The 72,089-nt window shown below is 35.9% G+C and overlaps 4 protein-coding genes, 1 long non-coding RNA gene and 1 other non-coding gene across 7 annotated transcripts; 4 read left to right on the forward strand and 2 right to left on the reverse strand.

Moving 5' to 3' along the window:
* Window positions 1–20,407: 20,407 nt before the first annotated feature.
* On the forward strand, window positions 20,408–21,502 carry LOC130728701 (basic leucine zipper 43-like). The gene has a single exon (XM_057580247.1). The coding sequence runs from the start codon at window positions 20,517–20,519 to the stop codon at window positions 21,114–21,116; it is 600 nt and encodes a 199-aa protein (XP_057436230.1). The 5' UTR covers window positions 20,408–20,516; the 3' UTR covers window positions 21,117–21,502.
* Window positions 21,503–27,068: 5,566 nt separating this feature from the next.
* On the forward strand, window positions 27,069–30,340 carry LOC130728702 (6-phosphogluconate dehydrogenase, decarboxylating 2). 2 transcript variants are annotated; one of them, XM_057580249.1, is made up of 2 exons: window positions 27,069–27,212; window positions 28,587–30,340. In XM_057580249.1, exon 2 carries the CDS (start codon window positions 28,597–28,599, stop codon window positions 30,058–30,060), a length of 1,464 nt encoding a protein of 487 aa, XP_057436232.1. In that variant the 5' UTR covers window positions 27,069–27,212; window positions 28,587–28,596; the 3' UTR covers window positions 30,061–30,340. The 2 variants fall into 2 exon arrangements, with proteins under 2 accessions (XP_057436232.1, XP_057436231.1); XM_057580248.1 differs by lacking the exon at window positions 27,069–27,212 and adding an exon at window positions 27,219–27,347.
* Window positions 30,341–34,151: 3,811 nt separating this feature from the next.
* On the reverse strand, window positions 34,152–35,320 carry LOC130728703 (protein SOB FIVE-LIKE 3-like). Its single transcript, XM_057580250.1, has 2 exons — window positions 34,975–35,320; window positions 34,152–34,747 (listed from the first exon to the last, which is right to left on the reverse strand). The coding sequence occupies exons 1-2, from the start codon at window positions 35,022–35,024 to the stop codon at window positions 34,375–34,377; spliced, it is 423 nt and encodes a 140-aa protein (XP_057436233.1). The 5' UTR covers window positions 35,025–35,320; the 3' UTR covers window positions 34,152–34,374.
* A 3,355-nt stretch (window positions 35,321–38,675) lies between these two features.
* Window positions 38,676–38,756, forward strand: TRNAL-CAG (transfer RNA leucine (anticodon CAG)). Its single transcript has one exon. It is a non-coding gene; the product is annotated as a tRNA-Leu (tRNA).
* A 9,531-nt stretch (window positions 38,757–48,287) lies between these two features.
* On the forward strand, window positions 48,288–49,526 carry LOC130732369 (uncharacterized). Its single transcript, XR_009017021.1, has 3 exons — window positions 48,288–48,439; window positions 48,850–49,153; window positions 49,230–49,526. It is a non-coding gene; the product is annotated as an uncharacterized LOC130732369 (long non-coding RNA).
* Window positions 49,527–63,439: 13,913 nt separating this feature from the next.
* On the reverse strand, window positions 63,440–64,040 carry LOC130732370 (protein GLUTAMINE DUMPER 2-like). The gene has a single exon (XM_057584431.1). It carries the CDS (start codon window positions 63,980–63,982, stop codon window positions 63,626–63,628), a length of 357 nt encoding a protein of 118 aa, XP_057440414.1. The 5' UTR covers window positions 63,983–64,040; the 3' UTR covers window positions 63,440–63,625.
* Between the last annotated feature and the right edge of the window lie 8,049 nt (window positions 64,041–72,089).

The following is a 72,089-nucleotide window of genomic DNA, read 5'->3' on the forward strand; positions in this document are numbered from 1 at the left end:
AATCAGAAGTTTCTCCAGGGGTTTCTAGAGAAGAATACGTTGGAGATAAGGTGGATTGATGATCTTCATCACCCTTGTCATAGGTAGTCTTGACAGGAGTGGTATTGACATATCCAGCTAAATGGATAGTAGATCCGTCATGAGAGAGGGAAGGTCGAGCATTAGACTCAGGCTGGTTCCTTCTAGTCATAGAAAAGATCTTCTAGACATGGCGGATTGGAAATCATTTGAGGACGTCCTAATAGATCTAGGGATAGAGAAGGAATTTCTCCTATCAAAGATGAGATCTACTTGGCCAGATTGGTGTTGGATGATTTCACGAAACTCAGGAGTTTCAGCAGGTTGGGCTGGAGTAGCCTTTTCCAAAGACCATTTTTCTGGAAGGGTGATATCACTCCATTGGATGGTTTTGGGCACAATAACATTGGCCTTATCATAATCTGTGAGGAAGAGGGTAGTTTCTCCAGATTTCTCACAATTGGTTCGCAAGAAATAAGATTTGATAGAGTTCATTACCTTGTATTGAACCCTGTAGATCAAAGAGATTGGAATGGAATCTTCTTTCATATCAAGGCCGTGAAGCTTGATATTTAGGAAGAGGACATCAAGGATGTTTTTATCTTCCAGACTAACAGTTAGATCTGGGAAGCAATTGAAAAAGATTGGTCCATTACTCAGGCTGGTTTCAACCGTTCCTAAGAGGGAGTCATGGAATTGATTATGTCTAACATCCCTAAGACAAAGGAGTACAGCGATGTCAAGAGATTTCCTGGTTAGGGGTTTAAGACCAACTTGAACACTACCTATATGAAGATAGTTGAAGTTCTTGCTGATATGTTCTTTGATGCTTTTCTCGGAAAGCAGATGGATTTCTTCATCATCAGATCTGAGCTTGTAGGTTTGCTCAACGGTTTTGATAATGAAATCAGATCGTTTGAAAAAGGATCCGTTTGGTTTGTAGATCTCAGCATGAGAAATTTTTGGAATTTCCCAGTTGTCAAGATCTTGATTGATATCTTCAAAATGAATTTCTTCTTTGAAGACAGATTTGGATAATTGATTGGATTGATGAGGATGATCGATAGAAGAAGAAGAGGGTTGGGAAGATCTGAAAGAAAGCTTAGAAGAGAAGAGCGAAGCATCATGAAAGATAGATCTTCCTTGCCCGTAAGTATCATCACCATCACCTGGTTCTATAGAAACAGATAAATAAATTAGAAATATAAGTTAGGTTCTGCGTTGTTCTTAATAGTTGAGCAGTATAGATCTGGATCAGACTTAAGCCACCACAAAAAGAAACTAAACAAGGACATTAAAAATATTCAGAACTTAATAACATGTCTGTAGTATGGCCAATATAGACTTACTGCCACACAGGGACTTACTGCCTTCAACGCCTCCGCTGCAGAGATGATCATAAGTCTGAATAGTAATAATCCTAGAAGGTTTTCAAAAGAGCTTTCATTTTAGTTTAGTTCAAAGTGTACTACCAGTCCAGATCCCGACCATAGTGCTTAATTATATAAGACAGAACAGAGAAATAACTTATATCTAACATATTTAGCATGTTCCTACTTCCCCATCAGGCTCTGATACCAAGAGGGGGTCGGACAAACATGCCCTTATCAAGTGGTGGAAGGCTTTTGATGCTTCCAAAGCTCACAAGGATAAAGTAATTCAATGGTTCAAAAACAACCAGAAATATCTCAAGCATGCAAGTCCGCAAACAGCCTCTTGCTAAATCAAAAGGCCCACATCACAGCGGCCCTTGCAGGAGCTTCAACAGAAGAAGACTTGCTAAGAAATCTTCAATCTGCTCTTCAATTATTGAAGGAACCAATTAAGCAAGCCTCATCTTCAAAGGCCCCTCAACACAAAGTCTCCGAGCCATCCTCTCTTGGGTCGTCAGATTTTGTCCAAACCACAGAATCAGATGATGATGACTTCTGCTAAGTTTGTCGTCTTGTAATCATTTTTATTCTGTAATAATTCAATTTTTGTACTGTAGCAAATAGTAAAATTGACTTTTTACTGTAGCAAATAGTGCCAGTCAAATAGTACCGTCTACCGGAACTATTCAACCGGAACTATTCAAACAGTGCCCAATCTTTTCTTTAAATAGGCTCATTCTGAACCTTGTTAAAGAGAGTTTTGGATAGAGCTTAGATAGAGAGTTTAGAGAGAGAAACACTGAGAGAATTCCTTCTGTAAGTTCTCCTTCAGTTTTCCTTTCTTTCAATCTTTTCTGTTTTTAAGTTTCAGTTTTTCAGTTTTTAAGTTTCAGTTTTGTAATCTATGTTTATGTAATATATATCTTGTTCAAGTTTTATTTTCCTGTTTATGGAAGGCTGAGCCTCCTGTTTTAATTCCTGTTTTTAATTTCTGCAAGTTTTATTTTTCTGTTTATGGAAGGCTGAGCCTCCTGCTTTAATTCATGTATTTAATTTTCTGCAAAAAGCCCCTCCGTGGTGGCGTCCTACTTCTCTTAATCCTCTTCTCATCCCCCTCCTTCTGCTTCCGACCCCCTCTTGGTATCAGAGCCTGATGGGGAAGTAGGAACATGCTAAATATGTTAGATATAAGTTATTTCTCTGTTCTGTTCTTATATAATTAAGCACTATGGTCGGGATCTGGACTGGTAGTACACTTTGAACTAAACTAAAATGAAAGCTCTTTTGAAAACCTTCTAGGATTATTACTATTCAGACTTATGATCATCTCTGCAGCGGAGGCGTTGAAGGCAGTAAGTCCCTGTGTGGCAGTAAGTCTATATTGGCCATACTACAGACATGTTATTAAGTTCTGAATATTTTTAATGTCCTTGTTTAGTTTCTTTTTGTGGTGGCTTAAGTCTGATCCAGATCTATACTGCTCAACTATTAAGAACAACGCAGAACCTAACTTATATTTCTAATTTATTTATCTGTTTCTATAGAACCAGGTGATGGTGATGATACTTACGGGCAAGGAAGATCTATCTTTCATGATGCTTCGCTCTTTCTCTTCTAAGCTTTCTTTCAGATCTTCCCAACCCTCTTCTTCTTCTATCGATCATCCTCATCAATCCAATCAATTATCCAAATCTGTCTTCAAAGAAGAAATTCATTTTGAAGATATCAATCAAGATCTTGACAACTGGGAAATTCCAAAAATTTCTCATGCTGAGATCTACAAACCAAACGGATCCTTTTTCAAACGATCAGATTTCATTATCAAAACCGTTGAGCAAACCTACAAGCTCAGATCTGATGATGAAGAAATCCATCTGCTTTCCGAGAAAAGCATCAAAGAACATATCAGCAAGAACTTCAACTATCTTCATATAGGTAGTGTTCAAGTTGGTCTTAAACCCCTAACCAGGAAATCTCTTGACATCGCTGTACTCCTTTGTCTTAGGGATGTTAGACATAATCAATTCCATGACTCCCTCTTAGGAACGGTTGAAACCAGCCTGAGTAATGGACCAATCTTTTTCAATTGCTTCCCAGATCTAACTGTTAGTCTGGAAGATAAAAACATCCTTGATGTCCTCTTCCTAAATATCAAGCTTCACGGCCTTGATATGAAAGAAGATTCCATTCCAATCTCTTTGATCTACAGGGTTCAATACAAGGTAATGAACTCTATCAAATCTTATTTCTTGCGAACCAATTGTGAGAAATCTGGAGAAACTACCCTCTTCCTCACAGATTATGATAAGGCCAATGTTATTGTGCCCAAAACCATCCAATGGAGTGATATCACCCTTCCAGAAAAATGGTCTTTGGAAAAGGCTACTCCAGCCCAACCTGCTGAAACTCCTGAGTTTCGTGAAATCATCCAACACCAATCTGGCCAAGTAGATCTCATCTTTGATAGGAGAAATTCCTTCTCTATCCCTAGATCTATTAGGACGTCCTCAAATGATTTCCAATCCGCCATGTCTAGAAGATCTTTTTCTATGACTAGAAGGAACCAGCCTGAGTCTAATGCTCGACCTTCCCTCTCTCATGACGGATCTACTATCCATTTAGCTGGATATGTCAATACCACTCCTGTCAAGACTACCTATGACAAGGGTGATGAAGATCATCAATCCACCTTATCTCCAACGTATTCTTCTCTAGAAACCCCTGGAGAAACTTCTGATTTCATTGGAGCAATCACTACTGAATTCGTCATCGACAAAGGAAGTATCAAGGCAGATTTCTACTCTGACCGATGGACTCAGCAAAGAAAATGGTTCTTTGCAAAGTATCAGGGTGAAAAGAGAAAGAAGATCCAAGAAAAATTCTATGGGTTCCTTGAGAAAACCCAGCAAAACATCTTCTTTTTTGAATGGTTTCAAGATTATGCCAACAAGAATTGGAAATCTTACCCCTTCCAAATTGACATGGTTAAATGGCAGCATAAGGATGGAAAAGAAACCCTTTCTAACCTGCCACCTAAAACTCCTTTCCTTCTTAAAGGAGCTCAATCTACACCTGTCCTAGCTTCTCCCTTCAAGACTAGGAAAGAAGAAGGTGATGTCACTGGTAAAGACATCAAAGACCTCATGGAACAATCCAATTATACCAATAAGTATCTTCAAATTCTTGGAGAATCCCAAGTGCAGGATTCCTCTTCCAGGAAAGGAAAAGAAAAGGTCAAGATTGAACCTTCCTCTTCTAATCTTGATATCCCTAAAGGATGTCAACTTGAAAAACCTCTTTTCAAACCTTTTCAAATCAGTAGCCGTTCCAGACACTCGGCTCAAACTCTTCGAGCAAAAAAGGAATCTGACAATGAGCTCCTCCAAAAGGTGGTAGAGCAACTTCAGCTTCTCAAACAAGTTATTCCTGAGACTCCGGAACCTCCTGAGACTCCGGAACCTACTCCGGAAGCAGTTTCTAATCCCACTATTACTGCTCCTCCTCCTCCAAAAACTCGTACTTCTACTCGTAATACCTCTACTTCTTTAAATAATATTGAAGATGGTAAGGTTGAGTCTGATTCTGATATTCAATCTATGAAGTCTGACGTTCAATCTATCAAGAGTATTCCGGTCAATACTGTCATTCACAATTCTAAGAATCAGTGGAGAAAAGAAACCAAGCTCTACTATCCTAGAGCTACTGCTCCTGATCTTCTTTTAGAAGAATCTTCAAACATCAAAAGCCTTCCACCACTTGATAAGGGCATGTTTGTTGAGAATTGGTTGGGGTTTGGCTTTAAGACCGTACCTCCAAGAGAATACCCAAGAAAGGGAAAAGATTGTATAAAAGTTTAAACAATCAGGATAATTGTTAAACTCTTTGTCCCAATGTTTTAGGAAAAGATTGTATCCCTCCAGAACTTCAGGGGGAAAGATTTCAGTAGTTGGACCAAAGAAGCTCCACCAAGAATGGAACCAAATTGGAAAGGAATATTTGTTGGTCCATTTGAAGTAAATGAGCCAAGAATGCTTGAAATTTTGGTTTTGCAGGCCAAGGATTGTAAATTCCCAAGCTTTGATGTAATCCCAATAATTAAAACCTATAGGGTCAAAATTCTGGGAAAATTTTCTGTAGGTGTTTGGATTGGGTCCAAAGTCAGTGGGACGAAGGACACGGAGAATTTGGAGTGTGGAGTGGGTAATTAGGGAGTTGTCATTTTTATCCCTAAAATGCTTAATATCCACACTGTTTGTATCAACCAAGATAAACTCATAGAATCTCTGGGTTTTGTTTGGGTGGATTGGATCAAGATAACCAGGGAAAAGTTTAGTACCAATTTTATTGGCGAGGTTCCCTCCTGAATGGTCCCACCATTCTGGTTCAATCAAGGTTTGGAATTTGGAGATAGTTTTGGTCAAATATTCCGATTTTGGGTTAGATTGGGTAACTGGGCTAGATTGGGCAACAACAACTGGTTTCTTTCCATCATGAGTTGCTAAGCTTTTTGTTCTTTCAATAAAAGATTGGAGGGATTGGAGATCTAGGTCATCATCTTTATCAGCGATGCTGGCCCAAGATTTATTTGGTAAATTGATGAGTCCCTGAGGAACATTATCCAGGCCTGCTTGTTTGAAGGCAAGGAGAGTTGGAATTGATAAAGCATAATCAGCTTTGGTTTGTTTTGGTTGTGAAGATTGGTTTTGAGCAGTGGGCTCAGATTTTTGGACAGTGGGTCCAGATTGATGGGCAGTGGGCCCAGATAAGATTAAAGAGTCAGAGATTATAATACCTTTGCTCTTTTCTTTGTTTCTTCCTCTTCCTCGGGAGGAGGAGGATCCTCCTCTGGAGGACATCTTATGATCTTCCCTGCAAATATTCACGAGTGAGGAAATCAGGGAGAGAATTGTTAGATCCTTTTATATATTCAATATCGAAGTAAAAAACGCTTAAAATAGCTTGCCATCTGGCAAAGATATGTTTTGAAGCTAAGTTTTTGACATCTTTTTGTAAGATTTCTTTCGCAGATTTGCAGTCTACACGGACTAAGAATTTTTGATTAATCAAATCAGATTGAAATTTTGAAATAGATAAAACGATTGCTAAAACTTCTTTTTTGACAGTAGAATAATTCTGTTGAGCAGGATTCCAATGTTTTGAAGTAAAAGCAATAATTTGTTCCTTGTCAAAAACCTTTTGTTTCAAAATACCACCAAAGCCAATATCAGAGGCATCAGTTTCAATAATTTTGAAAGCTTGAGGATTAGGGAGATAAAGACAAGGGAGATTCTTGACACGAAGTTTGATTTGTTTGACCACATTGGTATGAATATCGGACCAAGGTGGAGGATCCTTCTTGAGTCTATCATGAAGGGGTTTGATTATGGTACTGAGTTGAGGACAGAAGTCCGCAACATAATTGAGACAACCCAGGAATCTTTGTAGTTGGGTTTTGTCAATGATTTGATCAGGGAATTTATCCGTGAACTCGATGGCTCTATTGATAGGAATGATGGTTCCTTGGTGGATGTTGTGACCAAGAAATCTGATTTTGGTTTGGAACAAACTGACCTTTGTCTTGGATACAGCCAAGCCATTCCTTTTGATTACAGAGATGAACGTATTGAGATGTTTGAAATGTTGATCTAAAGTTTGGGAAAAGATTAGAACATCGTCAATGTAGACAATAGTGAATTTGGAATAAGGATTGAAGATTTCGTTCATAATCCTTTGGAATTCAGATGGGGCGTTCTTTAGCCCAAAAGGCATAACGTTCCACTCATACTGCCCAAAAGGAACAGTAAAAGCAGTTTTATACCTATCCTTCTCTTGCAATTGGATTTGCCAGAATCCAGATTTCATGTCGAATTTTGAAAAGACCTTAGCATCATGCAGTCTGGCTAAGAGATCTTTCTTGTTGGGGATAGGATATCTAATCCAACAAAGGGCTTGATTGAGAGGTTTGTAGTTAATAACCAGCCTAGGGGTTCCCCGTTCTATCTCAGCTTGTTTGTTGACATAGAAGGCTGCACAGGACCAAGGGCTCTTACTCCTGCGAATAAGTTTCTTTTCAAGGAGATCATTGATTTCCTTTTGGCAGAAATGAAGAAGTTCTTCATTCATTTGAATAGGCCTAGCCTTGGTTGGAATCTGTTTGTCTGAAAAATCTTTTTCATAAGGAAGTTCCACCATATGGCTCCTTCTTTCCCAAAAAGCGTTGGGTAGATCAGAACAGATGCTGGATTGAATATTTTCCAAAATATTCTCAATCCTTGATTTAACAGAAGGTTGTTGCAATTGATCCTCAATGGTTCTGTAAGAGATTTCTTCCCTGAGGAAGTTGATCTGCTTCTCCTTGTAGGATATGACGTTCAAAGTCTTATCTATGGGAGGTTCAGAGAATTTGAACAAGATAGGCTGTCCAAGATGCTGAACAGTGATGCCGTTTTCGTCAGTATTATAGGGGAAGAGCTTCTTAATGAAAGGGGTCCCTATAATGATTTTTTGACTCAAATTTCTGACTAACAGAAATGGAGTTTCGATTTCAAGACTACCATTTTTTATGATAGCTGAGGGGATTTTATACTTGATCTTTAGTCTAGATCCTTCAGCAGCGCTGAGCTTCTCAGTGGTTTTCTCAAAATATCTGGTGGGAATGAGTCCCTCCGAGATACAACTGGAATCTGCCCCTGTGTCAAAGAGGGCAGGGATTTCGAGAATAAAATCTCCTATGAGGATTTTGACATGGATGAAGAATTTCTGAATGGTGACCTGGTTAATATTCTCCAGAAAGTCTTCGCAATTGTTGTTAGGAGCAGGATTGGAATCAGGTACAGAAGAATCATCTTCCTCATAATTTCTAGTCAGTTTTTCTAAGATAAGCTGCTGACTATTTTGGATTTGTTTGAGACTTTTAACCTCAGTCTTGAGGGAATTGACTTCAGATTGAAGGTCTTGAATAGTGACGGGTTTGACCGTAGATTTCTCAAGACGCTTGAAAGTATCTCTAAGATTGAATTTATTGGTGGTTATAGGACTTTTGGGAGGCCTATCTTCAAGAGTAGACCTGAGGCGTTCCAAATAGATTTTCTTTTCCTCAGGATCAGGGATAGAATTAATGGCCCTGAAGAGAAGGTCTTGTTCATTGGTCAAAGTGTTGATGGACAAGGTATTGACGGAAGATGATGATTGAGAATCATCATTCTGAATTTGATTTAGGTCTTCAGAGACCTCAGAATCCGAAGGATTAGATTCTTCTTCATCAGAAGTTTGAATGAGGAGATTGTTGATCTTGTCCTCGATCTCAGGTTCAAGATGAAGCTCAGAGATTCTCCTTTTGAGTCTGCAATACCTGCTAATATGGCCCGGCTTGCCGCAGTTGTAGCAGGTAACATCTTTTCCTTGAGAGGGTCTAGTCTCAGGAGGGTTCTTTGGAATTTGCGAAGATTGGGGTTTTGATCTAGGCTTGGGTTTCCTATGATCATTCCTGCTAGATCTCTTTCTCCATTGTTGTTTGGGAGGAGGATCTTGCTTTCTGGGTTTAGGTTTCTTGGGACAACCTTGAATTCCGAATTGTTCGCAGAAAGTACCCAAATCCCTGCGATTCTGAGACTTCTCCTTAGTGAGTTGCTGTTGGATTTTGTCATCCTGACAGATTTTGAGAGCAACTCTTTGAATGATAGCTATGAGTTGTCCATAACTAAGGGTGTGATATGGGATTTCTCCCCCCGGATTTTGGCTTCTAAGTTTCTCACGAACTTTGTCGCCAAAAGATTTAGGAAGACCGGCCAGGAATTTCTCTTTCCAGAAGGCTTGTTGGCTGTCTTCACGGGTGTAAACCCTGGTCAGGAAGGTATCCTTATACCATCTGAAATCACTCAAAGATTTGCACTTCAGATTGGACAAAAGATCACCAGATCTGTCCTTGATGAGGGAAGGATCTCCAACAAAATGTTGGGCTATGGTAAAGATTAAGGAGTTGACAGCATCAGAGATGAATTTGCCATCTTCCATGATAGGATTACCTTCTTCATCAGTCTTGACGGCGGTCAAGATCTGATCCTTCTCGTCTTGAGTGAGATAATTATCCCACCAACCTTTGAGCTGGCCACAGAAACCAGCAACCAAGACTTCAACGATAAGAGATTCAGGACAATTGTTGGCGGTAACATAGGCAGTGGCTACCATAGTCATATTTTGGAGGATTTTGGTGATGCCATACTCGTTTTCACCATCAATATTCCATTCATAGACATTGTTGGCACTGAAGCTTTTGAAGTCAGGCTGAGAAAGATAAACATATTTATCTTTTTTGTTATATATATATATATATATATATATATTGATAACAAAAAACATGGCTGGGTTTATCTGAGGTAGTTTCTCAATCCTTTTAGAGTAAAATACACTCACCCCCCTCAAGGTTTGTTAGAATTACACTCCACCCCATTCTTATCTAAAATCTACACCCCACCTCATTTTATATAGAGGCAAATTTAGTGACGAAAAATATTCTTCATTAATAATTAGTTATTATTTAAATTGTTAATCAATAATTTCAAAAAATATTTTCAATATAATCCAATATATTTAAAAATGAAAACATTACAATCCTCCTCGTTCTCTCAATCGCGTTCTTCCTACGTAAATTCACAATGCAAATTCTGCAATAGCACACCTGCCCGATTTACAAACTATATTTCGAACACGGTGAAACAAGCTTGTTAAGTCCACTATCATACATTAATTTATGAAAATAATTTTACTAAATTAAATTTAAAAAAACCATCAACTCTGTTTGTTAAGTCTACGTCCCATCTTTCTCCAAATCATATTTCTCACCACAAACGGCCACCACCAAGCCTTTACTCCCTTTAATACGGTGCCATTGTCCCATAATGTGAAACCCCATGGCACCACCATACCTCAAAGTTTTGTTGCGACCTGAACCCTAGAACGTGAATCGCACATCCCTAAAGTCACTTGTTCAACTACTTCTTGTGAATTTCACCCCTTTAAGTTGTGAGCGAACGCTATGTTGGTTTAAGATATTGTTGGATTTTGTTAAAAATGATGCTCCACCGCATCGTTGGGTTCTAATAACCTCCGATCCACTTCATATTTCTTAATTTTGTTTCTCTATTTTCTTCACTCATTTGTGTTGCTTTTTTAGTCTACATTCCAATTTTGAAAATTGGAAGTATAAAGAGATTATTTTGATTAAAATTGAATTATTACCAAATATGAAAACACAAGCTTGTTTCACCGTGTTCGAGATATAGTTTGTAAATCGGGCAGGTGTGCTATTGCAGAATTTGCATTGTGAATTTACGGAGGAAGAACGCGATTGAGAGAATGAGGAGGATTGTTATGTTTTCATTTTTAAATTTATTTGATTATATTGAAAATATTTTTTGAAATTATTGATTAAGAATTTAAATAATAACTAATTATTAATGAAGAATATTTTTCGTCACTAAATTTGCCTCTATATAAAATGGGGTGGGGTGTAGATTTTAGATAAGAATGGGGTGGAGTGTAATTCTGACAAACCTTGAGGGGGGTGAGTGTACTTTACTCATCCTTTTAATATTACTTGAAGCCGAAGGTTTGAGATTGGTTGCTAATTCTACAACACTAAAAAATGCCTAGTGTTTTCTAGTGGTTGATTAGTTTGTTAATTGGTTTGAGCACAATGCACTACCATATCATATTATGAATTAAGCAAAGTGGCATACGTTAAATTGCACTTAGCCATTAATGATATCAAATCAAGTTGTCTTAAAAATCAACTAATGAGGTGTTGTCTTAAAAATCAGCTAATTAACTGCTTAACACATGGCACACGCATGTAAATTGTGGTTGGATAATCTACCACCGCTAACAGCAATATACCAAACACTACAACATTTTTTGATTAGCAACAATAGACACGAAAAGAAACTTTACACAACATTTTCCTATGGTCTCTTGTTTCCGCGTTATCTATTGGCTTTCGTAACAGTTTTTCATACTCTATAATAATACTGTGAGAAAATGTGACATATTATGTAAAAACGAAAATAATTATCCCGTAATAATTGTTCCTTATTATTAGACACATAAAACTTAATTAGTGTTATAAAAAAACATGTTGCCTAAAATGAGTTCTCTATGACAGCAATCACGAACTAATCCCGATGCACTTTTAGGCATCACTTTCGGTGTGTTTTCTTAAATTAGGGTTACTAAAAAGAAAAGAATGTTATAGCGAAACCAAAACAACTCTAATTTTTAAGCACACAAACCGCAACACTTCAACAATACCTACATACACAATTTTTCTCTCAGTTCTAGTTGGTCGAAATGATCACATAGTTCAAAATCATTTTGGTTGGTTCACATGACTACACGTTAGGGATGGCGATGGTAGGGTCTAAGTAGGTTACTATGGTACCCATTCCCATACCCGCGTTTTCAAAATGTGCCCGTGCACGTTCTCATACCCGCATGGGTAGCAACCTGAATGTCTGTCTTCGTACTTTGTGGGTACCTATATGCCCGTACCCGTGCCCCTTACCCGTAATTTAGCAAACCAAAATTTAATTTTCATAATTTCTTCGATAGAAAACCAAAATATAAATGTTATTATAAAATAATAATACAAACAGTCATCAAATTATTTGAGAAGTAAAATCATTTGAACATGTATATACTTTTTTAAAAGAATAAGCGAGAAAGTTAAGTTTTAAATTTATAATTTTATATTGTTAATGAACTCAGGGAACCACACACACATATATATATATATAGATATATTATTAAGATTTCACTTAATTATTTTTCAAAAGAAGTTAAAAGTTATACTTTTACGTTTATTAATATACTATTAAATATGTGTATGTGTGTATAATATGTATGTGCGGGTATGGGGCGGGTTGGGTACTATAATGCACATACACGCACCTGTATCCATTAATTTTTTCAGGTATTTACCCATGTCCAACCACATACCCATATAACGGATTTTTACCCGACTCATTGTGAGTATTTTTTGCTGGTACCCAATTGGTCTTGGACCATTGCCATCCCTACTACACGACCACCGTGAATTAGGTTGGCCGGCCAGAAAACATAGTATATAATTACAATCATGAATCAGAGCATAACTTCCATTGTTCTAACCAACTATCTAAACTACCAAGCTAAGTCGTTAGAACCATACTAACTCAACGTACCAATGTTAAACCGATACCACCCTAGCAAACTACTAACTACACGATTGATCATACTAGAAGTATAAAAGGTTTGTCATGTATTGTAAGTACTCATACATCTCATTTTCTTTCTATTACTCTTCTTATACTTGACTTTGAAATTCTCTCTCTTTAATCTTGAACTAACTTGAACAATGATGTGTCTTTTGTAGCTATAAGAACCGCTATAAAAGATATAATTTATGACATGTTAATTTTTTTTTTGATAAGCAATATTCTATGTTATTTGATTTTAAGAACTACCATAATAGCTTCTAGCTAATTGATTACAAGGTAGATTCTGTTTTATTTAATTTAGATTATAAGGTATAGATTTTATATTATTTAATTTGGATCTTCTGATGATCATTTTAAAATCTTATATATGTCATATTAATATGTTATGCTGTATCATTCTTCATATACTTGTTAATATTTATGTTTTATTTTTTGAAACCATGAAAATAGAAATTGAATCATACTAATATATTAATAAGAGAGATCACTTACTCTAAGAATAACTCAGCAAGAGTTACTCCATTTAATAAAGGTGATAAATTTGGAATATTAAACTAAAGTATATATCTCTAATAAAAAAATTGAGGATACTTTAGCCACTTTGCAATCTGAATGAACCACAACCACTAACTTTCTTAACAGATATATTGTAAGTGGCTCAAAAACTGCAAGAAGTACGTAAGCCAATATGTAACTGTACGTGCAAGTAAATCACAGCACTAAGCAATTATTTTATAATACATCGCCTTTTGCAAATGAAAGAAGATAATGATCATTCAGCATTCTAAAGGCATATGTGCACTTAATATATGCAAGGGAGAAACACATATGTACAATGAGATGATTTCAGATTCTTGCTGAAAAAATGTCTAGGATACGTGTCGAGAGCAAGTGAAATATCATGAAGTACTAAATCCAGTTTCAAAGATTCTGTGCCTTAATCTTCTTCCTACGAATGTGCAAAATGGTTGTTTTCTCTGTACCTTTATGTTATGTGATGCTTGGCCATTTTTGGTTAATGTAAACAAATTAAAGAAAATGAATTGATTGGTAATTGAAAATCGAAGGCCTAGCTATATATTTGTTCCAGCACAAAGGGCTATATGTTTGTTCACCCCTTCTTGTCAATTAATGTTTGTCATAGTGGGGTGCACACGCATGATTTCAAGTGACACTAACCTACGGCCATGTTTGATAGTTTTTCATTCTTTAAGCACAAGTATTGTCTTTGAGACAATTTTCCCCTCATGTGATTTTTAAGGACCGAACTCTTAACATTTAAGGTTTAGACAACCACTTTTTATCATTGCGACCGACATTCATTGAACTATAGGTTTAAACCATGACCAGGGCTGAGTCCATATCCCAAATAATAATATTATATTAATAGCATAATCTTGGTCCTGAACATAACATTATTATAATTACAGCATATATAATCTATGCGACATATTAATTAGATGAATCAGGTCATTGCTTGAATATATTACAAGCAAAAAAGGCATACAGGAAATCTTCTATTCTTTTTTAAAGGAAAAACCTTATTCTTAAACACAAAGGTGTGCAATGATATAACTAACCCACTCAGAAATCAAGAGTATTAAGCGCTAATGGATAAGCTGAATTAATAGGTCAAGGTTTTTTTTTTTATTGTGAATCGGTCAAGGTTTCTAATAAAAATATTCATGATTTCAAACAAAAACTAGCCAGAAAATAAAGCCAGAATTGTAGATTGAAATTTAGATAAGAAACGGGAAAAAACAACAATAACATTTAGTGTTAGTATTTATGTTTTTGGCCAATTTCAAATTCACTCCAATGACATAAGAGATATGAATTAACCAAAAGCACATTCAAATTGTGGGAATGTGCACAGATAGATAAGAAGTACAGGACACACCCTACCAAGAAGCATCAACTGACCAACATAATTAAGAAGGTAACTAAACACAGTTGACATGTATATGAACAAGACTCACAAACCTGTTGCTAGTTGCACTTAACCAATGGTCAACTCGATCAAATATACAAAATCACGGGAAAAAATCTATAAGATATAAACCTGATTCAATTGAAGAGTTTGTAAACTTTGGTTTTGCAAATGTTTACGCATTTTGACAATTGTCCCCAAACTTATGTATAGTAAAAAGCATAAATGTAGAGTACAAGTGCGGATAGGTCAATCAAAGACATATACAGATATACTGATAAGTCTCCTAGTACTATATTTGCAAACACCTTTATGCAATTATGCTCATTCCAACAAGTTAGAAAAAAATAAACAGAGAGAGAATAATTGAATAAAGAACAATCAAAAGACAAGAAAAGAAAGAGGGGTCTAAATTTGTCTGATGAATTTGCTGACCAATCAGCCCACTTAGCCTGATTCACACGGGAAGTGCAGTGAGAAAAGCAATTATCTAAAACTAGATTTTTTGCTCTCATTCTTCTGAATTGATTAAAGCTTTTGATTTAGTGGAATATGGAATGGAGGACTAAATTTAAGGCAGAATAGGTTGTATATGTGGTGTTAATTATGTCATGGATAACAACTATTTGGAAGAGTTATATGATATTTTAATTACTTTATGATCTGTTAATGCTGATAACGATGAATAAGTTAAAAGCAATTAAAAAAGTTCATTTTATTATTGAGGTAAGCATGTATCATTTTCTTAAGTGTAGAGAAGTGGGGAACTATTGGCCTCTTTCTGATTGGACATTGAACAACTTGTCAACACCACTAAAAACTTGCCATTCTTTTTCCTTTGCAGGGATATAAAGTATTTTCACGCTTAACGGCTTAAGTCCTAATGAATATCTTAGTCTTAGAAGGTACAAAGAGTAATGTTACTCACACACCTCTCTTTTGAGATGTGTGAGGTGGAATGATGAGAGAGATAGGAAGAAAAGAAAAAGTAAGGGAGAGAAAGTATGAGATGTGATAGATGGTAAGAGGAGAGAGATAGAAACAAAAAGAGGTGGAAATGAATTGTTTTAAAAATGAGGTGTGTATATATCATTACTCAGGTACAAATTGATGTTGGAAACAAAATTTGGAATGTGCAAAAAAAATCTAGGATCTGTAAAAAAATGCCACAATATGTAATGTAATACTTTAATAATCTTATAATTTGGGATGGATCGAGCTGAGTATTTTTATAAGCCTTGGGATGGAGAGAGTAATTGCTTGATCCTATTATAACTTTTCTTAAATAGTTTAATTTATGCATGTTATTCAATTATAACATGACACCTTTATTAGAAAAGGGAAAGTTGAGCGATGTTATGACATAAATAAATTAATAAAATATTAAGAAAATATGTTAGTTTTTCATTAGATAACCGCACAAGCAGTACCTACATAGTATGGTGTGTAAGTTATGTACTTACATTAAAAACATGCTTCACCTATAATCTTTTACTAGATAGCACACCACATACTTTACTTTTTAACAGCTTTGTACAATGAACAGAGCAGATTAATGTATTAAGTATTTGTGTGGCTCATAATTGCTGAGGTAAGTTAATAGATCCCCTTTTTTCCTTGAGTTATCCATTGAAGCTGTGGTTACCACCACAAAACAAACGAATAAAACCTAACCATACTAAATAAATATATATAAGTGGTGGCTGATCAAATATTTGGCCTATAGTTACATATATTATTACTTTGGTAGGTTAGTATGAGTGGCTCTCGTGTCATCAAATTCATAACCTTCCTCTCTTTCTTTCTTACTACTCCCTCCGGTCCTATTTATAAGCATGAAAGAGAAGAAAAATCTTGGTCCTTTTTATAAGAACCAAATGAAAGTTTGAGCTATATTAATTAATTTTTTCCAATGATGCCCTTATTAATTCTAACTTGTAAAATGTGTCTCATTAATTATTCTCTCTCTTTCCCACTTTCCAACACTAATAACAAAGGGTAATTTTGAAAGTTTATTTTGATTTAAGACAAATTTAATGCATTTTATCTAGTTTAACTACATTTCTTAAACTATGTGAATTTTTTTTTTGTTACTTATAAATAGGACCGGAGAGAGTAGCTTTTAGAAACAAGCTTGCCTTTCCTAATCTCCTTTTTCCTCCAATTTTTTCTTATGTCATTGAAGTTAACACGTCCATTATCCATCAGGGAATAATCAGCTTGGAAATAGCACATTACGCACTTCATGTATAATAAATTGAGTTCTAGGACACTTTAGAAGTGTGAAGATATATATTCTCTCCGTTCCAATTTGTTTGTTGTTTTAGCTTTTGCTAGAAATTCTAAAATGGTTGTTGTTTTATATATTCAATGCATTTTTTCCCATTTTCTTCCCTCTATACCCTTGTTGAATAATTAATTCAAAGTTTCTCAATAAACCAACCTACCACCTAAATTAACTATCCCCACTATCTCTATTAATTACTGTCCCTATTTACGAAAATGTAAGGCATTATTCTGGTCAAGTTTCTCTCTTGTAGTAGTAACTCAAATTTTGAATTCACATTCTCTCTCTTATATTTTCAATGGAGAATATGTGAAATTAGTAGTGTGAGTGTGGAAAATGAGGAAGGAATGATTGACATGAATGAAAATAAATAGGAGTATTTTTGTGAAAATATTAATCTAATGATTAGCTCTTAAACTGTGTGCAAATGCTAAAACAACAAACAAATTGGAATAGAGGGAGTAGTAAAGATGCTATAAAATCAAATGAGATAATTGATATTAAGTTAAAAAGAATTATAATTAGGCTTAATCCAGTTTTTGGTCCCCAACTTTTGTCATAAATATGACTTTAGTCCCTCGCCGGAGTAAAGGTGGGGATTGGTCCCCAGTTTTTGGCAAAATGATTGGCTATGGTCCCTCCAGCCGGTTGGGTCAACGCCGGAGCTCTGGAAATCCCATGTGGCATTGCCATGTCATTTAATGAGCTTATGTGGAATTTTTATTTTATTTTTTCATTTAAAAAAACCTAATTAATTTAAAAAATGAAATTATTTAAAATTCTAAAAAATAAAAAAATCTTAATCAGAAACAATTTTATCCTCATCTTCATCATTCTCAGATCAAGAAGCCCCAAAACCCGTTGGTTATCATCAAGGGACCCTTCCTCTCGATATCAGTCATGTCCAAAACCTGTTTGGTTGTCATCAACAGGCTACACATTCTCCTCCATTCCACTGCTTTATGATTCTTGTAATATTACATGCTTTGCTTTCTTTTCCAAGACACAAAAACCATAGGAAGAGACGAAGGTCGTGGTGGCTTGGCGCGGTGATGCAAGCTTCGGTCGAAATCGCGCCGCCACCATCATCTTCATGGAGGCCAGCCACCGTAGTGTCCAGATATAGGTTGGGGCTTTGAGGGATGGGGTTTCGATTGGATCTGGGTTGGGGCTTTGAGGATGCCATAGTCATGGTATTTTGACAGTGAATAAAAGGTTGGATTTGGGGGAATGGGTTGTTAAAAGTTGCGATTTTGGGAAAGAATCAGTGGTGAAGATGGGGTTGGTGTTCCCGGTTCAATTTAGGGCACTCCTTCATTGATGAACTGGGTAGTGTTGTGGGCGGCGACGACGAGGGTGAGTTGGTGAATGGCGGCTCTTCGGCGAGCTTGGCGATGAAACGAACCTGGCGTAGAGGTGAAGTGCGAGGACCAGAGCTTTTTTTTGTTAGAATTTAATGGGGGCTAATGGGTTTTTTTTTGCCATTTTGGAGTTTGTCTATTTGTCAGTGTTTATGCAGCAATTTTAGTTTTGAAGAAGGAATTAGAAAAATGCAGGCCTCATAATTCTCCACCAGTGTTGAAACAATCCAGATTAACAAAATTCTCCACCAGTAATGGAAAAGCAAAATTCTGTTCAGTTTAACATCTTTCACATGTGGGCTGGTTTGATTCATGAAGATGATGAAATGGTGATGAAGAAGATCTATTTAATTTAATTAGTGCAAGTTTCAGATTGGGTTTCTAAAAGAAAGAAAAGATGAAGTAAGATGAAGTTGAGGATGATGAAGATGAAGATTGAATGAGGGTGATTAATTAATCTGGGTTTTTAAATTTTTTTAAATGAAAAAATAAAATAAAAATTCCACATAAGCTCATTAAATGACGTGGCAGTGCCACATGGGATTCCCGGAGCTCCGGTGTTGACTCAACCGGTCGGAGGGACCAAAGTCAATCATTTTACCAAAAACTGGGGACCAATCCCCACCTTTACTCCGGTGAGGGACTAAAGCCATATTTATGACAAAAGTTGGGGACCAAAAATTGGATTAAGCCTTATAATTAACACGATTGTTTTGGGTTGAAATCTGGCCCAATCACATGATAATAGACCGAGTTCGAAAGCTAACCGACGAACCTTATATGAGAAGTTATGAGTGTTTTTAGAAATCTTACATTGACTAAAAATATGATATATGAGAATAAAACAATCTTCAACTCTTAGCTAACTTTTGTGGTTAAATTATGCCTCCAAATTCTAATTAGTGTGTTCGTAAAAATGTTAAAAAGAACGTAAACCAAGTTTTAATTAAGAAGACTAGTTTCTTGGTTTGACATAATCACATTAGAAGTGTTTTTTTACACTTCATGTTTAGTAACAGTTAAAATTCGCCACTAAACGCGTATATATGTTGATTGAATACCCATAATTTCTAGGGTCTATGAATAAGAACTCAGTTTATTTTAAATCTTAGAGTGTGCATTCCGCCAAACTGGCACGCTTGAGTCCTAATCCCTCATATAACAGAAGCTGATTCTAGTTCTAGAAATATGAGATTCAACAATAATGTTATTATTATATATCTAATTATTGTAATATTATCATCTTAATCTGTATCAAAGCTTAAAATCCTAAGATTACAAAGTTTTAAAATATAATTATAAGTGTCCCACACGATTACATCAGTTACAATTTCAAAGTGTTTGTGCTTCTTCTCCTGCGCCTGCTTTTGCCTAAACAGTCTGCAAGTTGAATTATTATACTCCCCATGATATGAATTCCCTGTGTCTATCTGATGTAATCACTTTTCTTTCCAAAATGATTATCCATTAACCCTAGTTGTCTCCCCCACGTTTCGTCACATATGCAGCATCTCATTCACAAAATAGCTTGTTCAGTGAATCTAATACCCCACATAGCACATGAACAGAAAATGCATCTTATACATATACATGTGAATAAACACAATGTTTTACTTGTTTGAATCTGTTTATTTAATTAAGAAAAAGGCTAAGGCTAAAAATGAAGTTTTCAGCTTAAAAGTCTTTTCTTTATGCAAAATTAATTAATCCAACATTGCACACAATAGAGTACATAACCATCAACTTCAGTGGTATAGGTTTGATGCTAATTCTGCTTAAAGTAATATTTCAGATTTGAGTCTTGTGAATAAAAAAAAACTTTGTTAGTTCGGAATTAATCTCATCATGATATGAATGTTCTTGACTCAAATAAAACCGTCTCTCGTGAATGATACTTGTACTACACTAATAAAAGATAAAAGACATAATTTAAATATTATTTTTTCTTCGACAAGTGTAAACCCATTTGGAAAAATTGTTACAGTCCCTACATATCACTTTACTATAACTCGAACTCGTGTTCTCATCCTTGTGAGATCTAACTTGCCTACTAGTACTAGTAGATAAGGACATCGTTTACTCCATTGACATCATGTGCATGCCCCAAAAGGAAGAAAAAAAAGCAAAATACTGTTACTCAGGCTATATTCAACAAGGCCATTTCACAAATTTCCTTCCCTATATATATACCTGATCCACTCTTCTTTCTTCCACAATTAAATTCCATTCTCCATCAAGTTTTTCTTCAAGGCCTTGTAATCTTCTGTTCTTTGCTTTGCTTTGATCTGTTCCACCATGCAGGCCAGTGAGATCACAGGACTCAGCTATTTTCTCCCTTCAGACCCATCTCCTTTCAGCATGATTCAGAACAACAACATCCCCACATTCCAACTACAAAAATTCTCCAACCAATTCTTTGGTTACCAGAATAATCTTCAAGCATTTCAAGACTTCAGTCCTCAGAACTCCTCATCATGCATCAGCAGCAACTCAACCTCTGATGAAGCAGAGGATCAGCAACAGCAACAAAGTCTCATCATCAATGAGAGGAAACACAGGAGGATGATATCGAACCGAGAATCAGCGCGCCGGTCCCGGATGAGGAAGCAGAAGCACCTTGATGAGCTTTGGTCGATGGTGGTTTGTCTCAGGAATGAGAATCACCAGCTGCTAGAGAAACTGAACCATCTGTCAGAGTCTCATGATAGAGTGGTTCAAGAGAATGTTCAGCTGAGAGAGGAAACATCAGAGCTTCGCCAAATGATGTGTGTCATGCAGCTACATAGTCCATGTCCTCCATTAAGCCCCCTTGAAGATCATGTCCCAAGTACCCCACCCCATCTTTCTGATTCCTCAAACCAATCAATCACAAGCTCTAGGGACATACTTGGCTAAATTTGAAGACAAGACCAAGCTTTTACATCTCTTCAATTTTACATCTTTTTGAGTTTTTGCGTTTGTTAGCATGTCTGGTTTCACGGTGAAATGCTCTAAAATCACTAGCATGTTTTGATAAACTTCTATTTTCTCAAAATTGATTATGGCAACCAGAAAGTACCTGCACCTTTGAATTGATTAAGACTTTAGAATAAAATGCAGTAATTTCTGTGATGCATGCATTTCATTCGGTGTAAATTGTGAAACTAGACACCCAACTGTGTGGGGAATTCCAAAATAGTAGTAGTCTTTGCCTCCCTTTTGAACTGTGTGAGGTGAAACCATAACCGGTAATGACATGTTTTGAGTATCTTTATTTAAGTCTCAGCTCATGGCCTTTGTCACTTTCTCAACTCTGTCTATAAATGGTGTACTTTTCTAAGTTCTAATGTTATGTTCTGGGCAATATAACATTTAAAGTGGCTACAGGTTTATCCATAAAAGTGCTAGGTTAATTTTGTTAGCACTAACTTGTTGGGCACTCAGGAGATTCAAAAACAACATCATGATACAGAAAACAATTTGTAGTGCCTTCTTCTTTGACCTCATTCAGTTACAGCACTTAATAACACAAGACATCTTAAGTCCCAACAACAGATAAGGGGGATTAAACAAATATCATATAATACTAAACAAAATATCAGGCCAATGAATCCAATGCAAATTATCCTAACCTCGATTTTTGAATACTAACACTATAGACATCCCTCATCTATCTATCTATCTATATATATTCTTTTGTCATTTTCCGTTCTATTTTCTCTCATTAATTTGGTGCCTATGCATCCTTTGTGTAAATTAATGGAAGTGATTATGTAAGGCAAAATTGAGGTGTGCAGTGTTGGAAATGAGACAGAGACATAAGGTTGTATGACATTTATTTTTTATCACATCAGAAACAAAACCTCTCACTTATTTTATTCTATTCGTATGGAACAAATGTGGATTTTCCCCCTTATACAATGGACATGAAAAGGTTGTGGCCGTTTGAAGAAACCATTGGGATAGGCTACCAAGTAGAAAAAATTTAGTGCGCGTTTGATTTGACGTTGCTACATAGGTAAATGTGATTGCATGAATCCTAAGATATTAAGGGAAAAGTTAAAATTTAACACGTTATGTTTAATAAAAATTCAAACACACGCTTAATTTCTCTCTTAAGGACTTTCTTTTAGAGCTAACTTGTGCAAACATTTGCACATATTATTGTCCCCTCCTCTAGGCTCTATTATGGCTTACCATTGAATGTTTAAAAAACTTTCTTTTTGAAAGTAATGTTTCAAAAACTTTACCCTCAATATGGCTTACATTGAAAGAATTTTTATTTTCCGACCTTTAGTAGATATCTTGAGGTCCACTTATTCATAAGAGACCCACTAAGGCAACTTATGATTTTATTTTGGAGAGAACCCAAAAGAGACTATTCTCTTAAAAACCTAGCACCCTTAGCCTTGCAGGTAGAGTGACTCTAGCTAAATTGACAATCTCTGTGCTTCCTTCCTATTATATGCAAATTATGCTTAGGAATTCCTAAGGGAGTGTGCGATAAACTAGACAAGATGCAAATAGGTTGAAAAGAGATTTGTAGCAAACCACTGGGCGAGCCCACAACTGAATGGGGTTTCCTTCAGAACGCTCCTACAGGGTGATAGTGACAGTTTAATATGCCGATTTGATGAAGCTGATATAAAGGATGTTGTGTGGGAATGTGGAGGGGATAAAAGTCCAGGACCTGATGGCTTTAATTTTAAATTTATACAGAGATTTTGGCATCTACTGAAGGAGGACTTCCAGAAAGTGCTTGATGATTTTTGGAGCAGGGGAGCCTGGCCTAAAGGTAGTAATGCTTCATTTATCGTATTGATACCTAAGGTTTGTTCGCCATTGAGCTTAAATGACTTCCGACCCATATCATTGATTGACTGTGTATACAAGGTGGTCTCGAAACTGTTAGCGTTGAGGCTAAAGCGGGTGCTCCCTAAGGTGATTCATGATACTCAGTTTGCATTCCTTGGTGGTAGACAAATGCTTGACAGTGTGGTGGTAGTCAATGAAGTGCTGGACGTGGCAAAAAAAGCAAAAAAACCAACTTTGGTATTCAAAGTTGATTATGAAAAGGCGTATGATTCAGTACGATGGGATTTCTTGGAATATATGATGAGGAGAATGAGCTTCCCTGGGAAATGGATTCATTGGATCATGAGTTGTATTGGCTCGGCATTAGTGTCAGTGTTGGTTAACGGAAGTCCATGTGAGGAGTTCAGAATGGAAAAGGGCCTACGCCAAGGAGACCCTTGCCCCGTTTCTTTTCTTGATTGTGGCAGAAGGCTTAAATGGCCTATTTAATAATGCTGTGCAACTGGGCAAGTTTTACGGATTTTCACTTGGGGAGTCTGCAGAGTTTACTGTTTCTATGATGCAATTTGCGGATGACACGCTATTTATTGGGGAAGCAACAATTCAGAATGTGACAACTATGAAATGTGTACTGAGATGCTTTGAATTAATCTCTGGCTTAAAAGTTAATTTTCATAAAAGCAAGATATCGGGCGTGGCGGTGGGGGGACTGCCTCAGTAGATTTGCATCTTAGCTGCACTGTAAAATTATGAGTATTCCATTTATCTACTTGGGCATTCCTGTGGGAAGCAGGTCTAACAGTTTGGCAATGTGGGAGCCGGTAATCAAGAAGCTCAGAGGAAGATTGTCAGCCTGGAAACACAAACATATATCTTTTGGCGGGAAAATATGTCTCATTCAGAGTGTATTATCTGCATTACCTCTGTTTTACCTCTCCTTCTTTAAGATTCTTGCTGGTTTCTTAACGTTTGCACTGGAATTATGAGGAGGTTCTTGTGGGGGGCGATGAGCAGAAGCGGAAGATAGCTTGGGTAAAATGGACTGAGGTTGGTAAACCTAAGGACCATGGTGGATTGGGAATTAAGGATTGGCGTCTATTCAATATGTCTCTTCTTGCCAAGTGGAAATGGAGATTCCTTACTGAGCAAGAGAGTCTGTGGTGCAAGGTCTTAAAAGCAAGAAAGGGAAAATATGGGGACTCTCCTTGGTGGAGGGATGTGAAAAATAATTGCATTATTGAGGGTTGGAACTAATTTGAAACTGGCCTGCAGAAAAGTTTAGAGGGTGGGGATGCGACAAAATTCTGGACGGAGAATTGGCTTACATCGGGTTCCCTTGAGCCAAGATTTCATAGATTATATAATCTCTCATGTCAAAAGCGTGAGTGGATTAACAGGATGGGCCAGTGGAGAGATGGGGTGTGGAGATGAGAATATAAATGGCGGAGACAGTTACATGGTCGTCAGGAGGGTTGGCTTGAGGAAATGGAGAGGGAGTTAGGGAGTGTACAACTGGTAGAAAACAAACTTGATAGGTGGGTGTGGAGGCATGATGGGGTAGGGGTTTATTTAACTCATCTTATTTATTTTTGCAGGCACAAACCTTGGAGGAAGCAGACCCGATGTTTAATTTGGTTTGGTCAGCCTCGACACCATCAAATATTAGAGCTTTTATTTGGCGATTGCTGCGAGACAGGCTCCAGACAAAGGATAATCTTCGAAAGAGGCGCATTTTAGTGAGCGGGGATGAATCCTTATGCCCCTTTGTGGGCTGGAGGAGGAGTCTGCTAATCACTTATTTCTTCTATGTGCTGCAACATGTCCTATCTGGTATGCTTGTTCTGATTGGTTTGGAGTGGTGTCATCATTGTTGCCTACACCGCGAGATCATTTGTTGCGATTCCCCATCATTGGTATAAACAAAGCACAACGAGCAGGGGAGTATGCTATTTGGATGGCGATTCTGTGGACGATTTGGCTCGCTCGAAACAAAGCTATTTTCAATGGAGCAGAATTTGACAGTAATCAAGTCTTGGAATTGGCATAGCTAAAAGCATGGAAGTGGCTACGAGCAAAAGTTGACGGGTTCATCTACTCTTGGTTTGAATGACAACGGAATCCAGGAATGTGCATTTTGTCATTGTGAGATGAGACGTGCATTACGGGCTACCTACGATTACAGTGGTGGTATGGTGAAGGCTACTAGTTTGGAATAGATAAAGCAATTTATTGTTAGCATGTGTTTGCTTTGCATAATTGGCTGGGGGTGTATTATATCAGTAAAGGGCGTTGTTTCTATGATATTTGGAGCATGCGGTTTGTATTGCCCATTGGGTCTTCATCATGGTATTTGGCTTATGGGGAGGCTCATTTGCCATGTCTGCATGCGTTCATGGGAAACTTCTGCTGGTTATTGGGGCTATTGGGATAGATTACCTTATCTGTAATATGTCTGTTAGGTATCAGTGGGTGTTTTAGGGGTATCTTCTTGGAAGTTTCCAGTTTCAAGAAGATTTATCACTTGTACTTTACATTGCTTTCTTGCTTTTTTTCCTTCTTTCCTTTGTATTGGGTTGAAGTACCTCTTGTACTTCATTTCAAGATATTCTTTGGCTTATAAAAAAAAAGATGCAAATAGGTTTCATTCGGGGTAAGGAAGACGAGGGACACAAGGCGAGCCAAGTGAGTTGGGATGTTGTTTGTAGTCATAAAAACCAAGGAGGATCAGAGTTTAGGAGAATGCATGACTTCAACCAGGGTGTTCTCTTGAATGCTCAAAGGTTCTGCTGGCATATGGCAGTCTCAACAACTTGCTCCCTGCGAGGTGCACCAAGAGAGCTACCTTCATCTGTTTTGCGACTATAATGCAATCACCCCCTTCTGGCGTGTTGTGCGAGATGGAGTAGGTAGTGGTGGCTTCTTCAGCGATGACTGACAACACTAGATTTCATCCAACCTTACTAGAGTCGAGTCATCTCCAGCCGGAGTAGATTGACCATATTTTTTGCTACAACCTTATGGGAAATTTGGCGGCTCAGGATTGAATTCGTTTTGAACAGAATATAGTCGCCGGTTCAACGTATTTGGGGCTTCATCATGTCTCTTGGCATGGAATTCCAACAATCGCGGGTTGTTATCCAAAGTTCCTTTGCTATCAGCGAAAACCCAAGCATCTTTTATAGTCGTCAAACTCACCCTCATTACATGCGGTGGAAGCCACCTGACGAGGGATGACTCAAATTCAATATGGATGTAGCTATGTCGACAATACTCTATGCGAGTTGTGGCGGGGTGTTGCGAGATTCTTCTATTCGCTTGGTTCGAGGTTTTTGTAGGAACATGTATTTGCTTACTCAAGGTAGTGTCCTTAGGTAAGCTCTATGCAATTCTCACAGCGGTGAAAATTGTGGTTAGCTCGGATGTATCTCAAATTGTTATTGAGAGCAATGCCCTCCAGGACATTCGGTTTCTTTCGTCTTTAGATTTGTCTTCCCATCCATTTGGAGAGTTGACCACTTCCATTCTTCACCTAAAGCAAGAACACGGGGCTTTGATGATCCAGCATGTCCATAGGGAGGCAAACTCTATCGCGACTACTTGGCTCTCATTGGACGTCATTTTCCTTTTGGTGCCCACTTGGTTGATTCTCCTTTTGGAGAGTGTCATAGACCAACTTCTCTTGATTTGTTAAAGGTTGCGTCCTCTAGTACTGCGTCTCAGAATCATAGTTTCTTTCAAGTTTCAAGCCCCTCCAAATGAAAGTAACAATAATAAAACTCTTTACAATTATCATCCTGCTGATTATTAACCCATCATGCTGAGTTCATCCATCAGAGCTAGCTGACACTGAAATTCTAGAGCCAAAGTGTGAATAGAAGAAAGCACCAAACAAGAAACAACACCACCACTGTTTCTGATTCACACACCCAAATATTGTTTTTGTAGTGAATTGGGCCTGACCATGACCCAAGTTTGATCTGACAAAAAAAAAAGAACAAAAATCAACGGTCATGATTCCTCTTCCACCTAACACACCACATTGGTTAGAATAATTTGACCCCTTTAATATTAAAAACTCCGAACTTTGATTCATTGTCTCTGCCTGTAAATTTGGTAGTTGGTGAGTCTCGTTAGCCATCGACGGCTTCAAGTTTCAACTGCAGATACTACTATATAAATAATATTTAATTTTCATTGGTAATCTTTCTCACTTTTTAAAGTTTTATTTTTTATGATTATCATTATTATATATAGAGCATATACCCACATCTTTTAATCGGTTCACTGTGATTCCTAGACCTCAATTTTGCTGTATTTCGATTCAATTTTCAGGTTTGCACTTCAAAGTTCCGATTTTTAATTTCTGGGATCCACTTTGAGCTAGTTTTTTTGTGCTTTGCATGAACTTAATTTGCTTGACCAGAAAATTTTTACTGTGATTATTATTGCTAGATTTCATGTGTTTGATGTGGTTTATGAGAGATTAAGTAGCCAGTGTGATTTTTGTTATGTTCCACTGGTTTTGATTTGATTTGATCTTCTGATTGTTGCTCATTTGGGGTTTTGTCATAGTTTCTTATTGATTGATTGTTACCCTTATGATGTTTTTGGATCATGATTCATGGTGATTCTGCTTTGCATGCACTGGATACACTAGTAGTCATTTGTTTGGTGACTCTGTCTGTATAGTGGTTTCTGTCTTAGTGAAGAAAAAGGGAAATGTGAGATCTTGTAAAACTTGATTGTCTTTCTGTATTTCAGGTGAACAAATGATTTGATTTTGGAATGCTGTTCTAATATTGTATACTACTGTTGTATTTTGCCATTTTGTGGGCTCTTCGGGCCATAGCTTTTGCTTGATATATGCAAATCTAGGGAAGCATGCAGTTGGGTTTAGTAGTTTTTAGTTATACTTACTTGGGCTATGTTTTGGAAGATTTTGTTTGAGCTTATCATATAGTGTTTGAGAGAGCTTATGTAAATTGCTTATGACCTACCCATAAGTTGTTTTGAGCTTATTTTCATAAGTTCCTCATATCAGCTTATGCATAAGCGTTTATCCCCTACTTATAACATATTTTGAGCTTTTCTCAATTAATTTCTTAAATCAACTTATGAATAAGTGCTTATGGCTATAAGCTCTTAATTAAACTGTTTATCCAAACACATAGTAATCTTTTGGATAAGTGAAGCGGAACTTATCTTGCCTTTGTTGAGTGGGGGAGACCTATGACCGTAATCCTGAAGGTACTCTAATGTTTCTGTAGTATGATCATAGGATCATTTTGGCAATCCCATCCTTTTATGGGAAATTGGGGAATCTTAATTCCTTTTTATCTCTAAATATGTTGGAATTATAAGAGACCCGTTTTCCCAGCATGCTATATTATTGGACTATGCTAATGTATATGTACTTGGTAGAGGTTTTATTGATGGCGTAGAGAGTCCCCAGTCAAGTTCTAATTGTCTTCAGTTATTTCAATTCACTGCATTTTTATGTTCCTCAAATCAAAATTTTATGCCAGTTTCTTTTGTACATTACTCTTATATGCATTGTCAACCATTGAACAGGAAATAAATTATGGCTCAACCCAATCTTACGAGAATAGGCCTTGCTGGACTGGCTGTTATGGGCCAAAATCTTGCACTCAATATTGCTGAGAAAGGCTTTCCCATTTCTGTTTACAACCGAACCACATCCAAGGTTGATGAGACAGTTGAACGGGCAAAACAGGAAGGAAACCTTCCAGTGTATGGCTACCATGACGCGGAAGCTTTTGTTCATTCCATTCAAAAACCTAGGGTGATAATAATGCTCGTTAAGGCTGGGGCACCAGTTGATCAGACCATCAAGACCCTATCTGCATACATGGAAAAAGGTGATTGCATAGTTGATGGTGGTAATGAATGGTATGAGAACACTGAGAGGAGAGAGAAAGCCGTGGCTGAATCGGGTCTGCTCTACCTCGGGATGGGAGTTTCAGGTGGTGAGGAGGGTGCTCGAAATGGTCCCTCCTTGATGCCTGGTGGTTCATTTGAAGCTTACAAATACATAGAAGATATTGTTCTCAAGGTGGCAGCTCAAGTCCGTGACAGTGGTCCTTGCGTGACATATATTGGTAAAGGTGGATCTGGTAATTTTGTGAAGATGATCCATAATGGAATTGAATATGGTGACATGCAGCTGATTGCAGAGGCTTACGATGTGCTGAAGTCAGTTGGAAAGTTGTCAAATGAGGAATTACATAGTGCATTCTCAGAATGGAACAAGGGAGAACTTCTGAGTTTCCTGATTGAAATCACTGCTGATATATTTGGAATTAAGGATGATAAAGGCGAGGGATATCTCGTTGACAAGGTTTTGGACAAAACTGGCATGAAGGGTACTGGTAAGTGGACTGTTCAGCAAGCTGCCGAATTATCAGTTCCTGCTCCCACTATTGAAGCTTCTTTGGATGCTAGGTTCCTTAGTGGGTTGAAGGACGAAAGAGTTGAAGCTGCAAAGGTCTTTAAATCAGGAGGCTTCGGTGATATCTTGACGGATCAACCTGTAGACAAGCAGCAGTTGATTGATGATGTCAGGAAGGCTCTTTATGCATCCAAAATCTGTAGTTATGCACAGGGAATGAATCTGATCCGTGCAAAGAGCAATGAAAAGGGTTGGGATTTGAAGTTGGGAGAGCTGGCCCGTATTTGGAAAGGAGGTTGCATCATTAGAGCAATATTCTTGGACAGAATCAAGCAAGCGTATGACAGGAACCCCAATCTGGCAAACCTTCTTGTGGACCCGGAGTTTGCGAAGGAAATAATTGATCGCCAATCTGCATGGAGGAGAGTTGTTTGTCTTGCTATCAATTCTGGTATCAGCACCCCAGGTATGTCTGCTAGTCTTGCTTATTTTGACACTTACAGAAGGGAAAGTTTGCCAGCTAATTTGGTGCAAGCTCAACGAGACTACTTTGGTGCTCATACGTACGAAAGGGTTGACATGGAGGGATCTTACCATACTGAGTGGTTCAAGCTTGCCAAACAGTCAAGAATTTAGATTACTGTATTTGAACCCATCACAATTCCCAATAAATGTAATGTTTTCTGCTCAAGACTGTATGATGAGTTGAGATTACTTAGCTGTATTGCTTGGTTTTGGTTCTCCAACAACTACATTATATCTTTGCTGATCCTGCTTTGTGCTTTATACAAAATTGTCCCTGTTCATGGTGCCTTTTTAGTTTTCATATTTTCAATAAGATTTCCTTTAGCACCATAGATGACTGTAATGTTTATGAAGTTACTGCAGGAGTTGAATTAATTTACTCTATTGTCAACTTTCTGATTCTGAGTGCAATATTTATCTATGGTCAGATTAAATAAATTTCACATTGTTAGAGAATGATATTAATAATCTCTGTGGATTATATTAGAGTATCTTTCTTGTTTTATTGGGCCTGCACTTGTACTAATAATACTAGTAGTACTGTACTCGACCCAATTATCAGTATAAATATGAGTATTGGGTCAAGGTATTGTACAACATTATATCTAGTACTAATATTTTCCTATTAACTTGAGCATTTTTTTCTCCTTTTTTTTTCCCCTTTCTTACTCAATCTTAGAAACATACAACAAAAACAACTAAAGCCTTTCCCCTCTAGTTGGTATTCGTCACATGGATCACATGACTCCATAATATCTTATCATGAATAATGTCTAATAACAGAGCATTTAAATCCCAATCCTTCTTAAAATACATCATCATTTAACCATATATTGTCACATAAAACTTCTACCAAGTACATATACATGATTCTTAAAAGCCCAATATTTTTTATTGTTATGGCAATATATGTTCAATGGCGCAGTGTAAAACTGTGGATCAAATTATGTCCTTATTTTTTACTCTCCCTATGTTTTAGTCCAACTTTACATAGCTCTTCCCAGCCCCATATAAAAGAGGATAGATGTTTGAAGCCAACATAAATGTTGTAGAGTTTTATTTATTTATTTATGGATGTCCAATTCAGTTTTTGGTTTTTGATAGAGGTCAATGGCTTCATTAATCAATGTAATTGGCCCTACCTAGTTGCATAATTATTGGTTGTTGATGTTACTTTATTTTCTACCCCATAAATAATAATAGTTGCACGCTTATGGAATTGCCTACTTGTGTATTTTGATTATGTAGCTTGCCCCACTGTCAGACAAAGACAAATCAAAATCAAAATCTGCCTTGTACAGGTGTGGATGATGTATTTATAGAGGGACCCTTTTTCTCTCTAGTTTCCTCCTTATTCTTTTATGTTTGAATTAGTCAGAGAGAAGTAACTTGTGCAAATTCATGCTCTTTTTACATGGGTTCGGACTTGGATTTTTATTGCTACCTTGTGATTCTATTATGTCTGACCCTACCTAGTAAATTCATGTTGTTTCTTAAGTCACCATGGGAGTGAGCTAGTTTTTCTTATCCTTACTTTTCCAGTTGTTTATACTTACTCCTTATATTTGAGCTAGTTTGAAGTAACTTCTATGAATCCATCTTTTTTCTTAACTCTTACATTCTCTTTTCTCCTCTTTTGGTGTTGAGCTTCATGGATTTTGTTACACTTTCACTTTCAAGTCTTCAGTGTCAATAATGAAGCCAATGATTGAAAAGCCTGTAATTAATGGTTTTGTCAATGATGAGTTCAATGATTGAGAAGCTTGTATTAGTTTTTGGCTGAAACAGGGGCTGCCACAACTTCATGTGGAGCTTTCTTCAGTAAACACATTCTTGCCACAATTTCTCAAGTGGGATTGAAGATCTTTTTTAAATCCAGGGATAACATTAAGTTATTGAGAATTGAAGGAATTTTAACTTGTTGAGAACCACCTCTCTCTAAAAGGAAAGTTATGATGTAGGTCATACTCATATGTGATTGATAGGATCTTAGTATTACCCAATTGCTATCTTTGCTTGTGGTACTTACTCTTTAGTAAATCATCAAATTAGTTTCTAAAAGATGTAGCATTGATTGTTATATTAGTATTTGAATAATTAGCATTAAGTTCAAATTCAAAGTCTCTGAATGTGATTTATTAGTCAAATTAGTCTTCACATCAAGCATTCTGTTGACTAATGAAATATATATTGAGGGACTAATTTAACATTCAGGCATCAATTTGACTAATTTGATAGATAAATTGTTATGTAGAGATCAAAGTGTTATTTTATTATTCACAGATGAATATGATAATGTTATATCTTCTTGGGATTTGCTTAACTATTTATTCTGCTGTTAATTGATATGCAAGAATCTATTTGAATCATGATGCACTCTAAACAAACAGTGACCAAGGTTCAAGGTCATTGATATGTAACTCCTCTACTAAAAATTATATTTAATTCTAAATAGCAATGGGCATTATGATTTGTGACAGTATCAAATTTTCCATTTAAGTGCCTTTTACTCATGTTAGAATTGGGACATGTACTAAGGGCATGTTTGGGCAAGAAGCTTAATCAAGCACTTATGTATATAAGCACTTATCACGTAAACGCTTCTTCATAAGTTTATCTGAGTAGCTTAGAAAATAACTTTAAAACAACTTACAGGTAGGTCATAAACTATTTTCATAAGTTTATCCAAACATTGCAAAAGTGCTTATACCATATGATAAGCTAAAACAAACTCTTCTAAACACAATCTAAATACAAAAGTTTGTTATGAGTGAATTAGTGAATCATGACAAGTTGGACCAAAGTGCTTCCCCTTGGTTTCCTTAGTTGCAAAAACGTGGACAAAAGAGAAACACTCTTTCCATCTTGTATGCACAAAAGAAGGCTCTTTTTCTCTCACAAATCGTTTTTATATGAGTGTGACCTTTAATGATTCCTTTCAAATCATGTGTGCCCTCATGTTTTCAAGGTCATTCATAAATCATAATACAGCCTAAAACTTGGCACTGCCTTGCTGTTGCATTTGTGTCCCATTCTTTGCAAAGTTAGTTCACATAACCGAACCAGCCAATGCACTGTCACAGCAACAAGTGCTTTTATTGCTTCGAGCTAGTTGTCATTCGTGTAACTTATGTGAAACCTTGCCATCTTTCCAGCAAAGCATTACCCCATCCGTGTTTGCATTGCAAATTGGCAGCATACACGTGCATTCACGAATCATTATTAGAAGCTCTTGATAGAAAATGACTTGTGCTATTATCCAGAATCTTTTTGGCCACGTCTCTACTCTAACCTCCCCTTAGGCAACTTTTTCTTGTGTCATGTTTCTTGTTTCTTCTGTCAACCAGCTCAATGCAACTTTTGCATATATAACAAATCATGGTATGTTAGGTTTAACTGTGAAAAATGCTGCAAAATCACTTTTGGTTAGAAGCTATAGCTTCTGAATAAACGTGTTTTGGATTCTATGCAAATCACGAAACTGAACATCCACGTATTAAATGTTTAGTTTCACGATTGAATGCTCTAGAATCACTTTTGATTAGAAGCTAAAAGTCCAAGCTTTTGAGTATACGTGTTTTGAATTCTGTGCAAATCACGAAACCAAAGATCCACTTATAGCATGTTTGGTTTCACAATGGGATACTTTAGGATCTCTTCTAAATAAACGTGTTTTGAAGTATGTGTAAATCGTGAAACCAAACATTTACGTGGGATTTTGAAGAATGGACTGCACATTCTTGCAGCAGTTAACTTTCTCTTAATATATTTCTAGATCCTGTGGTTTTGGAATTTCACATTCTATGGTTTGCAGCAGGCTGTAAACTGCTGTGATGATGTCTTAATGGATGACCTGACACTCTCATCTCAGTGTAGGATTAGAAATTCTTCTACAATTGATTAAACCAAAATCAATTCTGAATAGAAGCTTATGTGAGTAGCCTCTTGGTATCAGAATTGATTTTGGAGAAAAATAAGTTAATCAAATCATGCACTCGGTTTGATCATTTTCCATATTAAACTTTGGTAAAAAGGAAAAAAACTGAAGCTGAGGTTTACATGATAAAATATTTCACCCTCTTCTCTGCAAATCCTCCCTCAGGGAACTCATTACTTGAAACCATCAATTATTTTGCTGGGAAATTTGTGTCAATTGGCTTGAATGCCATTGACAGTGCCTCAATTCAAACACAGTTATAGTGTGTTTCTTATGGAAGTTTATTTTCACTTCAAAAGAATATAAACATTCAACAATCAACATAGTGTGTAGTGTGAAACATAAAACTTCAGACTAATGATTACATAAAAGAATCTTTGGGGGTATTTCCTTTGGGTAGAGGTGTGATTACAAATCAACAAATACAAATTTCTAAGATGCATGGCTGCAAAAATTCCAGCATCATATAATACAATTGAACATTCTCATCATTTTTTACTTTTGCTGTCAAAACGTTTCTTCTCTTTGTTTGCACTTTTCTTAGAAGAACACTTGCTTCCATGATCTTGTTTTTCTTTCTTAGAGACTGCTGTGCCATGACTAGTTTGGCCGCGAACCGGACCGGATGAAGCGTCTGAAGCCATAGAATCATCACTTTCCACTTCATCAACTCTGGCTCCCTTCTTCTTCATCCTGTTTTCACCATAGATTTCATGATATCCTCCATCATTTTCATTGCTGCATCCACCATCATCTTCTTGCATGGGGGAGGCAATATACATAGTCCAACCAGATTCACTGCTGCTACAACCTTCTGCACCCCAGATTTGTTTAAAAGAATCCATTGCTGAGGCAGGAAAGCTTTATGGCCAATTCAAAGGCAAAACAACACAAACTGGAAAAACATTAATAACATGTTTGGATCAGCTTCTATTTCCTTAGAATCAGTTCTGATACCTAGAAGCTTTTCACCAGAATTGATTCTGGCTTTAGAATCAATTATGGAAGAATTTCCAAGCATGTCATAAGGGAGGGAAAGAATGAATGAGAGACTATAGATGATGAATGAAAATCTATATAGAACTTACATTAACAGATAGCTATCATCACTGCTTATCTTGTTGAGCTGCAAAAGCATTGGTAAATTGAAGGTGGTGTAATGGTAGATGCACTATGCTAAGGGCTTAAATTCAGGGAGGAACCAGGAAGGTTCCCTATATTTTAAAATAATTTGGAAGAATGAAATAAACAAAAGGAATGTTGGGGACTACCATCTTTGGTCATAAGGTGTATCTATAAATAATATTTCTTTTTAACCACTGCCGTTGTCATGTTGAATAGAAATCCAACTTTTATTGCATAATACAGATGTCCCAAGAGCACAACTGGAAAAGGTGTAAAATCCTTGAATATGCATTAACTGCTTTTTCACTTTCTATTTATCTATCATTGCATAAAAATTCTTTGTCTTGTCTGTATAGAACAGATCAATCTGGTTCTCGAAGATTTGTGTGTGTGTGTGTGTTATGTATCTTTTATTCTGTTTAGGCATCTTTTAAATGAGAAGGTGCAGAATGAATTTACATCCATGTTAATTTTTTTTTTTTGTGAAATAGCTGGATGATCTTTTTTAATGGATATTGATTAGTCTTCAGCCTGCTCATTTAACTTTAATATATGTGATGGCCGGTCATTTTTGGTGGAGGGTTGTTGGCTAAATTTTGTTTAGGTGAGATGTGATCATTCTAACTACAAATTAGAACATATTAGAAGCTCTACTAAGTTTGGCCTTTAGGGATGAGAGAGGGAGTTATAGGAATCATCTTCTTTAGGTGGTATAAGTTTATTCGCATTATTATTAGGGGTGGGTTTTTTTCGGTCTTGACCAAGGTATCCCCACAGCCGACAGCCGTGAGACTAATTCATCGCCCCACGGTCAGCGCACTAAGCGGTAGGGGGCTGGCCAAGGAGTTTTTTCTATTCGCAAGAGTTGGGATTCGAACCCCCAACCACTTACTTAAAGGATGAAGTGCTAAACCACTACACCAACCCACTTGGTTTATTAGGGGTGTGTTTAGATAAACAGTTTAATTACATACTTATGAAAATATAACGTTTATTCATAAACTAATTTGAAAAACTTATTGAAATAAGCTCGAAATATGTCAAAAAAGTAATGGCTCACCCTGGCATCTAACCTTTCATATGATTTTTTTAGACATGGTTTGTCTTTTTGAAGAATTGTGTATGGTAAAGAAAGTATTTTAAAATTTTAAACAACTTCAGAAACTACTAAAGTAATCATATTTTAGATGAATATACCATACATTAAAATATTTTATGAAATATAAAATTAAATATTGAGTATTAAAATGATTTCATATCAAACCTAACTACTAATAATTATTTGACAAAAACTTTAGTTTAGATATTTGTGGTCTTCGTGACGTGCTGACCCTTGCTTGGAGTCACGAGCTTAAGAAAGTGGTTTTTGAGGTGGATTGCGTTGATCTAATTATTACATTGGTGGATGAAAGCTTTATGAGCTTTCATATAGCGTATCCGTGTTTATGGACGTGAAACAACTTCTTAGAAATGATTCGATCATCAATCTAACTCTCATTCATCATGAGAGTAACGAGGTGGCGGATTGGTTAACAAAAAATGGTGCTCACTCCCCTTCTAGCATTACAGTTGTGAATAAGTCAGATCTTGACTTGGATTTAATCGTGTTGAAGAATTCTTTTGTTGTCCCTTAGTCTGTTTATTGTTTGTTCTTGCTAGCTTTCAGAAGAAAAAAAAGGTATTGTTAAATTTTAAAATAAATTCATAATGATGTTTTTCTTTAATAATTGTTGTTTAACAAAATCTTACTTAAAAATGATATCTATAACTAAATATGAACTACTAAATATATTATTAAATCTCACATATATAATTTTGATAAAAGAATATATTGTTTTATATTTCACAGGAGTATATGTCTCTTGAATAAAGAGATGTGACTCTTTGTATGAAAGGATGTGGCTCTTGAAAAAGAATCTATATGTAGTGATTTATGGAAGCATTACAATAGTGATGAACTTGAACATTGTCGACCTTACCTCTCCCAATACAAGTTTGTCTATATTTACCATTGAAAAATGAGATAATAGAAAAAACATGAAGCAGATAGAAGAGTTTCTCTATTGTTGAATGACATTTTACAAGAACATTAAAGATCAATCTCAGATCATGAATATAAAGGTTAATACTCTTCCACCATTCTTATTTGTGATAACTATGAATTTATTAGAACATCCATCTTTTACCTGCTTTTAGTTTATACTTACATCATACAAATAGAGGATAAACTCCAAATAAGCGGTCCAAAAGGAGCAATACCATAATACATTAGAATATAATTAAACACTAAATATTTACATGTTTGCTCACAAATTTACAATTCAAAGAGAACCACAAAACAAAGAACAAACAAAGAAATACTAAAGACACTTACTTAATCAGATTTGACACCAAAATTAAATTTCTAGCTAAATATTTTTAGGGTTTGTCGGTGTTGTTGTAATGGAGGATGTTACTAATATTATAAGAAGATCAGCTACAACAAAACCAAGCTTTACAAAGGTAAAATTATTTTTCAAATAGTCAAATTTGTGTTTTCACTCAAATGAAATCTGATTTACCTACGGCTAGATCAACATCTTTATTATTACGTAACAAATGACATTGATAGGGCTTTTTGGTTTTGACGAGTCTGACATGAGGGTTTCTTGATTTGGTCTACACTACACATGAGGTTAATTAAACGTATGTTTCATTAGGACAAACATCAACCCTAAATTTAGATATAGTATTTTTTGTGACAACCTAAATTTAGATATAGATTGGGAGCTCTACTTTAGCATAATGGGCTCAATATGTAGCCGAAAGTGACATTGGGTCTATCTAAAGCCAGGTACATGTTTGATAAAAATAATGGCCAGTTAATTGGTCCATCACTATTGACCAAAAACAAAACTGGTCCATTATTAATAACTGCAAGCCAACCGGGAAAATGACAATCCACCAACTAATAGCAAAGCATTATACCAACAACCATCTAATCAATCGACATGAGATTGTTTTATTTTAAGTAAATGTCTCATGTTTAAGTCTCTACACATGTAGTTACATTAAGTATTTTATAGAAAGAGTTTTATCAGCTATAGTAATTTTATCTGACTCGAATATAATTGACTTAATAGAGGTCAAAATGAGTACTATTTAACACAGTCATCATCATATGTCACACAGAACTAGATGGTACCTACATTAGTACATTTTTAGTTAAATGGTCAATCACTTGACACCTATGGCATATGGCATAGGGTACCATGAACCTAAAACTAAAATTTGGAAAGAAGAAAAAAAGAGAGATTTGGACCATCTGACTTTTTTATGAAGTTTTTGTGTAGCTTTTTAAGAACTAATTATTATATACAAGCAGTTTAAACAATTTTACAAAGACCTTCAATTATATCTCATAATCTAACTTTTTTTTTACTTCAATCTAATCTTGATATATGTATCAAAGTTGTAAGATTTAATTAGATCGATGTATCTGTAAAATTTGTGAAACTCAATTTTTTTTGGAAACTTAATTTTATAAAAGGGATATTTTCTGTGTATGTGAGTAATTTTTGACATTCTGGTTTTGTCAACTCATAATGTAAAGTTTAATTTCCGAAGAAAAAATATATAAAGTTAACATATCATATATTAAGTTACGAACAATTCATCATAAAGTGTCAAGATGGCCGAGTTGGTCTAAGGCGCCAGTTTCAGGTACTGGTCCGAAAGGGCATGGGTTCGAATCCCATTCTTGACATATTTTTTTATCTTTTATTTTTGTTTTTTTCTCATGTTTGCTAAACAATTGAAACATTCGAAATCGGGTAAGGCACTATATATTCTTCGTACAAACACCAGTTTTGATGAGACCTGACCTGAGAGATTTGTAAACCATAGACATAGGCATAGTTACATCCACACACCACATATTTGGAATATCCTCTTAGGATAATATATTATCCACTCCCCCAACTCCAACAATCCCAATAACAAGAGCTTTTGATCCCCAAACAAAAGTTTCACCTTTAAATTTTTCTCATTTCATCCTACTTTATTTTTTATATCACAATGTGTCACCCATCCCATTAGGTCACTAGTAATTTCTCTATTAGGAAAATGCTCAAAATTATGATACCAAACACAAGAAGTGGAAATTAACCTGGCTATATGTCTATGATTTTTATCAAATAAAAGTGTTACTTTGGTCACCTTAATACTGCGTTATCCAATATGTAGCACATGGAAAAATGATGCATGGTGTCACTAAATAGTTAAGCTTAGTTGGAATTTCCCTGATTTTTTTTAAAAAAACCACATTAGTCCTCCTGCTCAAAGAGGAGGTGAAGGGTGGTGGTGGTGGCAAGTGGGTTTTGAATCTCCAGCCATCCATCGAACCGCCATAGCCTCATGTATCTCCTTCGCCCCGAGAACCTAGATTCCACGAACTCCTCCCCCACGACCTCATTGTTCCCTACCCCCACGACAAGTGCCTTTATTATGTAAGAAGAGACACCTTTTTGCCTTGCTCGCGTGATTTGTAATTTTGTCACGGGTGGCGATCCAAGCATGCCCTCCACCTTCCTCTTTGAAATACTGCCCTAGTTCGACCAAGTGAGCGTCAACGTGTATCAGCCTGTGATGGCAAATCCCTCCATGTGAACCTCTTACACTTCGAAAAAAAATCGCCAACATCTCCTTCTAAAACAAAGTGTTAGGGAGGCTAATGGCGAAGCTAGATCAACCATTTTTGGAGTCCCTTTAGAAGGCGATGATGATCCCACGTTTTGTTCAAACAATGTCATCCACAAGAGGATGTGTGAGGGGGGAGAGATTGCAAAGCTGTATATATTTTCACACCATTTAATAAACAAAACTATATCTTGAGGACAATGGTTGTTGTAGCGACGTCGTTGTGACCTAGCTTCATGGTTGCGAGAAGGCAGCGCTTCCTGGTGGGTGAGGATTGTCTTCGAGTTTTGAAAGTGGTGGCGGTCTAGATTTGTGTGAGTTTCTGATTTGTGGTCTAGTTGTTGTTGTGGGTGCTAGAAGTGAAAGAAAATGGTGATTAGGGGTAGATTACGGTGTTGGGGATAAAGGATTGTTGATATGTGGCATAGCAGAAGTGTCAAGGTTCGTGGTTATGGGTTCCTTCAAACTTAAAAACACCTGAATGAGTGATTGAAAGTCACGATGCACCGTGCAGATCCATGGTGATGAGTGGTGCAACGCTAGGGAGTTCCATGTGAGGAGAACGCGAGTTGGTAGACAGTTTCGTGTTGCGGTGATTTGGGATGTCAAGGAAGAAGGTGGTTGACTAGACAATGGTTAAAGCTATGGGTTTAGGTTGGGTGGGGTCGCAATGGTGATCGCGGTAGCGTTGGAGAGCTTGGCCGAGAAGAAAAGTTGGGGTGTGGTTTCAGTGGTTGTTGGGGATCTTTGTTGGGTTGTTGGCTTTGACAATGGCATGAAGCAGCAACTTCGGTAGTGGTGCGATAGAGTTGGGCTAAGCCATGGTGATGGCTAAAGGTTTGCAATGATGGTGACCGAATGTGATTTTGGTGAGTTAAAATATGGGGACTATACAAAATTTAAAAACCTTCAAATTCATATATGTCATGCAGCACTATCTATATGTTACATATTTAACTTCACTAGTTTACCTGTTTTACTTTTGGATTAAGATTTTAGATTTTTAAATATTGTCTTATTCTATGTTCCACAAATGAGATTGTGTTGTGTCAATTAAAAACTACTCATACAAGTTATTAATGTCATATCTATATATTTTTTAATTAATATAACATAATTTCATTAGTAGATAAATTGAGAATTTTGATCCCCTACTTTTTTTCCTTCGGCAGACAACACTTATCTAGGTGTAATAATGTTGTTGTTATCATTTTATTTTCTTACTCATTTATGTTTTTGTTTTTTTCTCTAACTCCCTCATTTAATGTTTTGTTCTTTTCATTTATCAACTTTCGTTCTTCTATTGACTCATTTATGTCTGTGCCACTTCTAGCCGCCGCGTTTCACAAAAGAGCAAAAGTGTGAGATTACAAATAAACCACTTTGTAAAAACAAGGGGAAGAAAAGAAAAACAAGTGCGGGTCGCCGCTGAACTTTTTTAAAGACTACTATAATGCAAAATCTCTATAATGGCTCCTATAAAGTAGTGTGTGTACAAGATCCAATCCGGTCCACTAACTTGTTCTATCTCATTTTCAATAAACTCATATCTCATAGAATTTCTTAAGATTTTAAGGCGAGTGTAAGTTTAAAAAATTAGTCCGATCAATATTTAAGGTTAAATGAAAGAAAAACACAATTCATTGAAATGTGTGGAGTAGTACAAGTTTTTTTTTATAAGCTCGAGTAGTACAAGTAAAACTACAAGTAAAGTACACTAACGAGTACATTGCTATAAAAAAAACAAAGGGCTCCACTTTCACATGCGGCTAGATGCTGTATTATCCAATTCCACTTTAATTTCCTATGTGACTTTGATGGGTTTAGGGACTTCAATGCCAGCCGGTGATTATTTCATCATCAACCCACCAAAAACACATAAAATTATTCTCTCTTTCTTCATTATCTCTCTAGATATTATATTTAGAAGGTTCAATTTGATGATAATGAGCACTAAGCATTGTTTGTATTTGGTTATTGGTGAATGGTGATCATGCCCCACTTTTGTTTTTTATGGCTTTTTTGTGTCTTGGTACATGCTTACTTATACGTTTCATGGCGTCCCTCAAATTCAGAATTTTAACTCAGAAACAAATGGAATCCTATGCTGAGTCGAAAACACACAGAAAAGAAACATAGATGTTTTTTTGTGGCGTGTTGATATACCCTCTTTTTTTAACTCACGGACTGTGTTCACAGAATTCAATTCTTAGGCATGATTTAAAGATAGCAAAGGAAAAAGAATATAAAATTAATAAAAAAAATGAATTTTTTGGGGATGTCTCTGTTCTGGTATGATTTCTATGAGAATTCTTAGGCTATGGAGATTGATTTCATCATTAAACTCTATTAGTCATATCCTTGAATTTCTATGTGGCAAATCAATGTTTTAAATTGCAGTCACGGCCGTGTTACGACCGCGTTGTGCTCCTCCATATGGCAGAAAATTATGAATGTATGATAGTTACAGCCGAAATTACCATTGAATTACGGTTTTAGAAACCTCTAAAACTTTGATGCGTCAGCCGAAATCACGGCTGTAAACCTTGATTTAAAACCATGATGATAAGCATAATTAGCAGCAGAAAAATGTATGAATGGAGATCAAAATTAAATGCATGCTTGAAAGTTCTTCTATAATTACTCAAATCTCACAAAATTGATTTTCGGGAGAAGCTTCTGTTAGTAGCTTCTGAATGTCAGAATTTATTAAATAAAAAACTGATCTAAACATTCTATACTTATCCCCGCGGTCATTTTCATTACCAAAACAAAAATTTAATAAAAACACTCATCCTTCACTGATCATATTTCAGTGCTCACAAAACCACTGGAACATGAAAGGAGGCAAAATTGAAAATTGTGTTGCTTCTAGCAATTGTTAATTGGTGAGTACTCTTTGCTCAGTGGTTGAGTTTGATGCAAGGGTTGTTGTTGGTTCTGCTCCACCACAAGTGCAGTAATTTGAGGGAGTGATTGGTTTGGCAAGGTAAGTGGGTTTGTTATCACCAGCCATTATAACAAGCACTTCTGGCTCTGAGTTTGTCTTGGACATTACCTGCTTCATGTCTTCAGCTGAATCTGATGATGAATCTGAAGGACGTTTTCTGTAGGAACAAACAAGAATCACCAATGCTACTGATATCAGAATCAGCATTAGAGCTAAGCCTCCAAATAGGTAAGGAATTGGTGACTCCCAAAACTTAACACCATGAATGGTTGATGATGGTGATGATGGTACACTGTTTATAGGCCTCATCTCTCTCTCTCTCTCTCTCTCTCTCTCTCTCTCTGTGTCTCTGTCTCTCTCCCTCTCTCTTAATCTATCTATTTATCTCTCACTATGTATGGCACTGAAATGAAATGTGAGATGATGCTTCAGGAATTTATAGTAAATTTTGAGAAATTTGGATTTACCAAAGTACCCTTTTGGCAAGGAAGAAGATTCCTTTTTGTGCTTGTCTAGATGCTCTTTGTAGATGTGAGTGAGAAATGAAATGCATTAGTGACTGGGGATCTCATGAGTGCCTAATGCCTAATGTGAGATTTTGTATTATTGTTGGATTATTATTCTTCTGATTTTCAAAACAATAATGATAAGTGGACATCCTTACGATGTGCGATATCTGGAAACATCTAAAAGAGTTATATCCTAATGGTTTATCTGTTGTCGTTAAAACCACTTGCGCCAATAGAATGAAAAACAACTTATAGATTTCGGAAACTGGTTTCAGGTAAAAAAAAAATGCATTTCACAAACTAATTTTCGGAAGGTAATTTTAAAATGACATTTTCAAAATGCTATTTTATTAATGTTCCAAAAACTAATTTTTAGAATGTACTTTTTTCATTTTAAAAACTAGTAGATGTTTTAAACCACCATATTTTGTTTTTCTTTTAATCGGTGAAGGTTTTAACGTGAAATGCATTAATACGTGTTTGGATATCAAATAAGTGTAACATGAATAAAGTTTTTGATTCCAATCTATAAGTAGAACTCTATTTATTTCTTATCCTAAAATGAATGTCAACCTCTATTTGTACAAATAATAACGATTATCCAACCTTAATAATTGGGGATTTCATATGTGCCTACTGCCTAATGTGAGATTTTGTATTATTATTCCTCTGTTTTTCAAAAAACAATAATATTCTATTTCCTGATATCAAAATTTGGTGCTACATTGTCAGTTGCCTACACTGTTATATATTCAAAGTTTTTGCCTAATCACATGGAGGCACACCGTTTTTTTTTTTTGTTGCTTTAAATGGATCAAAATGGAACAGGCACTAGTTTCTCTAACTAAAAATACTTTAATAGGTATTGATCAGGTTAGAAACTGAGCCATTGAAGAGTAAACAAATAACAAACCTTTATTGTAACATGTTGTATATGGGCATTATATGGAATTATTAATATTCAAAAACTTTCTACTCAACCATGACAAACACCTTTATGGCTTACAATGTGCTAGTTACAAAAATTGACATTCACAAACAGAACCTCCTCAAACATTGTTGGTGAATGAGAATATATGTGTGGCTAATAATCATGTGAAAAATCGAAAATATAAATCATGAATTTGATGATAACGATGGCCACACCCATATGGTCCATATGAATTACTCTCTCTGTTACTCCCCTGAAGCTATGTACTTGTGTTTTGATTAGTTTATCCAGAAAATGTTTTGTGACCAACTTTAAACATAGGATCCACGTGTTTCTTGATGATGTAGCAAAGTAAAGTAAAATATTATCATTTTATAAATTAAAATAACTAAATTATTGCCATGAATGGTTCTTTGACATGAATGGCACCTACCATGAGATAAAAGAAAGCAGGAATTAGATACTTTCCACCTCAATTTTCTTAATCTGGGTACTTCTGCTGGTACTCTTTTACTTTATCTGAATTTCAGGTGCTTCTTGATGAAGAATATTTAGCCTATGTTTCTTTGAGGATAAATTATGCAGAAAAAAAAAGTTGGGAGGAAAAGAAATTAAAGGATTATCCTTTTATAGGGTTTGGATGTCAAGTAACACTACATAAAAAATTTAGTTCTCGTGGCATATATTTTGTCAAATTGCAGCAGTATACAGATGCCACAAACTGTTCTACCGGCATTTATCTTAAAAGCGACCGCCGCGGGTGCCGCAATGATATTTGTGGCACTTTTCTCTTAAATGCTCTATTGTGTACCAGAAATCTCATAATCAATTACTAGGTGCCTGAGTGCCTCTAACCTCTGCAAAACTACTACACGAAGCCACAAATTGCATCAATCAACATATCAATATGTTCAAATTTAGCAGCAACTTAAGGCCGCCACAAATTCTCCATTCATGGTCCCAATCTAGCCTTTGGACCCCAATTAGTACAAAGGGTTTTCTGGTGGCAATTACTGTAGAAGTTTGCCCAGCTATTAGGAGTACAATTGTTGTTCTAAAAGAATTGTAATTTATTTCTCTTGGAATAATATTCTCCTCCATCACATTTCTTTTTTCTTCTTAATGGTTTAAAAATCAGATTGGCCATCAAACCGACCTGAGACACCGCTTAGAATTAGTCTCACAACTACCAATTGTGGGAATACCTTGATCAAGATAAAAAAAAGATTTGATTTATATGCACTAATCATGTAAAGAGTTACGCATGCATCAAATCATATTTCACTATTATCAAGTTTAAACATTTTTCAATTCAAATTTAGGTGACAAATTAATGAATTCTAATTGAATGAATGTGTAATTTTTTTTTGCTGTTTTAGTGCATAATTATTAAACTCATTTTCATTTATTGTTTCTTTCCATGAAATTCATCCACTTAGTTCGGATGTCCCTGAAGGGACTAAACACTTTATTACTATCTTTGTTCCATATTATTTGTTGTTTAAAGTTATGATACAAAAAGTAAGATGATAATTAATAATAATGTCATTTAACTAAAATACCATTATTTATACGCTTCTAATAATAATTAGTACTACAGTGGACAGATAAGAATATAGTGAATAGAGAAGAATTATATATACTAGTTGAATTATAAAATGTTAATGGTGAGACAAAATTCATTGAATGTATAAAGTTGTTTCAGCCTCTATTTATGGAATGAAAGGTAGTAATTTTTTTCAAATTAATATCTAATTTTGTAAATGAGTTTGATTTAAGTCACTCAGTGGAAAAATAATGTATAGTGGCCGTAATTTTTATTATTACTAGTTGTTTTTAACTGCCATTAATATCTTTTTCTGTAGAAGGACTAAAATAAATTCACAGAGATTAATTCCACCATTAACTCTAATTTTTTAAACAACAAAATTAGGTTGTAATAGAGACATATATGATATTTGAAAACATTGATTCTATGCCGGTATGGCTGCCCACAATGATATATATGAAGCTTATACAAAGTGATCACAGCTGAATTAAAGAAGCATATGAAATGTTCAAAACTCGTGTCAACTAGCCCATCTCTCTATTAATTGTTCACCTCATCTATCTTGTGGTTAGACAAATAACTACTACGCCTATCAAAGTTTCCCTTTCAAACCCAACATTATTAGTGGGAGTGTTTTTATTGCTCAATGACAAGGAAGAGGTGAAGAAACTTCATTTCTGATTCATTTGTGCTTGTCATCATTATTGAAAATAATGTCAACATCTTACAATCCCTAGTGGTCGCGTCCACCAACCCACAGAAACAAAATTTTACAATTGCACGTTTGGAAACGGAACAGAACGGAACGGAACGGAACGTAACATAATGGAACGGGACAAAAATATTCTATTCAATGTGTTTGGCATATACATCACAACTAGAACATAACTATAAATTTAATTACATATATACCCCTATCATATTTAATGTTTGAGTAAGCATTAATATTCAATTAATCAATTTAGGAAAATTTTGAACTAGTGCATCAAGACCTTTTTTTTGAACGAACGAAGCTTCAAACCTATTTTCAAAAAAACAAAAAGCTTCAAACCTTATAATTTCTGCATATTTTTCTCATATTAGTTTTCGGAAAACGGTTTCTAATTTATAAATTTGGATTCATCAATACTTATATTTCTAGATGTATGATTGCAGAAATTTTATTGTGCAAAATGGTAATGTTCGTGATCTGTAACTTTACGAAAGAAAAGAATAAAAATGGTGTCTCACTGGTTTTCAACTTTTCATACCTTACGAATTGAATACCAGAAAAAAAAAAAAAAAAGTAGTGATGTGAGTACTGAGTACGTCAATGACGAAAAGAGAGATGATGCATTGAGGGATGGTTTGACAAGAAACAGATCTGAAGACCGAAGCAAATTGATAATGGAGAAAGAAGAGAATAAACCAGGGTAATTTTGTCAGTATAAAGTATATTATTGAATATTATTGAGTGTCCCGTTCCGTTCTCATCCGTTCCACCATTTTTTAGAGAACCAAAATGTTATGTTCCTAGAGCCTTGTGTCCTGTCCATTCCATCTAAAAAATATGACAAACACAGAACGGAACCCATATGTTCCGTTCCGTTCCCTTCTTACATGTTTACTAAACGCTACCTAAGAGCATCTCCAATGGGAGTTGCTTAAATTCAGTTGGTAACTTAAGCAACGTTGCTTATTTTGGAGCACCACTGGAGCAACATGACGTGGCAGTTGGGTTGCTTAAATTTAAGCAACAGTTGCTTATTTAAGCAACGGTTGCTTATTTTCTCTCTCCTTACTTTTTGATTAAAAAATCATATTTTCTCTTTCATTCATGTACTTGCATAGTGTCATTATCTTGAAATAATATAAATATAAGATGTATAATGGGACTCAACTAAAAGTAAACAAAGCAACCGTGGTTTGAGCGAATTCTGCTTGGGTTGCTTAAATTCTATGTGTCAGTCTGAATCTACCGAAATAGTTTTTAAGCAACCCAACTAGCAACTATTTATTAGAGATGCTCTAAGTCTGCTTAATGGCTTTATATTAGGATTAGGAATGTTAATTAATGGCACAAGAATGTATGTATACTAAAATTTCAATTCTTCGATCAGAAGAGACGCGCGTGTACGTAAATTAAACAAAGTAAAAGTTTATGATATAATCATTTTTTAAAAAATAAACATATTATGTGACCTAAGGTTATGTTATTTGAAACAAAATGATATTATTTTGTTTAATCAATTATTAATTTAATTAATCGGGGGTTTAAAATAATATAAAAAGTAAATTAAATAATTTACCAAAAAAAGAATAATTTAAAAGAAATTTACTAAAATAGGGTAGTTTCGGCCAAGAGAAAAACTCATTGATTGCGAGGGAAAAAATTCATCAAAAAATCCTTGTCAGCTTGGTGAAATTAGCAAAGAATTTTAAAAGGTGTCTGCTGTGGTGCCTCCTCCCAGATGCAGGTATGGTGCCTCCGCCTAGTTGGACCAGTAGCAACAAAACATATATTAAATGAGGTGTTTTTTCCATTTATCCTGAAATGATTTTTAAATAATATTGTTTTAGAAAAAAAAAGTGTATATATTTGCTAACTGGTCCCTAACTAAAACAGTTACCATGGTAAAACTAACTTTTTAACCTCCCTCATTCATTCAAGTGATCTGACTATTGTTCTTCTCATGGGAAGGAGGAGAAGACGAAGTGGCAGAGAAGAACATTCCAGACAAGTGAGGGAGAGAGGAGAAGGCGAAGTTGCAGAGACGACAGAGAGGAAAGACGAGCGTGCGTTTGCGATTTGCCTTCGCTCTCACCGATCAAAGTTCGTTTCTCATGTTTTCCTTGCTAATATTCGTTATTCAACGTTTTTTGGGTTTGATTTTTTGGTTTTCTTCGCAAACATCGATTGATTTCTTTTTTTTTTTTCGTCGCCTTTCGTTATTGCTTCATGATCTTCATAAAATTTTAATTTTTTAACGAATTTCCGTAACCGGATTCAGAAATTTCTGGGTTTATGTTCATAAAGTTTTGATTTTTGAACACATTTTTTATCTAGTTTTTCACCTTCTGTATTGCACAACTTTCAATCTGATGGATAGTTAATGTATTAGTAGCAGAATTGGTGTTAGTAATTTGGGCTTATTTCATCTCTTTTGGTTAGTCACACCACCTGTTTGGTGATATGCCTAAGAGAGGGGAGGAAAGTTTAGATCATTTACTTTTCTCTTGCAGGTTCGTATGGAACATCTGGAAGAAGTATTATATCTGGATTGGCCTCCAAACTGCTCTGCCCCAAGACTATAAAATGCATTTCAATCATCATTGTACTGAGGTGGGATCAAAGAAGAAGATGGATGGTTATTAGTTTGATGCACTTGTGTTTGGACTCTATGGCTGAGGTGTTGTTTTAGTCTGTAGGTGCAAGGTAAAAGGATTCTCACTTTCCTGATCTTGTAATCCTACAGTGTGTATGGATGGTACAACTTGAAAGATGATGGAATGCTCTGTTACTTTTGGGGCTTTTCTCATAGTGCAGGTTGGTTTAGATGTTGTTAACATATTGCTGGAGATGTTATATATTTACTATTTTATATATGTTTTTGTTGCTGCAGTGGTTCATAAGGCCTCCAAGTGGGGTATTTGAATGAGAGTGCAACAATTTGGTTCGCAGGCAAGATAAGGTGCATTTACTGGGCACTTGAAGTGGAGGGACAAGTTTAGCTTTCCAAATTGTATTTATGAGATGTAGATCCTCTACTGTTTGTGGGTGTCAATGTAAATTATGTATTTCTGATATGAAGCCAGCACTAACCATCAAAATTGTAAATCTATCTGAGCTCTATTAGTGGCCGTTACAACTGCCAGAGACTAAACCACAAACCGCCAATAAAAAATAATTTCAAATAAAATTGTGTTTCTAAAAAGGAAAAGAAATAATTTAGTTGTTTCTTTTTTAAATAGACATAATTTAGTTGTTTCTATTAGTGTGTATATATATATATATATATATTATACACAAATTTCAAAAAACAATTATACGCATTATATTCTCAAATTTTATTTTATTTTTACAGTATATTCTCAAATTGTAGATATATAATATTATACACTGTTAAAATTGATAATGCTTTATTTTTATTTACATTTTAGGATGAAATAATAGACTAGTGTTTTTTTAGTTCGAACATGAATATGAGAAATATTTTACAATTAAAAAATAAGTGTTCCAAACAATTTTCACAAAAGAAAAAATAGTTAAGTAAAGCTATAAGAAAATAATTTTAAATTGGTAAAAATCCTTTTGTTAGAGAAGTGGTGGCCCAACATGAGTCCCGGTGATGAGAAAGTCAAAGAAAGACCTTATTGGGTTTCATAAGGAAGAGTGGTGGCCCGACATGAGTCCCGGTGATGGGAGGTCGAAGGAAGAACATATTGGGCATCATAAGGAAGAGTGACCCAACATGAGTTAAGTGATGGGAAAGTCAAAGAAAGACCTTCTTGGACTTTATTGGGCCTCATAAGAAAGAGTGGTGGCCCAACACGCGTCCCGGTGGTGGGGAAGTCGAAAGGAAGTCCATATTGGGCCTCATAAGGAAGAGTGGTCCAACATGAGTCCCGGTGATGAGAAAGTCAAAGAAAGACCTTATTGGGCCTCATAAGGAAGAATGGTGGCCCGACATGAGTCCCAGTGATGGGAAGTCGAAGGAAGAACATATTGGACCTCATAAGGAAGAGTGGCCGAACATGAGTCCAGTGATGGGAAAGTCAAAGAAAGACCTTCTTGGACCTTATTGGGCCTCATAAGAAAGAGTGGTGGCCCAACATGCGTCCCGGTGGTGCGGAAGTCGAAGGAAGACCATATTGGGCCTCATAAGGAAGAGCGGCCCAACATGAGTTCGATTATGGGAAAGTCGAAGAAAGACCTTATTGTGCCTCATAAGGGAAAGTGGTGGCCCAACATGAGTCCCGGTAATGAGAAAGTCAAAGAAATACCTTATTGGACATTATTGGGCCTCATAAGGAAGTGGTGGCCCAACACGAGTCTCGTGATGTGAAAGTCGAAGAAAGACCTTATTGGGCCTCATACGAAATAGTGGTAGCCCAACATGAATCCCAGTGATGGGAAAGTCGAAGAAAGACCTTATGGGGCCTCATAAGGATTAAAAGTAGCCGAACATGAGTCTCGGTGATGGGAAAGTCGAAGAAAGACCTTATTGGACCTTATTGGGCCTCATAAGAAACAGTGGTGACCCAACATGAGTCCCGATGACGGGGAAGTCGACGGAAGACCATATTGGGCCTCATAAGGAAGAGTGGCCCAACATGAGTCTCGGTGACGAGAAAGTCAAAGAAATACCTTTTTGGACCTTATTGGGTCTCAAAAGGAAGAGCGGTGGTCCAACATGAGTCCTTGTGATGGGAAAGTCGAAGAAAGACCTTTATGGGAACAGTGGTAGCCCAACATGAGTCCTAGTTAGTCATGAACCCCCATCCAACCAATGCTCTTTCTAATGTAACTTGCATCACTTTTAAGCTTTCATATACATAAACACATAAATAAAATCACCTTCCAGACCACATAATGGGATATAACCCAACTACCCAACAAACAAATACACAAACAGTCACCCCAACCAAATTTATTCTCCGGTACCCCCACCAAGTAATGAGACTCTGCACACTCGAAGGATAGAAAACAACAGGAGGTATGCTTATGCAGCAGAAGCTAAAGCCCACCAATGGATCGTCAACATATTCACAGTAGCATTTGAGTTGTGTTGGTGATTGGATTGAAGCATATAGGGAAAACTGTGAAATGGGACCAACAAGGGCAGAAATCACAAGCAGTTTTCACTCATACAAGTCAATCACATCAAGCAAAAGCACAAACACTTCAAGTATTATTTGCAGTATGTAGTAGGGTGGGGGCATTTGGCTTCTGTATGCACCTTCAAGTAACAATAAGTCAATAACTATTTCAACCTTCAAAAATAAAGATAATCCAACAAGCACATGCATTATTTGCAGAACCATGAAACAATATAACAAACATTACTTAACAATATATTATACATTACTTAGAAGTTGATCACACAATCACTTGCAAATAGCACACACAGTAAGGTATCATATAAGACGTAATGCCTAATAATTTCTAATGCTCCAAAATCTGGTCCATGTCACATATTGTCATTTAGATAATACTTCCTACCTAAATGACTTTGATCCAAATAACCTACATTTTTATCTTTTTTAAAAAGGTAATGGTAGCAACACAAGAGTGGAAAAACCCATCAAATATCTAAATTATTTAAGTAAGGAGATTAGGGAGCATATCAAATAAAGGAGCATAAGGACTTGGCGGAAGCAATCAAATAAACAAGATTTGATATCAAACAAAGCAAAGAATACAGATTGAATCATCAAAGAATGAAAGGCATAACCTTTCCTCTTCGCACCCACACCATCCCACATAAACATGGAGGGAATTAATAGAGAAGGAGGAGCAGGAAGGAAAACAAGATAAACTGAGATTAAAGTTAAATATTGGAAATGTAGAAGGCATTGCCAAAAGATGTAAATCAATGTACCGAAAGATCTTTGTTGGGCATTCCATCAAGGAGAGAAGGTTTCATTACCCCTGCAATGACAAGCCAAATTCCAAGATTCAAAGCTTTGATGAGAAAAATGGAATTTTCAGTTTGAGTAACAGGAAGATAATGGCATGAGAAGTAGAAATAAAATTGTTCATGAGCTCATAAAGTTTCATATTATGCAGAAACCATAAAACGGAAAGGTGGAGATGGAAGCGCTATTGACACATGTTGAGATTGTTAAATTCTTCTAGCTTATATTCCCAAATACTTTTCTCAGCAAGGCTTGCACTATAATTGTAATTTAAGCTAAACTCTTTTACTTGAACCCGGGGAACTACTTCCACCAGAATATCATTAGACTCACTATAATCGAATTTAGAATCACTTACCACAATTGCAAAAGAGAGTCAAGATCATGATTCTAGCTATCAATAGCCAAATAAACAGTGAATATGAACTCAAGTTGTAACAGCAATACTAACTACACAAGAACTGATTAAAGAAAAAAGAAATTCAAGTCATACAGTGAACATTTGGTCCTAATGATTAACAGAAATCTCCTTCGCTTATTCAAAATAATCTTTTGCAGAAGGACGACGAAGCCAATAGCGATTGCGTCCCTTCTCAACGACTGTGCTCCTGTTCAACGACGAACAAGCTTCGACGAGAGACAATGGCCAACGACAGTCACCAACGACGATGGTGATTTGCAGTGAGCGATATTCGACGGAGCTATGCGGATGAACGTTAGGGTTCGATGGGAGAGTTTGAACGAAAGAGGAAGGTTAGGGTTCGATCTCTCTTCGACGAAGTAAGGATTCGATGGGAGACTCTGAAAGAAAGAAGGTTCATCTGAGTTCGTCGCAATTCGATTTGGCGTTTAGTAAAATGGGTTCTCCTACCTCAAAGATGATGAAGAAATGTTAGATTAGGGTTTACTGGTGTGTTGAAGATGAACCAAGAACAATAGAAAATGAACCAGCAATGTCTGTTTCAATCTTGAAACTAAATCTTACTCATGGTAAAAACTGATATTAACTGGAGGAAACTTTCTAACAATTGCTAAAAAACTCTTCTCAAAATTTATTTCGAATTTATAGAAAAAAGATAAATTGATGAAAAATAAAAAATCTAGTATAATAATGGCCACATGTCTCTTTCCTATTTGATATACCACATGGAGGTACCACACCCTCATTTTCCCACAGGCACCACAGAATTCACCATTTTAAAAACAGATTTCTTCCGTCACAAATACGGACACCCCCTATAGCAGCTCTGCCAGCTCACATGGAAAATTTTATGATTTGACTTTTACAACCTCCTCTTTCATCTCTATTTATAATTTATCTTTCTTTCTATTCTATATTTCTTAACTTGTATCAATTTTCATCAACTTTTTCGATTATATATAATGGCATATGTAAGTTTTTTTTAAGAATTTAACAATAAATTCTATATAAATGCCACTTATTTTAAAAAATAAGTCCATTCATCATTATTTAAATAAAAGTGTTGATGGAAATGATACCAGTTATATATATATATATTATTTTTATCGCATATATCATATTTTTCAAGATTCAAACGCTCGTAGTCAGAAAGTCGTGAACTCTGACGCCAAGGATATCAAGAACCATGCATCCCAAACTAATAAACACCTGCAAATTTAGAAAGAGAGTCATCCTATTAAATCGGACAAATCAAATTTAAAGATGTCATCATATTTTTTAAAGGGTTAATCGTCTACTTGTTCCCTGTCTTTGTCTCGCCGTCTGAAATTAGTCCCTCCTCGGAAAATTTGCAAATCTGGGTTTTCTCGTTGGCAATAAGTCCGGAGCAGGTCCTCGCCGGAGCCGGAGCTCCGACGAGTGATGAATAGGCATGCTGACTGGGATTAAAACGCTGACGTGAATTTTAAAAATAAATAAAAAATAAATTACACATGAAAAATTTAAATTAAATTAAAAAAATAAAATCAATTAACAAAACTAAACCTAATTTAATTAACAAAAACAAATTAACCCCTAATTCCCCCAAATTCCCAATCAAATTAGGGTTCTTCTTCTTTCCCCTCATCTTTTGATTTCATTCCCCTAGCATCAACACTTCCAATTCTGGTTTTGCTTCTTCTGCTCTCTCTATCTCTCCCCACCCAATCAAACCACCCATAGCCATAGCCATAGCCATAGCCATAGCCACACTCATCTCCATTCTTTCTCACACACACACACCTCTGTCAATTGCTTCTACGCCCAGATCTACGAATTAAAGACGATCTGATTATTTCTTTGAGGGAGAGGTTGCGGGTTGGGGTGTGGTGGGTTGCGAGTGAGGGTTGGGGTTGAGGTTGCAGCATGGGGGTGGGTTTCTAGGGTGGGTTGCGGGTGAGGGTGGGGTTGCGAGTGAGGGTGGGCTGCGATTGACGGTGGGATGGGGGTGGGTTGCGGGTGAGGTGGGGTGGGTTTCGAGTAGGGGTGGGGATGGGTTTTTGGGTGGGGTTGGGTTACAGGTGAAGGTGGGGGTGGGGATGGGTTTCTTGGTGGGGATGGATTTCTCGAATGGGTTTCTTTCTCTGTGTGGGATGTTGCAGTGAGGTGATGAGGAAGAAGAAAATGGAACAAGAAGGTCTCAATGGTCCATCTGTTTCGTGTTCTTCATCTGTGTTTGTTTCTTTGCCTGTGTTATGTTTTCTGCTCTTCTTTTGAAGAAACAGTTCTGGAACATTCCTTGGTAAATAAAATTATGGGTTCTGCTGGCATGGATTTACAAGTTTTGTTTTCTGGGTTCTGTTCAGAGATCTGGAACATTCCTTAGCATAAATTATTCTTAATTTTATGAAGAAGATGAATAAGAGAGTAGAGCTTGAGACCCCCTGGGCCTTATGCTTGTGTTCAATACACACCTGGCGAACCCGTACTTCAAAATAAACCAAACGAAGGGAGTGTCAAGAGAAGTAATGAGAAGAAACGCATGAGGCAGCACCGTGCCTTATATTGGCTGAAAGGAGGAAAAGGAAAGCTCAGATGCAAGAGGCTAACCGGAAGAAAAGCATTAAGAGAGTAGAGCGTAAAATGGCTGCAGTTGCAAGGGAAATAGTGTGGGCAGAGACTGAGGCTGGCTGAATTGCAGCGACTTGAGAAAGAGAAGAAAAATTCTATGGCTTAATTTTGTTTAGGACCTCTTCTACAATTGGTAATAATGGTCAACCTGTTAGTACTTTGAACTCTCTACACACTTTCATATTTTCAATATGATCAATGTTGTCTGCTGTTTGGGCAACTCTACTTATTTTAAGCAGTTTTTCCTTCTGACAAAAAAAGATGAATAAGAAAATGAAAGATGAGATCAATCTAAAATTTATTAGATCAAGAACACTCATGTTGAAGAAGTTCCATATTAATGAAGATGAATTAGGGATTTGTTTTCGGTTACATAAGGAAATAAATGAATTAGGGATTTAAAACTAATTTGTAAAATTTAAATTTTTAAATTTTTTTTTTCCTTGACATGTCAGTCTCATTTATCCAGTCAGCATGCCTATTCATCACTCGCCGGAGCTCTGGGCTCCGGCGAGGACCTGCTCCAGACTTATTGCAAACGAGAGGACTCAGATTTGCAAATTTTCCGGGGAGAGACTAATTTCAGACGGCGAGACAAAGACAGGGACCAAGTAGACGATTAACCCTTTTTTAAATTGATGTCTTGATATTTGAACTATCCAATCTTAATCAAGGCTTAATTGCACTTTTGGTCCCCCAACTTTGACTTTCCTGCAAAAATCGTCCCCAAACTTCAAAATTAGCAAAAAAAACGTCTCTAACGTTTACACCCGGTTGCAAAAATGATCTTCCGTCCAATTCCATCCAATATTTAACGAATTCTGGGATAAAAATTAATAAAAAATAAGAAAATAAAACAAAAACCTAGAAATTGATGAATGTCCATCTTCTTCAAAAAACCTTCATCATCATCTTCATATTCTTCTCTAGAAAACCCAGAAGCAAACCAAAAAAATCATCAACCTCACCCCAAACATCAATTTCAGATCTCAAATCAACCATCAATTGAAGATACACCCATCTTGCCCAATCAATTTGAAAGTCTGGACATTTTTTACTTCTCCCTCTAAGTTGTGCTCCTCATGTGGATGAGAACGAAGCATATCAAAAAGAAAGTAGGAAATGATGAAATCCAACTCTGTCGCTCACCTCCACCGACCCACCAGCAACCGCCGCGGCAACCACCGCGCAGATAACACCATCAAGCTCGAAGATGCACTTCTTGAAGAACTCAGATCTTGCATATCCTCCGTGGAACCCAGAAAAAAGAACAAAGAGAGTTTTAGATGGGGTTGGGTTTTGGTGGTGGGAGTTGGGTTTCGATGGTGGGGGTTGGTGACAGTGGTGGAGCAGAGCGGCGCGAAAGTGAGGTTGGGTTTCATATCTGGGGGTGGGATGAGGTTGGGGATGGGGTGAGGTTGGGTGTGGGTGGTTCTGGGGTCGGGTGGGTTGAAGGTGTTTCTGAGCTTCATCTTCAGCTCTGCGTGCATGGTGATGGAGTTGTCTTCACCCCATTATTCCCACATGGAATTCGCTGCATTCTGTCAAACTACCCACCAAGCCAAACTCTTCAGGTTTCTTCGTAGCTGAAGATTCAATTTTGATTTTGTTTCCTTGAGTTTCACTTGATGAGTGTTTATAAGCTATTTTTGGTAAATTGTGAATATCTGGGAAAGAAAGTTCCTGCAATGTTTGCAATAATGGGATGTTTTTCCATCTAGATCTACATTCGAAACCCATCTATCTAGATCTACCTTCTGGAGTGATGTGTGAAGAATTAAATTTGCTGAATTTGATGGCTTTAATAATTTTGTATTGGTATATAGGATAATGATTTTTGGATGAGAAAGCTTAATTTTGATTTACTCATTTATATGAAGATGAAGGAAAAATGGGATGAAGATGATGAATTTCTGGGTTTTTAATATGAAGATGATGAATGTTTCAGAGACTAAATTTTTTAATTAATTTTTTGAGGAATATTACGTTAGTTTTTTTTATGGAATTGGACGGAAGACCATTTTTGCAAACGGGTGTAAACGTTAGGGACGTTTTTTGCTAATTTTGAAGTTTGGAGACGATTTTCACAAGAAGACTAAAGTTGGGGGACCAAAAGTGCAATTAAGCCCTTAATCAAACAACTTCAAAGTCCAAACCCTTTAATTTTATAAAATTCGGGATTCCTTAATTGCATATATCTAAATTCTATTGTTGATATCTCTTTTTCTTTTCTGTATCTCACCTTAGTGGTAGGGTGTACGTATCTAATCTTCACCCTTATTATTTTGGCAGAGGCAGCCACTAGATTTAGGCCCCGTTTGGAAAAACAGTTTAATTAAACGCTTATGGTCATAAGCGCTTATGACATAAACGCTTATTCATAAGTTATTTTTAAAAATTTATTGAAATAAATTAGAAATAAGCTGTATATAAGCATAAGTTGTTTTTCATAAGCTGTCATGAGTAGCTTATGAAAATAAGCTAAAAATAAGGTCATAAGCTGTTTGCATAAGCTCTCATAAACACTGATATAAGAGCATATGCTGTCAGATAAGCTCAAATAAGCTCTTCAAAACTGGGCCTTGGCCTTTCCATCCAACGGCCAAATTAGGTGCCAAATGTGGCCACAATAAAGAAGCAAAACAAACTAAACATATTAACATGAAAGTCAAACTCAACTAGAAAAATGTGAAACCTAGCTAGCCATGAAACATCATCCGTCAGCAGCTATTGAAATTATTATATGTTTCTCAGCTGTCTTCCACTAAAAAAAGATGATGTAAAGTTGCTGTTCTCCTTTTGACAAACGTGCACTTCTTCTCTCTAAATTAAAATAAAATAAGGAGTGCTATAAATATTTAAACATTTTGTAAAATATAATTTTATACTTATTATCTATTTTTAGATCATTTAAAATACACACTTCCGTGACGCCGCGTCTTTTTATCCTAATCTGATGAAATATTGGATCAATTAAAAAACATAAGAAAAATAAACACTTATCTTCCAGCTTCAACATAGGTCATGACATCGAATTATTGATTAACGGAGCATTAATTCTTTTCTTCCCTAAAAAATAAGCTAAAGTAAGTCGGCCAATAAATTGCTTTGTAGACCAACTAGCCTTTAGATTCAGGTGTAGTTTGGTTTGCTTGTGATCTCTTGAAATTACACATAAAGACCTACTCATGAAAATATAAAGGCATAGTGCGGTTAAAAGTTCAATTTGAATTCCAAGATCTTACGATTTTAGGATCTGAGAAAGTCTCAACAATTTAAATTTTTTGCAAGATTGGAGAATGAATTGAATCTCAGATGGGATCCCAATCTGCGAAGTAAGGATCTCTCGGATCTCAATCTTGTGATCCTGAAGAGTGAGAGTTTCACACATGATTTTTCTACTTTTGGCCCATTTCAATGTCTCATTTCAAAATTTCAAAAAAAAAATCCAAATTTAGCCAAAACTCATAAAGAGATAGAGATTTTTAATAAAAAAATATAGTGATAAACCCTAAACCCCTAAACGACAACCCCTAACTTTCCCCAAGCCTCGAACCATTGAGCCAATAAGTGAACATGCACCTTAAATTATGATTCTTATGTTATAAATTTATTATGTCATTGTCTGTGAATTTTGATGTGAATCATGAGTTATTTTTTTTTATGTATGTGAACTTTTACGTATGTAATTTATGAAGTATTCTAATTAGGATCTTAAAGGATTTACGATTCGACGCCGAACCTAGGATTTACGATATTTGACCCTCGATCTTGACAACATTGATAAAGGAGTTCATCATCCTCTAGTGTTAAAATTACACATGATCATATAATAATTTTTTTTATCTATTTCTCTCCTCGATCATTATGCGTGAAATAAATGGAACACTATGAATATTTACATAAAGAAATAGATACAAAGTCCTACATAATATTATTATGCAACAACAGAGAATCCAAATCCTATCATATATGTTAGAAGTCTCACATTGGTTAGAGATATGGCTAAACAAGTGTTTATAAAGGGTAGAGCAACCCTCAACTCTTGAGATAGTTTTTGAGTTGAGTTAGGCCTCCCTAATTCTAATATAGTATCAGAGCATATGAGCATATCCTAGATCCATTTGTTGTGGAGACCTCGCATATTTGGGTTACCCGTTGATGTTCATTCAACGCTCAAGATGTCCAGCCCTGGCCGTGAGGGTGTGTGTTAGAAGTCTCACATTGGCTAGAGATATGACCAAGCAAATGTTTATAAAGGGTTGAGCTAGCCTTTGGGTTGAGTTATGTCTCTCAGATTCTAATAATACAGGTCTACAATCAACACATATTGGTTTAGTCGATAGTAATAAATCTGCCGATATGATGTTGTGTTGGTGGGTGATGTATAAACGATCTATAGCAAAGGCATGTCCCAACCCATGCATGGTGCAAATTAAAGCTGAACCTATAATCAACACATGTTGGTTTAGTTGGCTGTAATAAATATGCCAATATGATGTTGTGTTGGTGGGTGTCTGGCTAATGTATAAAAGATCTATAGAAGGCATGTCCCAACCCATGCATGGTGAAGAGTAGGGCTGTCCAAAACATTTTGGGCCGACCGAAACCGACAAGCCCGTTGCCAAAAAATGGCTTTCGGGCGGTTTTTGGCGGTTTTTCGGGTGGCCTGGATCGAGTCCAGGCGGTCTAATCCGGTCGGTTCCGGTTTGGGCTTCATCCCGACCGAACCGACCGAACAACGATAAAAAAAAATAACAGCCCAACCCCAGCCCAATATCAATATGTTTCTGAGAGAGAATTATAAAAAAAAAAACTCACTTAACTCTAACCCAGCCCAACCTATGTTTTCACCCAACCTTTAACCCTAGCACCAACCCTCAAACCGGCCACTCACCCTCATCACCCTCAACAACCAAACCCTAGCACCCACCCAAGCACCAGTAGCCGCCAGCTCTTCTCTCCTCTCTCCTTGTCCAACGCACATCCACCACTCCCTCTCATATCCTCTCACAAATCCGACGCACATCCACCACTCCTTCTCTACCTCTTTGCGATCATCGTGTTCCGCCACGCCACGCCGCACCACCACCTCCTTCTCTTCCTCTCTGATCGTGTTCCACCTTGCCACACCACCACCTCTTTCTCCTTCTCTAACGTTGTGCGCAGTCACCACTACCCGTGGAGATCCAGCGCCGCAACCCTTCCTTCTCTGAGGTCCAGCGCTGCCACCACATGAAGATGCGCCGCCGCAACCCGAGTCCGTCCCACCCTCGTGATGTTGACACCAACAGCCGCCGCACCACCGCCTTAGGTTCCTCATCATGAAGATGCAACCTTTCAGATCTGGTCTTCCATTTTTTTTTTTATAATTTTCTTTTGTAATGGGTTGACAGTGTAATCTTTAATCTTCATTTTTTCTGAAATTTGAATGTTGAATCTTGATCTTCATCTTCATTTTATTTTTCTGAATGTTGAACCCGCTCAACCCACCCGTTGAAACCGCTAACCGCCGAACCCGAACCCGAACAGCCCGTGGCAACTGAACGGTCGGCGGCAGACCAGGTGGTTGGGTGATTTTCACCCGACACAAATCGCGTTTTCGGCCCGGATCCGACCGAACCCGTCCGGTGGACACCCCTAGGGAAGAGTTGAACCTGCCGAAACCTTTATTTTATCATAGATGAGTTTTTCTTAGAATATATTGGAGATATTACGAGCTTCTTGTTTAACTTTAATTTAAACTGAAATCTATTTTTTGTGATCAAACATAATGTTTTTTGGACAAAGACTTAACTATTCATGTGATTCACCTGATCCAACAAACAAGGCTGACCTTTTTATATGGATTTATTTTCAATGTTAAAAACCTGAGAGATGAAAGACACATATTTTTTTTAATTTAACTAAAATATCTCACAATTAATTAACCTCACCATACTAACACTATGTTTGGTTGTGAAGAGAGATAGAGAAAAGAGTAGAGAAGAGAGAAGTTGAGTAGAGAGAAATATGTGAGAGATAGAGTGGATTTGTTGGGTTGTTTGGTATGGTAGAGATAAAGAAGAGAGAGATGAGAAATAATGATGTGGAAGAAAGAGAAAAAGTTAACTTCTGATCAAAATAACAATTTTAAATTAAAAAAGGGTGTCAGATGCAAATAGTGGCGGTTTAAAACCGCCACTAAATGCCAGTAACAAAAACAATAAAATAAAAAAAGAGAGTCCCTCCGGTACTGTTCCTTTTCTCTCCAAATTGGAGATACCCCATTTTTGGGTGGGTCCCACCTCAAAAGCCCCCTCTCTCCTCCCTCCTCTCTCCCACCAAACAAGGTTAGTTCTCCCACCCTTCCTCTATCTCCCTTCCTCTCATCTCTCTCTACTCTAACTCTCCACAACCAAACAAAGTGTAAGTGGTAGACCGGTAGGAAGTTCAGCAATGAGTTTTTTTTCTTTTCCTTTCACAGAAGTTTGGAATTAAATCATCAACCACATACTTAAATTAAGGCACAAAGTGCGGAATTACGCCAACCCACAAATTATGTAGAAAAGTGTTATGTAGAACACCGAATTTGAGTATTGATTCATTCACACTTTTCTTTTTCTTCTATATCATTGTTCACTCACATTCTTTTCTTATCTCTCTTGTTACTAATCACATCATCATTTATCTATCTTTTCTTCATTATCTTATGGCTTAATCCAGTTTTTGGTCCCTATCCTTTGTCATAAATATGGCTTTAGTCCCTCGCCGGAGCAAAGGTGGGGATTGGTCCCCAGTTTTTGGCAAAATAGTTGGCTTTGGTCCTTCCGACCGGTTGAGTCAACGCCGGAGCTCCGCCAGCTGATGTGGCTCTTGCCACGTCAATTAATGAGCCTCGCTGGATTTTTTTTTCTTTTTTCATTAAATTAAAATAAATTTAAGACACACTAATTAATAATTAAATTAGCTAACAACATCATCTTCATTCATTGCATTTTCTTCATCATTATCAACATCATCTTCAATCCATCATCATTATAAAAAAACCGAATTCATACTTGCAAAGAAAAACCCAGATCTGGTCTACAACCCATCATCTTCAACCCATCATCATGTTACGACACTGTCAAACCACCCCCACAAAAACAGAGATCCCAGAAACATCTATGAGAACCCAGAAACAATCCAACCCAGAAATCAAAGCAATTGAACCCAAAAACAGAGATCCTCATGACTTAAACACATAGCATCTCTCCCTAGCAATCAAAAGCAATTGAACCCAAAAACCATTGAATGAAGCCAGGAAACTCAGAAACCAAACCCAAAACTCTGGACATAGATCTTGGTGTGGTGGTGGCAGAGAGTTGATCGAAGACTTGGGGGGTTTTTTGGGTTCGGAGAGACCCTGATAGACGAAGAGAAGAGGATGACGGTGATGAGTTTGGAGAAAATGGGTTTTGTGAGTGGAGAAGAGAAGAGGTCTGGGTGTTGAAGAGAAAATGGGTTTGTGGGTGGAGAAGAAAGGGAATGGAAGCAGATCGAAGAAGAAAGGGAATGATAATCAATGAATGAAGGAATTAAGGGTTGCTCGTTGAGTGAAACCACCAATAATGGCGGTGGTTGGCGTTGCTATGAAGGGAAGGAAATGGAAAAGGGGGAATTGGGGACAACGATGCAGCAAAATTGAAAATTCATTACTACTTTGATTTATTTTATTTTAAATAAATGAATGATTTAATTAGGTGAATGATTAATTAAGAAGAAGAGATTTAAGGGTTTTAACTTTTAATTATGGTTTTTTATTTTTAGAATTTTAATGAAAAAAGAAAAAAAAATCCAGCGTGGCTCATTAATTGACGTGGCAAGGGCCACGTCAGCTGGCGGAGCTCCGGCGTTGACCCAACCGGTCGGAAGGACCAAAGCCAATTATTTTGCCAAAAACTGGGGACCAATCCCCACCTTTACTCCGGCGAGGGACTAAAGTCATATTTATGACAAAGGATAGGGACCAAAAACTGGATTAAGCCTTATCTTATTAGGTATGTTTGTAGTATCAACTAAACATTATTCCATGTAAAAACTATGGGAAGATAATAGTAATATATTTATGATAGATGTGAAAGAAAATGAAAAACAGAGAGAAAATTGAGGTGAATAATTTGAGCATCGTTACTGGGGTGTTTAAAATCAACACTGAATTATATTATATATATGTAAGAAACAAAATCTGAACATTATCATATATCCCCATTTAATTCTCTAAGATTTACATCTCGCATAGTCCACTAGAGTTCAAAAAGCAACAAAAAGGGACTATATTATGTTAATCAATGAATAAGAAAACCAAAACTTGCAGAGAGATACATATTACTTCGGAACAGCTTGTAAAGCAGCATTGCCTGTGGAAGAGTTCGTCACTGGCTTGGCCAAATAAGTGGGGTTACTCTCTCCAGCCATTATGACAACAATCTTTGGCTCTGAATTCACCACCATATTTGTTAGTTTCTGATGATCATCATCACCAGCTGAGGTAGAATCAGAAGAATTAGAAGAGGAATATTGTGAACGAAAAGAACATGCAAGGATGAGTAATGCTACTGATATAACTGCAAGCATTAGAGCTAGGCCACCAAAGAGGTAGGGAATGGGAGAACTCGAGCTTCTCAAAGCAGCTGCTGCTCCTGATGGAGCCATGGTGGAGTTGCTTGTCCCATGATGCCTCATTTTTAGTTACACAAATTTGCCTCTACCTTGCTTTGAGGGTGGATTTGGGTAAATGTCGTACTTTGAATGGGATGGTGTACGTGGAAATTATGGAATATATAGTGCATATAAGTAGTGTACACGATTTGGCTCGGTTTATTAACCGGTTCAAACCCAATTCCATCAACCTTGTCAAGTAACCACTTATCGTAAAAGTTTTATAAGCTCTTAGGTAAGAGTTACATCAATTGTTTTATATATTATATTCTAATGCACAGACTCACCTACCATGTGCTTAAATTCCACTTTTTAATTAGAAAGTAAGGTAAGTAAGGATCGAACTCTAGACCGCTAATTCATAGAGGTTCTGGAACCACTTATCCCAAAAGCTTAAGCTGTTGGGTAATGACCACATCAATGATTTTATATTATAATCTAGCAAACTTGTATCCATCTTTATAGTGCATAAGTATAAGTAATGTAACACATACTATAGTGATTTCCTGATATTTGAATCCCCTCATGTGCTAATTCTTACATGGTCATGTCATGTGAAGATATGAGTCTTTAATTCTATTTTAATGAAATTTAGGCCCTTAATGGATATATGAAGAGATAAAATTAAAATTGTGTGGGAAATAATATTGACCATTAGATTTCATTAAAAAAATAATTGAAGGACCAGATCTTTCACATCTATATCATGTGAGATTAATACATGAAGGGATCCAAATCCGATTTCCTGAAATTATTATCGTATGTACCCAAATAGTGTCTCGAATTTCGGTTCGATTTATGAGTGGGACGATTACAAACTTAAATTGGAGTTTTTTTATTGACCATATTAACATTTTATATGTGAGGTAGAGAATGAGACATATTTCATAAAAGAGATTTTTGTCTGATTTTTTTACCCTAAATACTAAATAGAATGGATCAATTCTTGAAGAGTGCAATTTATTTTTCTGACGTAAAAAAAAAATAGAAAAGGAGGCTATGAAGTTACTGAAATGCTCTTATATAATTTGCCAATGGTTATTATTCTTTACGTTAAAGGTTGTCCTAAGCTTGAAGTTATTAAATAATTGTGGATTCTTGCTTGTTTATAGCATCATTTCGTGGCAAGTTTCTGATGGAAGTTTCTACTTTCTAGGATCTCTTGGTCTTTTGCAATTCTTTTGTCGCAAACAATCAGATATTATGTAGTCATATACTTATGTTTGCCTCAGAATGACGTATGCTCATGGTTATTTTTAGTGATATAAAAATTAAAATTATATCAAAAAAAAGTTTAAAAACAATTTGCCAATATGGAGAGCAGCTAGTTATTTGCGACAGAAAACTAATCTGTCACAAAATCAATAATAGCGATGGAATTTTGGAGATTGAGAATCTTCTGTTTCTGTTACAGGATTTTAAAGTTAGTGACAGAATTTGCGACGGATAAATCCCATCTTAGACATTTTGCTGTCGAAAAAAAATTCATCACATTTAGTAAATAGGTGATAAGATTTGTGGCGGATAAGTTCTCTTTCTAAAGTTCCATCGCTAATCATTTTAGTCAAGGATATTACGACGGATTAATTCCGGTCACAATCTACCTGTTTTTCTTGGATAAACTATCAGACTATTTTATTTTGGTAAATTGGTTCATTTTTTTTACATTATTTATTTAAGAAAATCTACCCGGTAACACTTAGGTCTGTTAATTTATTATTTAGTCAATGATTTAAACTTTTCTTTGAGAAATTCATCCCAACTTTATCTAGAAATATACTAATATATCATTTGCGGCATTTCAACCAAATAAATAGGCAACCAGCAATGGTTGCCCTGGTGGTGAAAGACTTGGGACTTGGGAGTGTGCTCCTCTCCAGGTCTCAGGCTCGAAACCTACTGGTGAATCAAACATTGTTGGCCAGGCCATACAGAGCGAAGCTCTGGCTTCAATTGGGCCCCCGCAAGTGGTCGGTGGGATTGGTCCCCCAGGATTAGTCAGTCCAGTGGGCTGGATTACCTGAGTTATAAAAAAAAAAACCAAATAAATAGGCTTCATTGTGGTCATTTTGGTTATTTTTTAAATTGCAAAGCAACCAACATTGGATGATTCATGTTATATCAATGAAGCAACCAACAAGAAACCAGGGAAGAAGAAATGTGAATTTATGCAAAACGGATATTTATGCTTAATTTTTTTTTTGACAGAATGCTTAATTATTCAATAATAGGCCATTAGGCCCCACAAAACGTGTCCATACAACTCAAGTATTTTTTCCACTTATCTTTTGGTAGATGCTGGCCTTTCTTTCTTCCTTCTCAAAAAGGTATAAACACCTTAATTTAAGAAAGGAACTAATAATGACAAGGTATATGAATGATTATAGCTTATAGGCCATTAGGCTATGTTAAGGTATAAACATAGGCTATGTTTGAAAATTAAGGTGTTTATATTAATAATAGGCCATTAGGCTATGTTTGGCATGTTATTTTAGCTAGCTTATAACTTATTTGACTAGCTTAAAAGCTATATAAAAGTGTTTGGTGAAAGAGTTTATTTCAGTAGCTTAAAGTTTTAAGCTATAAGCTATCTCAGGTATCTTAAAGATTATAGCTTATTAAATATATTCTCATTTTTATCCTTATTATTTTATTAAAATTCCACATTTAGCTATATGTTTTTTACTAAACATATTTACTTATCAGTTATCACACTTGTCTCATATACACATCGTTTTTTTTTATACATCGAAAAACTACCAGCGAAATAAAACTAAGAAACTGACAAAGAGTCCTTCAACAGAAGGTACTCCACATCAGGGTCTTGGACATCAATGATCCAGGACCCTGAGGAACTAGCAGCTGCCCCCCGCCTTGCCAAGTGATCTGCTACCGCATTGCTCTCCCGATGAATAAAACTAAGCTTCACCTCCCAATCCCACCTCAACATCTGCTTGATGGTATACAACACCAGGAAATCCGAGTGCAACTGAACAGCTGCTTCATCCGCTAAGGTGGTCACAAGTGCAGCACAATCAACCTCACAGATGACTCTCCGAAAGCCTCGATCTCACGCTAGACTGAGTACCTCCCGTAGCGCTACCGCTTCCGCCTTAAACGCACTATATCCGGCGTTCCCGGAGAAACATCCCACCACCCAACGACCATTGTGGTCTCGAATGATCCCACCACCACCAATCTGCTGGTCCATGTCGTGAAAGCTCCCATCAGAGTTGCATTTACCACCTCCGGTGGCGGTGGAAACCAGGCATGGCAAAGAAGAGAGATGTTCACATAACTGCTGCGCACCCAATCATCAAGATCATGCGATAATTTCTGCCACGCCACCTTGAAGGGCTAAGGATGCGGATCCAACAACGAATTACATCTCCACTAACAGGATGCCCACAAACCTGCTAAGAACTTAATGTCATGCATGCCACGAGCCAACGAGGACACCCAAACCGCCAAATCAGAGCATCGAAAATTCGGCCAATTAGTTGCACCAAGTCGCTGCCATAGGTCTCAAGATCGCGGAAAATCCCTGAGACAGTGAAGACCATCCTCAACGGATCTCGTACAATGCATACAGGTTGCATCCACAGCTAAATGGCAACGAACTTTGAGCTGGTTCACCTGAATAACATTATGGAGAATCAGCCAAACAAACATCCTTATTTTCTCAGGCACTTGGAGCTTCCAAACCCAGCCAAGTCTCCGGTCCTCCTGTTGATTATCGTTTCTACACACAAATAATTACTACTTTGAAATAAAACAAATAATTTTATATTACAATTTTTTTCTTCATCGGAAAACTTATATTACAAATTTTTATTTTTATTCTATTTAATTTAATAAAAATATAGAAAATTAAATAAGTAAAACTTAATATTATATTTTTAAGATGATAAATAACTTGAGTAAAATTAAAATATTTATAATAATTTTAATATTGATATCATATAGGTATTAATGTGAAAATAAAGTAATGTTAAATATAAAAAAGAATAATTATACAAGTATGTCTTTTTATGTTATTTTACAATTTCAGCTTGTTCAACAGGTAGTTTTACCAAACACTTTTGTTTCAATTACGTAGCTTTCAGCTATCAGCTAGTTTTTCAGCTTTCAGCTAGCTTATCAGCCTAAGTGACGTAAAATGTTTTTTTTTTGGTAGAATGGAAATATTTGTGGCGTAAAATAATGTTTAATAAAAACAACCAATATAAAAAAATATAAAAGAGGGACGTGTAGTGTGCCCCGCCAAATTAAGGTGCTATTTAGACCCCTCCAAATAATGGTACAAACAAAGTTGAATGGACTTCAAGATAAAAAAAATGAACAAATGAATTGAGATGAAAAGTTTGTTATATTTTGCACTAATATCCAAACTCACACTAAGAGCATCTCCAATGCAAGGTTCTTAGTTCTTATTTTGGAGTTAAGAACTAAGAACTAAGAACTTTACCATTGGAGGTGCTGACATGGACTCCTTAGTTCTTAAAAATAAGAACTCAGTTATTATATAAGGAGTTTTGCTTTTTGAGTTCTTAGCTTAAAATATTAATTATTTATCTCTCATTCAAATTACTTTATTACTTTATGAGTTTTGTTTTATTATTTTATGAAAATAAAAAGTATAAATAATGTGGTTGGTGGGACCGAATGAATGGTGGAAAGAACTAAGAACTAAGAACTAAGAACTCATGGTTGGAGCAAAATTGCTTGAGAGTTACTTAAACACATGTGGCAATACGGGCCCACATAAATAGTGTTAAGATCTAAGAAATAAGAACTAGCATTGGAGATGCTCTAAGTGGTACAATATCATACATGCACCATATTTGTTTTCATGAAAATACAAAAATACTCTTACTTTTCTTCCACTTGCTCAGAGTATGTGGAAAAGCATTAAGAACTACCGTACCCATCTCCAAATCTATCAACCCCATCATCTTCTCCTTGGAAACTGCCTTGACTTAATAAGCCATCTCGTGCGACCTCCCATTAGAGGATTTGCCCTCGTTAAAACCATCTTCAGGGGTCAACATTGAAGATCAATAAGAGAACCGTACATTACATGTCTACTTAAAACTTTAAGACATTAAGTTTATGGATCACATCTCTTATATTGTCATCATCTTATCCACTCTTAGTCAATGTTGGGTTTCAACTCACACTTGCCAAGATAAAAGTGAGAAGAATGAGTGTTGAAAATGTGTAAGGGTCCTTCAATGAGATGGTGATGGGACTAAAGCGCTTCAACATATCATTGGCCAATGACACATTTATGACAGACAATGCAGTTAGTAATTTACTGACGGTCTAAGGCGTCGATAATAGCGAGAGATTACTGACAACAAGGTCAAAAACCCCTGGTAACTTTGTATTTCTTTTTTTGTTTTTACTTAAATTTTTCATAATTAAAAGGAAAATAGAATATAAAATTCAAAATTGAAATACAGCTGAGAAAATAAACCAAAATAAAATAAAATTTATAACTAATAATAAAGGAAAGGAATAATGCAGAAATTCTTTCAAAAAAAAAAAAGGAATAATACAGAAATGTATAAATGAAAAATGAACATAATTAATCAACTATCCTACTCTGATCGCCCCACAACCTCCTCATCCTCAGTATCTTGCAGGGAGTCCTCCTCATAAAACCTTTGACCTTCTGCATTTAGTTCTTCTTCCTCAATCAATGGCTCAAACTTGGTTGTCATTTATTGCATACTCACAAGGTTGTCTTCACTATCTTGATTCTCACCACTACTACTTGATCCAAATTTGTCGTAAACTTTTAGATGAAATTCATCATGATCACTTCAAATCTAAACCCTGGTTTAAACCCAAATTAACTTGTACAATAGGTGCTTCAATTCAATGGTTACTAAAATATCATGAGACACAACGGTCACAATGACATTTAATCCCCTGCTCGCTTGAATAAAAGCATTATTATTCAAAAAATGCCACGACTTATCAACTCCAAGATATAATTCAGCTTTACCTACCAACTAGTATTTTTACCCGTGCGATGCACGGGGGTTATTCATTTGTGTTTATCATGAATATTTTTTTCTTTTAAAATATGTGTTCTTTTTTATGTTTATTGAAGGAAAATTTATTATGAATTAAAAGAACAAAATTAATTTTAGATATAAGTAAACATAAATTTGTTTTTTTTTCAAGTGATGAATGTATTTGTTTTTTATTTTGCAGAAGCAGTATAATTTCTTTTTTTTGTGATTTTTGTCATGATTTTTTTATGAACTTTGATTAAAAATGTACTCACCACTGCCTTTCATAATAATTCTTCGTATACGTAAAATACCATCACTTAAATTCTCTCAGATTTCTTTCCAAACAAATTATGCCCTTAAAAGCATATATGATAACAGTAAAGTAGCAAAAAGTCTTCAAAGATTGTTTGCAGTACCGAGATGCAAAGCTTCTATTACTTCATCGATGTATTCTTTATCATCTTCAAGTAAGTTCATCGTATAACACGCGTCCTTGAATGTGTCATATGTAACTTCATATATCTTTCTTATGTTTCGAAAGGAATGAGCCCCTTTGTAAGATTTAGCAACAACCTCACTTTTGTAGAGCCTATAATTTCTCAAAATCTATGTTACTTTTGTTACGTTTATAAAAAAATATTATGCATTAAAAACTTAAAATTAAATTTAGATATAAGAAATCATAAATTTGAAATTTTCTTTTACCATGAAAAAAACATGAAAAAAAACTATTTGTAAACCATGAAAAAACCTATTAGTAAACCATGGAAACTGTCCAATATAAAGTAGGATGGAAGGATGGAATCAAGAGGAAATCATTACAAAATCAAAGAGCAAGTTATAGCACATTTAGATAATATAAACTAAAACATCAATATCTAACCTCTGGGATAAACGAAAATGACTAAAAGTTCAAGCCTTAATTCAATGTAAATACGTCAACACAGACTATACGAAGTGCACGCTTTGAATGAGCGGTGTTACTAATTTATATAGTTGTAGGGACGATGAAAAAATTATTCTTTGGAGTGATGTCATATTTAGTATTAAAACCACCACCTTTAAATTTTACGTATTAATATCAATATTAATTAAGAATTCTCTAGATCAAAACATATTAACTGTGCCCTACAAAATTCTCTAAATTATATGAACTAAATAGTAATGAGCTAAATAATAATAACCTCATTAACAAAAATTTCGAGGTAAATAATTAAAATTTTAATATACTTAAAAATCATTTAATTTAATACTTATATACTTCCAGGAAAAAAGGATAATGGGAATGTTATTTTCTGTATTGATATAATATTAAAACCACCATCTTTATCTTTTTAAATTTCTAAAGATTAATAATTATATTAATATTAATATTAATTAATATATTATATAAATACAAAATATTTTATCATGTTCTATGAAATTTTGTCAGATATTCACTTTTCAAGATTAACATTAACTAATGTATAAAAAAGTGATATTTTTATTTTGGTGAGTAATTTTTTAATTCATATAAAATTTAATGTTAAAACATCCAACATTATGCTTTACATAAATATTTAAATATTTTAAAAAATAAAATAATTGATGTCTTAAGGAAGATTTAAATTGAATCTTTAAAATTTATATTTTCTAACTTCTATATAACCCCTAAAGTATACTAATGAGTTTTCTTTATATTCACCTGTGTTTTTCTCCCTTGTGCTTTAGATTTTACTTTTGATTGTTTTATTGAATAATAGTTGCTGATAGACTAAGCATGCATATCAATGGATTATTTTTCAATTCTAAAATGAAAATAAAATTAGACCAATATCCTTCAATTTTTGGTATAGAAAATGTCAATAATAAAAAAAATTGATAAATCACTTATTATGAAAATCTAACTTGAAGGTTAGAGATTCTTTGTCATATAGTCATTCAAACAAAATGTCTTCATGATAGATCTACATTCTAAGTGGGCTTTTTCCAAAAGCATAAACTTTTATTCATTAAGAAGATAAAATTGAGGAACAATCTTTCTTAATTTGACAAAGAGCCAAAATATGACATAAAAATATATCTATCACACTCAACGAAGCATACCTTCAAAATTGACATAGAAA

The sequence above is a fragment of the Lotus japonicus genome, chromosome 1 (genome assembly GCF_012489685.1).
Source record: "Lotus japonicus ecotype B-129 chromosome 1, LjGifu_v1.2".
In the NCBI taxonomy this organism is placed as follows: Eukaryota; Viridiplantae; Streptophyta; class Magnoliopsida; order Fabales; family Fabaceae; genus Lotus; species Lotus japonicus.

What these genes read in the sequence shown, in the direction of transcription:
- LOC130728701 (XM_057580247.1), top strand. Translation starts at nt 20,517, where the DNA reads ATGCAGGCCAGTGAGATCACAGGACTCAGCTATTTTCTCCCTTCAGAC.
- LOC130728702 (XM_057580249.1), top strand. Translation starts at nt 28,597, where the DNA reads ATGGCTCAACCCAATCTTACGAGAATAGGCCTTGCTGGACTGGCTGTT.
- LOC130728703 (XM_057580250.1), bottom strand. Translation starts at nt 35,024, where the DNA reads ATGCTTTTGCAGCTCAACAAGATAAGCAGTGATGATAGCTATCTGTTA. An exon ending in GATGATAGCTATCTGTTAAT is followed by an intron (nt 34,748 to 34,974) that starts GTAAGTTCTATA and finishes TTGGCCATAAAG; the next exon opens with CTTTCCTGCCTCAGCAATGG.
- LOC130732370 (XM_057584431.1), bottom strand. Translation starts at nt 63,982, where the DNA reads ATGAGGCATCATGGGACAAGCAACTCCACCATGGCTCCATCAGGAGCA.